The following is a 70,658-nucleotide window of genomic DNA, read 5'->3' on the forward strand; positions in this document are numbered from 1 at the left end:
ATTCTCATGGTGAAAAAACGATGTAAAACCAAAACATAGTAGCCCGAATAGATAATAAAAAGCATAGGAGTGATGCTAGGCTGCCATACAACGGTGGTAAGAGTGGTGATATGTTGTCAAGATATTGCTGTCATAAAAACATCGCTCGGAGCGCTTTTTCGTTAAAACGCTGGGTTGAAGCACTACCTGGCGCCCTACGGACGCTTTTCCTAAAGGGCAGGTTTGAGTTCAGCATCTCTATTGCCTCCACAAGGCTCCCAACATGGAGACGGCTGAGCCAGCGGCTAGCGTCTACCGGTGCTAACAGCACTAACAGTGCAAACAATGGTTACAGTGCTGACAGAGCTAACCGTGTTTACCCAGGGGCCCCCGCCGGCTATGTAAACAAATCACAGAGAAGCTTGGATTCCGACAAAATCCGAGGGAGAGTGACTTCGTTACTCCACTGTATCTTTACATAGCAAATGGTTGCTTGCTGCTACATTATTGCTCTGAATGAGCAAATAAAAAGTCCTTCAAGAGCATTCTAACTTGTTCTCTGTACACATTTCCAGCTACAAGAATGCTTACCCTGCACTAAAACTGCTCAAGATCATTATTCTGTCACTGCAACTATTGAGATCATTGATGAATTCTGAATGTTTCTCATCTTGGCACCATCTGGTGGTTGCATCAAAAAAGTCACTGGGGCAGAACCGGACAGATTCAGAGAGAAGCCGAGCGTTACATTTGACACAGCACCAAAGAAGCAAACTAAACTACTAAACCAGAAGAGAATGTCAAGACACTTTCTACTGGGCTGTGTTGTGTTAACTCAATAGTCACATGGTTTTCTGAATCCATGAAAGATGATTCTACAAACTTGTCCCCGGGCAACCACTGAACTCTTTTGGATTGTATACAGGACCAAGATATTGGTAATAGATGGTAGTTTGTTCTTACCTCCCAGTTCCAATGAAGCAGCTTGTCCTACCAATACAAGATATGAATGTACAGTAAGAGATGTGCTTATTACCAGGTGCTATCATTGTATGTTTAAAGTTAAGAGTATGGCTCTAGCTTTAAGTTCAGTTTCTGGTTAAAAAGATAGTCGTTTATGATTTTTACATCTTCTTATGTATCGTGCTTGCCTGGGTCATGATTGTTGAATCGGCCCACTCTAACGAGTTTGAGTCGACTGATTCGTCTGGAATCGTGACATGAAACAGCGGTTCTTCCATGAAACAGTAATTGACAAATATGCAAAGCGGGGAGACTAACAATTAACCAATAAGCACCAGACTAACGCCTTTAAAAAGTGTCTAGCGTTGTCAGCTGTGGGCCGGAGAGGAGTGATAATAACAATGACTTAAAACGATTCAGATTTAGTATAAAGCTCCCTTTTACCATTATTCATTTTTCACTTGTGGTTCTGGCGCCCCCTGATGGTTTATAGTGGGGGGGCCTTTTCCCAGTTTAACTTACTGACAGAACAGAACACAATACAAAACACTATAAACCAACTGGATTGCAACTTTTACAATAAAAAATAATTACAACATGTTTTGCATATTTCTTAAGACATTTGACTTTGCCTGTTCTTTGACTGAAATTCAATATTTAACTTTTGGGTTTGTTTCATAATTTATCTTAATAGAGGTCATATGCTTTAATTCAAGATGTAGTATTTGTTACGCATTTGTTTCAATGTAATTAAAACCTTAAGATTAACGCTTTTCCCATGCACTGGGTGATTCAAATACTTTTATTTTTGGTGTACTGGTACTTCATAAAGTTACCACACTTTACAAACCAGGCTGTAGCAACCATTGAGGATACTGCGGGGTCCTGCTCCAAGTATTTTGGCCGATGAGGGCGGAATGGTGGTGTGACATATTGGATTATGACACTGCAATTTACTGTTAACACATATATAGAGAGGTTTAATCTCCATATGTACTTAAAACTTCATGTTTGATGACTTTTCGTTCAATCTAAACTATGCACACACTTGCAGTTACAGTATTATTATGTATAAAGTTTTGCTTGACAAGTAAACATTTTCACAAACGTTACGCACATACACGCACACACACACACTACATATACGTACACACACTCACACGCGCACACACACACACACGCACACGGTCCCTGCAGGGGGAGACACTGCCCTCCTCTTCTCAGGCCGGTTAGATATTCAAAACACAACCGCCTTGCACAATCTCCCGTGCTGCACCGCGGCCGAGAAAAGCCTGTGACGGTTATTTTAATTTAACATAAAAATTAAATAAAAATCACAGGAGCGATATTATTAAAAAGTAACGACAGGGATCGATTGTGCTGGTCGGTAGGCACATTTTGGTACGGGTGAAATATTGCTGCGCGCGCGTTTGAATTTCTATTTATTTTCTGTGTGTGTGACGGCGGTGTGGGTTAGAGGAGCAGAGCCGTTGGCGCCACTTTCAAATCCTCCACTGACACAGAACGGGAGTCCGGCTTCAAATACATTGACACTCCAGCTTATTGCTCTTTTTCATAATTACTGTAAAGCGAGGAATATCTTAACACCATTTCGCTTTTGGACAGGTTTTTTTTCCTCGGAGGGTAAGTAAATCAGTCATAAAATATTTCGGGTTTTTTTCTAATTTTATGTGAGATACTTAGTTTTTTGTGTTTTTATTAATATGTATGATTAAGTAACATACTTTTGGGCTTTCTTTTAGTTCTATCGAACGGCTTCAGAGTGCAGTATGAGTTACAGTAGAGCAAAGTACTGGTAGTACTGGAACAAGTACGTGGTACAAGTACTGGTACAAGTACGTAGTGTAACCTCCTGCTTAGTGGGCTGTAATGAGCTGCTGCTTAAGACAAAGGCTGTGTCGCAGTACAGACAGCTTTACGTGGCTCTATTGTCGGACAGCTGCTTCTTTATCCTTTTACACAATGAGGTTGGTCGGTTTAAAAAAAAAAAAAGAAGAGCTAAGATTTTTCGATATATGGGCTAATATTAGGACGGGAGGAATAGTTTTATATTTCTGTACAAAAGAGTTTTATGAGATAAGTGAGTTAAGTAGAAGAAGCGGACACTCCCCCAGCACAGCCCCCTCCCTAAAACACCTCAGCCCACTCTCGTCAAATACGCTGCGAAATGACACTTTTAACCGGATAAAACAAATGACAAAAAACAGCGACTGCTACATCTGCTCCAGACTGAATGATGGTGCAAAACTAGTTTAATCCAGTTCGGGTTTGAAAGGAAAAAGGAGCTCAAACGAACTCGTCTGCGCAGTCTGAAAACTGACTCAGCAGTTTACCGTCTGTCAAGCTCCAGTAACGTTACAGCGTTAGCTCACGATGCTACAGGTGCAGTTAGCTGAAGATAAGTCAGCGAGTGTGTCCTGCAGACAATACTATACTGATACAAACACTACAGGCTCTTTCTTCAATTAGTTAAACAAAAGTAGACCCACACTTAGTCACAGCAAACATGCTAGAATATGATGTGAGCCATTATAAATGACGTGGCTTAATGTAAGTAACGGTCAGTGTCATTGTCCCAGCAAAACAGTAATACAACAGCCTACTTAGATGTGGTTTAGTAATACCGTATTATAATGACAAGCTTGGCCCTGTACAGTGCAGGCAGGTATTAAAGCAATACAGCCAGTGTGATTAAGAAGGAGCAGGAGTAAGTCTGAGGAGTACTACGTGTCTGTTTGAGAGGACTTAGTCTCCATATTCCTGCAGCTCTCCCACTGTGCAATACTTTAGTAAAGACATCGAATATGCAGTCTCACTGGACCAATACATCTCCACCCTAAATTTAACTGTTTAATGTCTCCTGTCTGTCCTGAAATTGTTTAAATTATGAGTTTTAAATTGACAGAACCCGTCTCATTTGAAGCTACTGTATCTCTGAGAATGTGCACTATTCATAAAACAGGTGTTCACATAAAAGTAAAGCAGAATATCTTTTCATGGGCTACACCTATTGGTTATCTTTATTATCAGATATATCGTTTATTATCGTTTAATAGAATAAAATCCACAAAGTCCTTGTTGAATTTAGGGGACATTTTCTGGACATTTTCTATCAAAATTGCCATCCATCTGTTTCCTGTCAACTTACTAACTAGATGTCTATTTGTTTCAGTGCTGCATCATATTTAAAGAAGTGATAAAGTAGGCTATACAATGAAATAAAAGGATTCTCCTAATTATTTTACTTAATTTCAGAACTGTCTGCACTGAATGTCAGTGTTGAGAGGGAAATGTAGCATTCAAGTAGTTACATTTACTATTATTTATTAAATGTGCCGTCAGTTTACCCACTGTAACCCTTTCATTTAAAAGGAAGACATCTACAGAGCAGTTTAGAGCAGAAGATACTTTTCATTATCAATTCATTTGTCAGTTATTTTTGGATTAGTCATGTAGTCTACAATAAGCCAGAAAAAAGAGAATAAATTCCCATCCCAGTTTCCCTGAGGCTAAAGGTGACGTGTGCAGATTGCTTGTTATGTCCGACCAAAGGTCAAAAACCCAAAGATATTCAGTTTACAATTATATGAAACGTGGAAAAAGCTAATCCTCAATTTTCAACCAGATGTTGTCGTATTTTTGCTTGACTTAAAACAATTTATAGAATAAAAAAATGTTAAACCTATTCATTTTTTAAAATCAGACCAGAGCAGTTTGAAGATAAATGCTCCACAAAACTCCAGCTGGGTATTGATATTAAAATTCTTTGTCGGTGTCTGATTTTTGATACAGATGTCCACTATCATACCTTTGTCAATGACTCACTTTGTTCAGTGAACACCTGCTTTTTCTACCAAAACGTCTGGACAAAATAGGCCCAACTTCGAGAACTTTACCTAAATAAAACTACACATTAAATTAACAACATTTTGACTAAAATCAGGAAATATTTGATACAAAAAAAACAAAGTATAGTGAGAATGTGACCGTGTGTATTCCGTTCCAACTTTTAACTGAGGTCGGAGTGTGATTAGGACGCATTTACTGGCTGTGTTTAAAAACGTTGGAGGCTCCAAACGGACACTTTTAACAAACCTGTGCGTAGTAGTGGCCGGTTTTATTGCCATGCCTTACTTTATTATCACCCTGCAATGATGGGACGGGGTTAGCCTGGAGCCTCGTGATCTTTATCACACACTGTGTGTAAATCATTTCTCGTGCATGGACGTCTTTAGGGGCTTCTCTGTGGTGACTGCTGTTAAACCAAGCAAAGCTGCACAATTCAGTCCATTTTGTGTGGTTGACGATAGTTTTTTTCAAAGTCAGAATTGAACCAACAGCATGGTCTTTTTAAAAATGTTGTGTGTGTGTGTGTGTGTGTGTGTGTGTGTGTGTGTGTGTGTGTGTGTGTGTGTGTGTGTGTGTGTGTGTGTGTGTGTGTGTGCGTGTGCGTGTGCGTGTGCGCGTGCATGTGTAACAGCATAGGGGTGGGCAGGGCCTCCGTGTCCTCCTAGTAAAGCAGTGTAGTTTGAGAACAGCACTTTCAGCAGTCTGATGGCCGGCCTCCTTCCCACCGACTCCCATCTCATGACCCAGTGACACGAGAAGATACAGGAGAGCCCGGCCTTCTGTGCAATTAACAGCATATTTGTGCATTAATGTGAGTCCACCTGCGCCTCCGCTCAGCCCCTTTTCCTGCTGTGTCTCGGTGTGTAAAAGTCGGCCTGTTTGTGCTCACTTCCCTCGAGCCTCTGCTGTGGTTTATGGGTTTTTATTCTGCAACTTTACCCACGAGGAGCGGACTTCTCAAACCGTGAAAGCGCAGAGAGCTTCCTCTCAGAGCCACACTTTCTTCATTTAATTCCCCTCCCTCTCCTCCCACCTCAGTGTCTCTCTCTCTCTCTCTCTCTCTCTCTCTCCCCTCTGACAGCAGAGCTGCTTGGCAGGCTTACAGCTCAGCGCTCGGCTGCGGTGCAGCGGCCCCCCTCTCGCCCTCCCAAACAAATACATTTTTTACTCGCCAACGGTGGCTCCGTCGGACCCCGCCTTTCGCACCTGTCCCCCACACACCCGCGGGGGCCACCCCGTTTTTTCCCAGATTTTTCGGCGGCCCCGAAAATGTTGAACGTATTGTAGAAAGTGATGGCCGGGGAAAAAGGCTGCAGCCCCGTAGGTTTTTATGCCTACTGAGCCTCCTCGCTGTCTCAGTGTGCGTAGCTGGGGCTCCAGCGAGGCAGCAGGCAGCACTGAGGAGGACCGGAGACACACACTCTCACATAGCTAGGAGGTCGACATGTGAAGGGCCAGGAAGGAAGGATGAAGGGGGGAGGAGGAGGAGGAGGAGGAGGGAGGGGGGGGAAGCCTCAGTTTTTGGGGGGCCAATTTTTGGGACCAGAACACCAAACCCCTGACACCCCCCCCCTGACACCCCCCTTCTTACTAGGAACAGAAGCAGGAGCAACCAGAAACCCCTTAACAGGCCTTTTTTTTCTTCTTCTGTCACTATAGTAGACTGGGCTCTATGGGTTCCCATTGATATGTGTTTGTATTAGAGTGTGTGTGTGTGTGTTGTGGTGACGTTTTTTTTTTTCTTTCTTTTTTTTGGCCTGCCGCTTTTCCTGTTTTTATTTGAATATCTTTGTCATCCTGTAGCCTCAATGTAGTGTGTGTGTGTGTGTGTGTGTGTGTGTGTGTGTGTGAGCACGTGTTGTTTCCTATTTAGTCTGAATTCATCTCTGTTATCACTGAGGTGTCTGGTTCGTGTCACTGGCCTTTTGGTAAGAGCATCCACCCAAAGTGAGGGGAGAAAGCGGGGCCTTGTGTTGAGATAACTGGTTCTTAGTCAGGGCTAGTTAGTCCTTCCATCACTGGGTTAATGATGTCAGCAGCAGATGGTAAGTGAATCTTTTTCTTCTCTCTGAAGCGTTTAAAATGGCCTCTGTTGCTGTGAATGGAGAGAGTAGCAGGCCACTCAGCTTCTCTCTGCGTTGCCTCTTTCTCCTTCCTTTCCCTCCACTACCGTTTTAGTTGTGCTCTCTTTGCCTTCTCACCCTCACCCCCTCCGTCGTCTCTCTCTGTTTTTTTTTTCCTTGAGCGGGGCTGAAAGTTTGGGTCTGAATCTAACGCGTGTCTGTTCGCCGCTCTGCTGACATGACCTCTTGTTTTTGAGTCCAATCAGCTTCCATCAGCAGAGCTCTGATTGACTGAGGCTCACAGGCCTGGAGGCTCAGCTGCTTCTTTACACTTCACCACGTCTATGTTTGTCTTAAATGTTGACCCCTCACCTTTAAACTCTTCATGTGATTTTTTTTAACTGTATTTGATTTTCTAATATTTAATTTGTAGCTAAGCATTGGATTTATTTGATCACTTAACTCAAACTTTTCTAGAAGTCAAACTGTCACTGGGGTGTGGTGCTCACAGGCCATGATTCGTCCCTCTGCAGCTTTAGTTCTAGATCTACTGGAAACTGTATATAATGTGTTTTAGTGTGGAAACAAGTCAATTATTAATTAGTCAATTTTAATCAGAAACAATCCAACAATTGATTACAATTATAATTTGGTTCCAGATGTGAGCAGTGAACTGTTTTATATCATAAAGTGAATATGTTTGGGTTTTGGAATCACTTTGGGCATTCTTGATTATTTTTTTGACATTTTAGAGACCAAACAATAACTGAATTAATCAAAATAATTAAAAAAAGAGTTGCAGCCCAATAGATCACAACTCAACATGCTATTTACAGTGTAGTTTAATGTTGAAATGACCAATTCATGAATGGGTTGTCGAACAATAGAAATGATTACATTTTTGTATTGAAATCATTTATCAAGTGAAAATATCAAGCGCATGTTTGGGTTTGCACTGTCGGGTAAAACACATCTGACGCTCGGACTCTGAACTGTGATGAGCATTTTTTATTATTTGCTGACACTTAATGAATTGAAGCTTCATTAATATGGTTTGTTGCAGCGATGTGTGAGACATAAAATTTGTCATTCATACAAATTAAATAAACAAACCATCATATTGGTTTATCCCTTTAAAATCAGATTCGGGAGGCCAGATTTATGATGTACTGGATTTTTATAATATTTTGTCATTATTGAAATATGTGACTTGATTTGTCAAGTATTCAAAAACAGACTTTTATCCACTAACAATTTCTCAATTGATTTCCCATAAAATGTGCTATATCACAATATATGTCGATATTACTGGAAAACATCTCAATAGATGATAAGAAGCTGACAGAGGATTGTACCCATGTCCTCCTCCCATAACTGCCAACTGTACAGTTAAACAGCTGCATTGCTCTTGTTTACACCCTTTAAAGCCTCAATGTAAAACAGCTCAGTCACCTTCTAACTGTGAATGTTGTTGAGAACATGGTTCCTATTAGAACCTCTTCACTGTGCTCTGTGGCTCAGGTCCGCTGCTTTTCCCTCGGTTCTGTGGCTTTAATGTGGCTGCTCACTTTGCTCAGAAATCTAATTCATTTAGAGGCTTTTCTTGTTTTGTTCATTCTGATCATATATCAATATCTTAGATCAAATTAAATCAGCAGTTTAAAGAGCTCACTTTGGTGGGCTCTAGAGTTCTCGACATCTTACAGAACAAATGATGAATCAGCTAATAACACAGTAACGACTATAAAATAACAGATGTGGCTCTCTGTGATGCCAGTGTTCAGCGGTATGACTACAAGTACAATACGAAGTACTTCAACTATGACATGATAATGTTTAGTGTTCAGTGTAAATAAGAATGTTTTTAGAAAAGTACAACAGCAGGAAGTTTGTAATATGTGAAATGGGCCTGAAAAAATATTGAGCAGGTTAATCTCCTGCAAAAATATTTTTTTGGCTCATTGAACACAAATGCAGTGAGGAAACAATTATTTCACAATTGTAATTCTTGTAGTTCTGAACATCTACAGTAACTCTTAAAGCAGATCAGCAGTGTGTCTCATCTACTCCCCACTTCCAGTCCGTCCTCTTGTTTTTTTTCTTCCTCCATTTTGTTTGTTATTATGATACAGAATATTCAAAAAGCACCGTGTTGATCTCCAGGATAAGTAGATTCATTCTGTCATTTACTCTGAAGCAAGCTGCCAAGAGAACCTCTTTTTGAAGAAATGTGAAGCTAATATGCATGTATTATACATTGAAATTAAGATAATACCGTGTTTTTATGAAAATTATAAAGATTTGTAATAAATAGGTACCTAAATTAACATAAAAAATGTGTGAACAAGTAATTCCACAAGTGTGTCCCCGTGTTTTTGGGTGTTGAAGTGATGCGTTTCATCCGGAGCAGTAAACCTGACTGAGTCCTGGTCTCCGTGTCCGGGGTGCGCTCTAGCAGCACATCATGTTTTGCAGATTTTGTGCTGAATCACTCCAAATCATGCTGTGCTGCCACCGTGAGCTCTGGGACTCCCAACAACTCACCGGGAACAGCTCCCAGTCCTCCCACTGCCGTCACTACCAGCACTGCTGCTGGACTCTGGATATTTGCTTTACTGTGGAAAGACATATTAATAAAGTATTTACTCTGGTATTGTATTGGCCCCAATAACAATTTTTTTTTTTAACAATACCAATCAGGTATTCAGAGTGTGTTATTAGCTCTGTGTCGAGTTTGAGCATGAAAACTGGTGAACCTGTGATCTCCATTCACCACACCGAGGCTAACACTGTCCTAACAATTAGAGTCTGACCACAAACATTCAGATTACCTCCATGAAGACTTCATGTGTGTGAATATTCCTCAACCAGTTCACTTTTATTGGAAACGTAACCTAAAATAACCCTGTATCTGACTGGCCGACTTGTGTTAAGGGGACAATGTAGATTAAATGAGATGATTGGCTGAATGACTTGTGCTGTATTTTTGTAAAAAAGTAATGTGGTATAAATGTGTTATTGATAAACAGAGCACAGTTCAGGGGATATTTCAATGAAATCTTCTGGAACATTCAGAAAAAATTGGTGAATTACATAAAAAGTTTTTTATAGTTTTCCGTTTTTCCCATTCATTTTCATTGGTGGAGTGTATCTGTTCTACTGTGGTAATATACAGTGTGTGTGTGTGTGTGTGTATATATATATATATATATATATATATATATATATATATATATATATATATATAGAGAGAGAGAGAGAGAGAGAGTGCTTTTTAAGGAAATGTCAAAGTGTGTCTGATCCTGTAAATGTTTCATCAGTTATAACTTCATCTACTAGATGATGAATGATCCAGATTGAATACTGGAGAACGGTGCAGCCCTCCTGGTCATTCAAAGTGAGAGTGTTCTTTGTGTATGTGATCATTAGCGGGACCAGAGGCTACATCTCCTCGTTATAACACAGCTCGGTAATCTTAGAGTTTCGTTGAACAGCATGTTTTAGTGTGTGAGTGTGTGGGGCTGTAGCAGCACATCATTACTGGTAGTTGTCTCTGCATTACCAGTATGATGAAGTGCTGCTCCCGTCAGACACACGCTCCTCTTCATCACTCTTCATCACCAACGGATTTGTACCTCGTAACCCATGGCGACACGTCTGCACTGTGTCATTTATTAAATATGCTGACAGAGATATGACTGGATATGGACCGTTAATAAAAGCCCGATGTCTGAAAATGAAAATGTCTGCTCCACTTGTTAATGCTGAACTCTAGCTGTTCCTCACACAGAGAGACTTTAACTTGTGTTGGCCCGGCTGACCAACCATATTGTCTGTACATTCTCATTTAAACTCATGTCTAAAATAATATGTATCATTTTATTAAAATCTCAGCAGAGCCATGCTAGGCTTTTAAAAAATAATTATTTATTTTAAATTAAGGTCTACTTAATTTACCAGGGCTTTCCACCACATCTCAGGGTCTTCATCAGCCGGTGTAATTGAGCTCTACAGTAGAAGACATGAAGCAACCTCCAGCTCCTCTTTCATGTTGTACTGAAGGATCCATCTCATTAACAGTGCAGTGAAAATGTGTTTCTAGAGCAGAAACCTTTTATCAGAAAAATTACCAAAATAACTAAGTAACGCTACTAAACAGTTTAACATTACAGTCATATACTGTTTGTGCCCACACGTTACAAAAAGTCTTTCTGTATCTGCTGCTCTTAATTAAAATGAATTAAATGATTTTATACTAATACCGTACATGGCCTACGTGCTCATTTAAATTGCTGTGTAATTATGTTAATTAAGTAATTTATAAGAGGAAGTTGCCAAATACAGATATTGGTTTGTGTTGCCTAAACTCACGATTAAACGATTACACTGCACATGTGTAAGTCTAATACAAAGTATCAACAGAACCGGACAAATATTGGTTTTGGTTTAAAAAAATTATTTCACTAAATGTAGTCGACAACTTATTGTAAAAATGCTCAAACCAGAATAAATTTAAATTCACCCGCGGGCTATGAGCGAACAGAAGAAACAAATAAATCACTTATTGCATTTCTACTTTGATACCTACATTGATATGCACGTCGTTTAAAGATGGGTTTTAATATTATTGACGTTGCTATGGAAACGATAAGAACCAGAGTGAACACTTTCATAAAGACGGATTGATATCGTGATATGAAACCCGTGAGTATTTCTAAATGTACTAATGAACTTTATAGCTATTGGGTGGTTACATGTTTATTCTTTAAGTTCTTAAACCTTTCTAAATATGCATACTTCTCTGTAGGCCTACTTGTGAACTCGTGGACTTGTGAAACGTCATCAGTCTCAGCCCAAGTACTGTTCCAATTCAAAGTTCGCATCGAGCCAAGCCAGGTCCAAATGCCCGGATGTGGCTCGCTCCGCCCATTTTACCGGGGATGCATTGGAGGTGACTTGTGTGTACTTGGGACAGCCAAATATTCCAGAATGCATTTTGCAACAGCAACAGGAAACAATGGCGGAGGAGAAATCACACAACTGGAAGTTGAAACTTTCGGAAATACTACTGTTGTTAAGTCACAGAAAGTAATTTTAGGATGTTTTTAGGCGAGAAGTTAGTTGTTTAAGCATCAAATCTGTGGTCAGTTTGTCAAGATTCAGGCGATTTAAAAATCTGCTCCTACGATTTCGGAGATGTGAAGTGTTGCTAGCGGGACCGGCAGTAAACCAGCACCGGGGGCTCAGCGCTCATGTTTCCCGCCTAGAACTGCCAGATCTCGGCAGTAAACCCCACCAGCACCGGGGGCTCAGCGCTCACGGTGCCCGCCTAGAACAGCCTGATCTCGGCGAGTCTTTTTGAAACTTGCCGCTGGTATTGACGTCTCTGTAGCGTTTTCCTCGTCGGCAAAGAGTACAGCAATCCGGATCTGATCCACATGCATGCATACATACAATTATGTATAGTGTAATATATATATATATGATAATATATCATTTTTTATTTGAAATGAAAACGAAAAAAGCAGGGTTATCATATTTAGTTTGATTGTAAAAATAATTTACAGTAAAAAAAACGGATTAAACTCATTAGCAAGACCAGCTGAGGTGGTGATGTCATCAAGTAAGCTGCTGTTCCAATTACTTCAAGTCCATACTTGTGAACTTGGGTATTGAGAAAGGCCCTCATAGATGTGTTGGTCGTGTTTTTAAGACCTGTTAGTGTTTAACAAATGAGCAGCGACAGCATGCTAACAAGTGAGCTGAACCACTTCACACACAATCAAGTGCAGGTGTGTTGAATTACCCACCTTAGAGGGCCCCAAACAGCTTTACATTCATTATGTTTAGATCATTAGGATTTATTTTGTTACTATTCCAACTCATTGTACCCCAAAATATTTAACTTACAAGAGAAATGTTACTGGTTCACATTTGTGATTATTATTATTCATTAGACTATCCAGCACCATATTAGAAATGAAAGCTCCACTTTAGTTCAGTAAATCTAAAGTACATTGTAAGACAATGCCTTTCACTTGAAATAAATAAATGCTCGTTGAAATCAATTTGAATGCAGGACTTTTACTGTATTAATAATGTTACCATTAATAGTTTCACTTCAGATAGAAACCACAACTCCTCGTTAGAGAAAGGGATAAACTAAAGTGGCCTCTGCGCTCTAATCTCAATTTCCCCAAAACATACCCAAGTCTCAGTTAATCAGAAACATTGGTGACACTCTGGTTCATGGGGAACTTTACCGTGAGGCAGCTGCCTGTGGCCCCCAAATAAAAAGGGCCCCAAACAGATGTTTAGATCGGAACCATTTTGAATTTTGTTACTATTCTATAATCATTTACATAAGGCCCTATAAGCTCTTTAAAAGAAGAGTTTGAATGTAGGACTTCTACTTTGCATTAACAGTTTTACGATGAAATAAATAAGCTATAAACAGTATTCAGAGTATGATTCAGTTAGAGCACTCAGTACAGTGTGGGTCAGGTCTGCGGCATCACCGGTAACCGCAGTTCAAAACAGCGGCGTGTAGCGTTAGCTAGCCAGCGCTGCACACACAGTGAGAGCACAGGCGGTCATTAGAAGTCTTATAAATTAGCATGGCAGAAACTTACACAATCAGAGTTGCAATGGCAGACTGGCTCCTGTTCCTGTTGGCTATCCGCTCGTACTCGTTGGCTCCGGAGAAGTGAGGAGGAGTTGGGTTGTTAGCATCCATGTAGCGTTAGCAGGCAATATCCAGGATACAGCAGCAGAAAGTGCTGCCGACGACACGCTCGAGCCCGCAGAGCTCCGAAGCCCCGCCCCCCGCTGCTGAACGGAGCGCTGTGCGCGTTTAATCAAAGTGTATCAACTCAATATCTCAAGACAAGGAGGCATGTTATCTCAAGATACCAGCACTTATAAATGAATAGCAACAACTCTTATTATTAATTTGTTTCACCTTTGAGGTTGTAGTTTTTCAAGTGTGGTTGTATGAGCTACTTCTCCATGGTCAGTGTGTTACTACAGTAGATGTACCAGCATGTGAGCAATGTGAAACATCAGTGTAAGTGTGCGCTATATTTAGAATATTTTCACCACTTTATTTTGCCGTCAGACAGCGTTCTCTGGGGAACTGAAGCCGTTATCTACGCTCTCTTCAAAGCCACCAGACTCCACAGACAAACGGTAAGTTAACCTCTCAGAACACAGGAGCTGCCTCGACGGCTCGTTCGTTTGTGTTATTTTGTAACGGACTAGGACTACGGATAAGGACTAATACAACCACAGTTCAAAACATCACAAATATCCCTTTAACTGGAATGAAAAGTGTCTGATCTGACCTCTAGTCACCTCCAACACACTTTTACTGGCAAGTTAGGAATTAAGTAAATTCACACAATACATTGAAAATATACCAGAACCATCACTCTTTGTTCTAAATACTCTAATAACTAGTCAGGTACGTTTTAACAGAACTTTGTGTTAACACCTGCTAATACAAACATTAGCAGAATGCTGCACGACTGAATTGAATATGAAACTGAATAAAATGTTTTACATTGTTCAGACAAACATCTGCTTTCCAATCGGGTGCATCTGGATGAGAAGCGTTTCATCTGGATGATGCAGCCGAGGTTTCTCTGCTGCGTTGTGTTTGTTTTCCTGGCTTCTCTTTAAAGAAACACAGGAAGTACCAACGTTAGAACAGCTTCCTCGCTGCATTAAGTCTGTCTTTGGGGATTTTCTGGACGTTCCTACAAAGCAAAAGTCAGGAGGAGAGGGAATGGTCTCAATTAACAATGATTGCAGTAAAAAATATATGTTCCATGATCCAAACACGATTCTGACAGTGCCAACAACTCAGAGGTGGGAAGCGTTGGACCTGCATGACACAACACAATATTCAATACTACTATATTTACTCTAATGGGGGTGGTCAGCATCTTCTGGCTCAAATGAAAAGTCCAGTTTATCACAACTTTGCTCTTATTGTCATAGTTCCGTCCATCATTTCAAGTCCAGAGGAGGTCAAAGGTCAACGGGAGAGCAGAGGAAGGTCACTGGGGTTCATGATGAGGCTCGAGTCCAGGTTCAGGTTATCTGTGGAGACAAAACAACAGCATTTGAACATTTCTATTGAAGGAGAGAAGTCTCAAGTTACTCACTGTCTGAGGCTCACAACAGATCACAGATATATGGTTCCTTTATTTATTTATGCTCAGTAATTTCCAAAAACAGCTGGTCACTGTAGTTTTTAACAAACGTTACAGGAAGTAGGGCATTTATTGGGGACTATTTTCAGCAGCGGATTAATCCACATTTGATGCTTTGGTCAGTATTTGTGGGAGCAGGACGGCGCTTGAGGGATTGAGTCAGAATAAAATACAGTGTGTGTGTGTGTGTGTGTGTTGATGGTAATAAAGGAACATGTCACCCAGTGCAACATTGACGTTTTTCTAATAGCTTCTGGACAACAATGGAGCGCTGTGACAGAAGAAGAGATATCGGGCTTTGATACACACACACACACACACACACACACACACACACACACACACACACACACACACACACACACACACACACACACACACACACACACACACACACACACACACACACACACAGTCGTTAAGTTTGATTCAATTCTAAGATGAGAAATTAACCATTTAGATTCCAAATATGTGATCAGTTTATTCAAAGAACGCCTGTTTGGAAATTTACAGCAGAAAAGCTAGAAACGTGGGCTATTAAAAAAGAATAATAAGAAATTGAATCAAGAACTACCAATGTGGCGATAGCTCGATAGCTATCAGAACCAGAAACAGTACAACTGCATTCGAACCACAAGTGGGAAAAAAATGGGCGGGGCAGCATGCGGTGAAGAGAACAGCCGACTCAAAACTCCTCCCACATCAACCCCCTCTGTGTGGTGCGTTCATGAACTTCACCTTGATCAAAGTTGTTGAGTTTTTTGGAGTTGGATCCTTCACCCAGTCCCTCGATGTCCACAAGATCACTGTTGACATCTGAGTCGTTAAGAGCACTGAGGGTCACATCTACTTCCACACACACACACACACGCGCGCACACACACGCGCACACACACGCACACACACACACACACACACACACACACACACACACACACACACACACACACACACACACACACACACACACACACACACACACACACACACACACACGGAGAGAAAGATGAACACGTTACGCTAAAACCATTACATAAAAAGAGAAACTTTGCATGAGTAGATGCAACGCTTTCTTCTGCGCTGTGGTTTTCTGGTGTAGTTTAGAAGAATGTAAATAGTGGAAATAATTTGTGCCTCATGGAGATCGATTACCGATCAACAACGTTCTCCCAGGAGTAAGATGAACAGTGTGTGGATTCTACGTCGTTGTTTAATTGTCAGGTTTGATAAAGAAGTAACTGGAACATTCACAACAGAATACGTTTTATGTTGCAGTTTTCCCGACTCACCTGCGGTCTTCTGTTTCTTCAGCGTGGGCTGCCTGGAGGTGGAACCCTGTAGTCCTGACGCCATGACAACCTGAGCTTTGGGCACAGAGACCACGGTCGGCGTGCCTTTCGTCGCCACGGCAACAGTGGTTTTCTTGACGACCTTCTTGGGCCCGTCCGAGGAGGCGGGCAGAGCCCCGTCTTCGTACAGCTTCCTCTTCACGGTGCTCTTGGTCTGACCGCTGGAGGGAGGATGGGAACTAAACTGACTTTAGTATTCACACCAAGTTAAGAGGAGCATCCACATGGGGTTACACCCTTCAGTCACCCTTAATATGTATGAGTATTTGGGGTGTGCGTTACCCTGCAGGGCTGGAGTCCGCCACTGGGTGAAGCTGCATGGTGAGCTCTCCTAGTTTGGTGAAGGCAGCTCCAGCTGCGGAGAAGATCTCCCCAACCTGTGGAACACACACTTTAGCATTAAACCGGACACCGGAAACAGTGTCTGGTAATGTGAGTTCCATGGAGCATAGACTGTATACAACAAGTGCAAGTAGACATCGTGATGTGGACTGATGTTACGAAACCTCAAATTTTTTGTTGTTTGCTGTTGGTTGATTTTTTTTGCACTACTGATTTTTACCTAGTTAGTTAATTTAACACTATTCTATTTCATTGTATATACTGTGCATTCTTGTTATTTTATCTTCTTATATAATATATCCTACTCTGTTATTTTAGTGTATATATTGTGCATTTTTTAATTCCTTGCTGCTGTAACACACAAATTTCCCCCTGGGGATGAATAAAGTATCCATCCATCCATCCAATTTGGCAGTTTTACCATCTTGAAATACGTCTGTCTCAACCGATGAAGAAAAGTTGCCATATTTGGAATGCGGAGGAGTGACGAAGCGTATACGGCTCTGGTAGCAGCAGCGACCTGTCAATCACAGTAGCCCCGCCCTAAAGCATACCCTGCTTTATGGTCTGTTTGACTCTAAATGGACCATCATTTACTAAATGAACATCATGCTGTATTGAAGAAGACTTGAAACTAGAGATTGAGACCATAAACTCATGTTTACAATGTTTACTGAGGTAATAAATCCAGAGAGAGGTAGAGTCATTTTCTCATAGACTTCTATACAACCAGAGGAGTCGCCCCCTGGTGGACATTAGAGAGAACGCAAGTTTTAAGACATTTCCACATCGGCTTCACTCTTCAGAACAAGAGGTCGCCTCCTGGGAGTATGCATCATTACACAGGGATCGCATGAAGATGTGTGCTAACAATAGGCAGTGTGAGGGATTCACTACATGAACTAAAGTATGCCAACAAATGCACAATACAGCCATACATGACCAAGTTCTATGTGTATTAATGTGCCGCTATTAAAACATCCTCCGCTATTGTGGTTTCAGGTTGCCTGGATGTTGAGAGGTTGAATGCTGGCTGCAGGGATTTGCTCTTCTTCAGACACAGACAGGGTGGACAGACAGACAGACACACAGTCTTGCCTTTACAGTTTAAAAGAAGCTGTATGAAAACTGGGACTGCACCAACTTGAAAACTACAAGCGTTTCCCAAAGAACTGATCAAAGCGTCTGACTTCCCTGAATCCATATCTCAACGGTGGGGTGACCTTTAACCCACTGTTATGGTACCTTGCAGCGGCGGGAAACACAGCGAGGGGCTCGCGCGTTTGTGTATGTTGCAAGTAATAGACTATATCTGAATACAATTCCGACCTGAATACCTGCGGCGGCCAACTACTTCTCTGTAGTTCGTGTGTAAAATACTTACTTTAGTGGAAGCTGAGGTCATGTTGCCGGTCTCCGTGGTACCATAGACTGTGTTTGGTCTTTATAGTGTGCAGGAGCCTCAGTGATGCCTTCAATTGGACGGAACAGCTGCTACGATGCTAACAGTGTAGCTAGCTAGGAAAGTTAGCATGTGGTGCTCCTCCTGATGTAGCTGGGCATCTACAAATCTGCTCTTCCGCCGCTTTCAGTGTCGGTGCCCGGAGAAGTCCACCGTTTGAATCACACGTTGCATTGTGCACTTAAAGTTTAGTATCTGCTGTGAAAACGTTGCGACAGGAGACAAACGGGTCAGGTCACTCAATACAACCACAAGAAGAGTGCCGCCTTCACTGTCTCCTCGTAATCTCCAGTTGTAATGATATTCTTTATCGCGCCCCATGTTTGAGACATTATGATTGAATGTAAAAGTGGGCGACGGAAGTGAAACAATGGCACACTTAATAAACAGACAGTAGCTACCAGTTAGAAACGTTCAAAAAAGGAGGAAACCATCGGCAGTGAATGAATGAAATTATGATGTTACACAAATAAACATGAGAATACTGCAAGGACCTGTTTGCATTCAGTAGAAATACATTGATATGTATATGTACATTCAAGTTGTCTAAATTCATAATCTTGTGTTTTTGAAAGCCTTTGGGACTTTCTAAAAGACGGACAATTTGGTGGCATTGAACTCAGCACGCAGCACAGTGATATCTGGTGGTTTGCAGAACTTATAAAAATTATTATAAAAGCCATTCACTTTTCAATCCCATGCGCATGCGATAAAAATCTGCGGCTATGTGTTTTCAAAAGTAGATGTTTAGGCGATTAAGTGTGACGTGACCACAAGGTGGACCTAACTACTTTGAAATAATGCTTTCATAAACAGGGACGTTTCCCCTTCTCTCCATTCTACCGACATTACGTGAATGCAGCATCAGTGATAGGAAGGTCACGTGATGTGTTCTTTTACATCCGGACAATTTAGGTTAATCACTTCACTAAAACATCTCAAAGAGCACGCACGGTTACTTTCTGACACCAGTAATCGTTATATAAGTCTAATCGAAGCATTTTTATCTTTATTATCTCGTACAATTAACTGTGTTTGATTCAGCGTGCATCAAATCAAATACATATAATTCGGCATATTCAAATAAAATATTTGCTTTTTATGTTTTATGTTCATTAACTTTGAAAAGTTTTAATTAAAAGCGAAAGAAAAGTTTTTGAAGTAACTGACAAAACGCTCAACTCTGTACATCCCGGACACTTCCGGGGTGCTCCGTCACAGTCACCTGACCGAACAAGTGACCGATGCCGGACCAGCAAGTCAACTTTCTTCTGCCACAGAACAGAGTTTAATCATGCGTGGGTTGATTTGTGGACCAAAACTCGCCGCGTGTGGGATCGTGTTGAGCACGTGGGGGGTTATAATGTTGGTGAGTGTGATTCTCTGGCTTTGCTTTTTTTCTTCCTCGGTAATCATGCCTTCATTTCTCTACCGACCACAGTCCAGAACTAGAACAGAACTCAGTCTTACTGAACCCGTGTCCGAGGGAGACAGCGCGTTTCCTTGTACTGAGTGTGTGGGTTTGATTAGTTCTCGCGTTGTAATGAATGTGGTAGTGAAAATATCCAAAATTACAACTTCCCAAAGACCATAAAACTGAACCATCTCCTCTCTAAATCAGCTGTGTTCAAACTGAGTTACTGCAGGGAGCAGTAAAGTTTGCAAGACATTTTCTCGAATTATTTCCTGTATATGTGTGTGTGTGTGTGTGTGTGTGTGTGTGTGTGTGTGTGTGTGTGTGTGTGTGTGTGTGTGTGTGTGTGTGTGTGTGTGTGTGTGTGTGTGTGTGTGTGTGTGTGTGTGTGTGAGTGGGTGTGCGTGTAATTTGATGTAATGAAATATTTACATTGTGCATAATCATACTTCGGATGAGTATTTAGGTATAATTCATAATCTCTGGTGTTCATCACATAAAGAGCCTCAAATGGGTTTTTTTACCAATTATACAAGACATGAATGTAATTGAATGTTAGTTCCGTATCTTCAGGTGCCCTTCAGTAACGAGTCTCCCTCCTCTTCCTCAGGCCATGCTGGGGATCTTCTTCACCACACATTCAGCCGTGCTGATTGAAGATGTGCCCGTGACTGACGACAGCATCTACCAGGAGTAAGACCTTTACCGTCACACCTCGCTCCAGATGTATACGGCCGCACCGAGGCTCGATGCCTCTGCCTCTCTCTACTTAAAGGGGCGGTGCGTCACATCTGGCCACATGTTCCATGTGTTTGACCTCTACGAATGGGTTCTTACGATCTCAAGTTACAGTGAACAGCCAAACGCCTAACGAACATCAGGTCAACAATACGCAAAATTCTACGGAATTGCTGAAACTCTGACATATTTAAGGCAGCGAGCGTTTGAACAACGCTTCAACGGGGACTCACTGACTGCTTTTGTTGCTTATAGTGCAAACGCAAGACAAAAAATAATACTGCTAACTTAAAACATTCTCGAGTGGCGTCGGCCTATAGTTTACGTTAGCCGTCCGTGTGTTTGGCTCAGATTGTCCTCCGTGGATCTTCATCTTCTTCTTCTTCTTCTTCTTCTTCTTCTTCTTCTTCTTCTTCTTCTTCTTCTTCTTCTTCTTCTTCGTCTTCGTCTTTTGCCCTGAGGACAGTCTGGACGCTACAGTCACTCACTATCGCGTCTCGGGGGACCAAGTGGTATTAAAAGACAGGACGGGCCACGGCTAGCTGGTTAGCATGACCGTTTCAGTAGATATCTCTGCAACGTAACGTCAGCACTGTAGCCTCTTCACATTGTGCTGATCATGTCAGTTCATTCGTTGACTGTAAAAGTTCAATTCCACATTGCACCTTTAACACACAGAACTGTTTCTTGAACAGTACCATTTGTGTTTTAACAAATGCCCCCTTGTGGGATGAATAAAGTATCTATCTATTTTGAAATAGTTACTGCTTTAAGTCTTTTTGTGAGATGTGCAATACTTGGCAGGTTTTAATGCTGCTGTGTTAACCCCCCCCCCCCCCCCCCCAGTGGAAACCCTCAGAGGATCTACGCCATGTATAACAGTGTGGGCTACAACTGCTTCATAGCAGCCTCTATCTACATCCTGTTTGGAGCCTTCTCCACCTGCCAGATGAAGCTCAACAAGCAGAAGGTGATTACATTTATTAAACCCCGATCAGACTTGACTCTCCTAGTGTCACATGCAGGCTCATTAGAACAGCTTGAGAACTACACCTTTTGTAAAGATGCAACATATTTTTCTCGCAAGCAAATTAGAACAGACTGGTCTTAAAGAGACAGGCGCTAAAATGGTGCGTTTCCGACAGAGGGGGAATACAGGTACATTCAGACAGACAGTATGAGAAAAAGAATGTCTTTTCTGAATGTCAAAGCATGTTAACATGTTCTAGTAGAAACCCAAAATACAAGTATGAACCCGAATATGGGCATGATATGTACCCTTTAAAATATGACCCCCGGAATGCTTTGGACCGAACAAACAAGATGGCCGTCATGTTTCTTTAAGAATTACCAAAAAAAATGGCTGAAAATATAAATCCCCCAAATAAAATCTTAAATCACACACATTATGATCAGCAATTAGGAATAGAGTATGTGTGAAAGTACTCATATCATGATAATTATCTAAAACCACCAATATCCATCCATCAGTATAATATTTAATGATTCAACTGATTTATGAAAAATTTCTCTGCTGTTAATGGTGCATGTTTTTTGTGTTGTTCTTCTTCAGGAGTACCTGGTGCACTAGCGCCACCTGCTGGACTGAGGAGCTCCCAGCGGCAGTGTTCGGACGCTGTGTGTGGAAGATCAGTTTATTTAAAATGAGATTAATTCTACCTCTGATCACAAGGGCTGAAATGATTTGACTGAATTCTTAAGAAAAGAAAAAATAACCACTGGAACGTAAATAGTTGTTGTTGTCTCAGAGATTCTTCTTGTTGAAAAATGTAAAAGGTTGTAAATTATTGTGTCCTGGGTTTGATGCCTACTGTACTGTACAAGAGAGTGTCTGTGTGGAATGTTGGTCATATCAAGGTATTCATTTCTGTCAGCTTGAAATCATATTCTGAAGCTTGTCCTTATTGTAATGTGCAGCATCCATTTCAAACATTAAAGGTATGTTGAGACCTGAGTCAGCTTGATTAGACTGTTTATTTCCCACAAGCCCCGATGTTTCACTTCTTCAAAGTTAGCTTTGTTCATGACTTTCTAGCTTTTCAACACATCAACAACTGTCGCCATAATTACCATAATATAAAATATAAAAAAACCTGGTAAATGCCTAAAGATGAAAATATTGTCTGTATAATAATTTTAAAAGAACGCACTGACAAAAATAATCCATGTTTAACTCGACAAAAAGAGCTTAACTCAACGTGTTACGGTGGAAGCAGTTCCATGTTTCATGCTTCATTTCTGAGCGCAGGCCAGTTAAAATGTGCCGCGTTCGATGTGGTGACCATGGTGTTGATGTGGCTGAGACACAACCAAACTGCCTCTGGTGGACATTCAGACACACACACGTTTAATTTAACATGTCATAAAAATCATAAATGGTCTAATATTCATACAAAGAAATGTATGTCTTTTTTCCCTTACTCACCTTTTTTGTGTGTCTTTACAACATTGAATCGTTAAGAAAAGCCCCGAAAGCTAAGTGAAACATTTAAAAAAAAGAAAGGTTTGGTAGGCTATTTGTTTTTTGATATTATTACAATATTATTGTCGTACTCATTTCGGCCACAAGAGGCTGAAGTGCACCACTGCCTAAATAGGACAAGAAGCGTTCATGTTTTCATCCAGGTGAGTTTTATTTCTCCATGCACTCCCAACACAAGGTACTGTGTGTTAGTAAGTCAATTAAAACTCACCTGGAAGACAACATGAATGCTTTTTTTTTTTACACCCGTCTTCACAGATGGAAAAACGAACTGAAATGATCTATTTTCCACCTGTTCTTAATTTATAAACACAGGAGAGAAAACATTTGAGATCAGTCTTCAAGCCTTTCCACATACACACACGTGACGACTAAACAACACAAAAATGCTAAATACTCGGCTGCGCATATTTTGCATCAAAACTTTTCATACAGGCAGCGATGCGATTTGGCAAAACATTTACATAACTGGTTTGAATAGATTCACACAGGCAGAGGACCAACTAGCAGGACCTGAAGCCTGAAGCTACTGTAACATATTTGAATGAGTTTCCTTTAAGCGCAATGCTCTGACTGAATGTGAGTTCCCTCTGGTAAACACTCATGCAGTGTATGTGTCCAGGGCTTTTATTGGGGAAAGTAAGAGAGAATGAAATGGAGCTGGTCTGCGCTGCCTTTGTCAAGGTTTAAAGGATTAATAAAGTTTGTCATCTTGGTTCGGACTACAGAGCCTTTATGTTGTTGAACAGTGGACGTATTGAATATGTCTGTTCCGCACAACGGGATTGGTCGACGCCTTTAGTGCGAAAGCACAGAAAAAAAACGACCTCGCTCCATGAAAAATTGTGTCGACACATAATATTTTGCGGTCTGTGAGAAAGCTCAAAATAATCCCACAAAATAAACGAGGGATTCATTTACAGTGTGTAAAGGTCTCACTTGCTGCTCAGGGCCTCCATAAATCACAGCAGATGTAATTAGAATATTTTCCTGCAATGATCAACTGAAAAGATCTTGTAGTCTGTTAGTCTCTTTATATAGTGATGCTGTTCTCTATGCGGCTGGGCAGGAGGAACAGGTACTGGAGCTCCAGTCCTTCATTCTGACTCATGATGTGCTTCTCAATCTCCTTCAGCTCTGCTGTGAACCTGTCGATCAGCTCCTGGGCCCGCCCCTCAGTGAAGTGCTCCTCTGTGTATTGGCCCAACGGAATCTAGGTGGGCGAAAACACATCAGTACGTCTATTTGATCAAATATTCATGAACATCGTGGCCTCTAGTGTCAGGGCGGTGTGTGCTGTCTGAAAGACCAGCGGCAATGTGCCGAGCCAGTGGTGCCGGGGCTGAAAAGGTGAAGCCGACCACGTTTAATAATCATAAACAGTAAACTGTTCTTGTTTCTACCAGGTATTTCATCTTATTATGAAACACGTTCTCGCTATTACTAGACACCAAGTTATTCAGTTCCAAGAACACAAAACGTTCTTGTCTTGACTTTCTTACACTACTTTTTAAAACTGAGTTTTTTCTCATTCTTGTCATTTGTACTATAATTGTACGCTGTATTATTTGTCATCTGTTGTGTTCTTTTGCTATTTGATTAATGTTAACTTAATGTTGTTATTTTTGATAATGCTGTAATCCACATTAAGGCTGAATTTCCATGATTTTAACTTGAATACAATGAATCACGTTAAAAATACCAACTGAAATGACAATGTTTACTTTACCCAGTGTCACAAAATAGATGTAGAACCTTCATATGTTAAGACCAGCCAAGATCCCCGCCTTCAGCCATTAATCTCATCTTCATAACATGTTAATACAACCTCAATGTGCTTCATTATTAATATGTAGACTCCATGCCTGTGCATTCATTTTCTTATTTTACTGACCGCATGCAGACATCAACTACTCTGGAATACTTTATACTGAATAAATGGTCCCTATAGAAACAGAAACCGCCAAATTATAAGGGAGCTTGTTCCTGGAAAGACACGCCGCTGGTTAAATATCTTCACAATAGATTAAAGTCCATTCCTCTCCATTGTAATGTTGTGGACTCAGTCTGCTTGAATGAATAAGTGAGTGAAGTGACTCAGCTGCAGAAGCCCCGAGAAGCAAGTCAGGAAAACAACAATCTGGTTATCTAAATAGTTTTCTCTCTCATGTTTATGACTTAAGAACAGGTGGAAAATGAATTTCTCCATGCACTCTAAACACAGGATAGATGTATTGTGTGTTGTGTGTTATTTAGAACATGGGATAGTGGCTCAATTCAGCCTCTTGTGGCCTAAATGAGTATTACAACAAACACAAAACCTCCCTTTTCACCTGTTCCTAAATAACAAACACAGCAGAGAAAACATTTATGTTCAGGCGTAAAAGATGGATGAACAGAATTGTATTTTTCCACTTGCCTCTGAGGGCTTCTATACTCAACCCTTTCACTCATCAGCAATGTCAGCTTATGAAAATTAGAATTTGGAGTCCTCGTTTAATATATGATCTATTGCCACATAAAGCAGACAGAGGTGGACTCACTGCGTCTGGCTGTGCTCGCCCCAGATGCCACGTGATAGCCATCTGCACACAGGACTGGCTGACATCAGGAAGGGTGGCCATGATCATCTCCATGGTGACAGCATCCTTGTCTGTTGGGGGAGGGTGTCTCATGGTGCAGGGGGTGTTGGGGACCCAGGCACACCAGTCAAACTGGGAAAAAAACACCAACAGAGAGAGAATGAGTTAAAGCCCCTCTGTGCAGGATGTGACTGCGGCGACTCCTTGTGGCGTGCAGCACCTGTCCGTTGTTAGTGGCAGCGTGCTGGGCGGTGCTGATGAAGATGGCCACTGACAGCAGGGTGGAGAGTTCCTCTCTGGTGCTGAGCTTACTGGGCAGACCTGAGCAGACATACACCATCAAGAATTAAATGCACAAACAATATATCATTTCTGACTGTGCGTTTAGGTGAATGATTCCTGCAAATTTTGTAAAAATGTGACTTATGGTACATATTGAGACATCAGAAGGATGTGACATTTATGCTAGCTCCCGAGTACCTTGCCTCTCTACAGCTCCACTACGGCACCAACAGTGTGTAGCTACGTGGCACATTACTTGAGTCTGTTTCATCACGCCGGTTCATCCCATGGGCTAGTTTGCCATTTGCAAATTACTTTATCAGCTAACGTTACAAAGCAAACAACAGCATATCCATGCCGCATGCTAAGTAACAGCTAGCTGGCTAACCTTAGCCTGCTTGCTCGCTTATGTTATCACCAATGTTATACTGTCTGAGTGGATATGTTAGTTGGTTAGCTTGCCAAATTATTTCCCCAGCTAATGTGATCCATAATTCCAATGTGTTACGACAAACGGTGTTGATTTTAGCCAACAATAAATAACAATAACCTGTGTGTAAATCAAGATAAACATGCAGGATATTAATAACTGACCAAATTTGGGGAGTTCTGCGAAGCCTTCCAGTGATATGTCTCTAATCCAGGCTTGGAGCTCCAGGTCCTCCTGCACATCATGGTCTGACTGGTAGTACAGGGCTACCATACCTGAGACAAAACTGAAGGAAGAGGCACCGTTAAATGCATTTGGCCCTTAGTGATGTCCTCAAATTACAGAATGTATTCCCTCAAATCAATAGCACCAAGTGAGCTTGTGTGCATGATTTGAACACTAAAGACTTTTGAAACTCAACCCAACATACAGAAATCCAGAGGAGCGTATCAGCCAGACCAAGACACCGTGACAAAGGTTCATTTAATGCAAATATTCATTTTACAACGCAACCTATGTCACCCAAATATTACTTTACTTTTACTGACCATTATCACTTCTAAATGAGCATGTGAAGAAACGCAGAGGAAGCATTTAACAAATGTGAATGTTACTTTATCCGGTCATTATTACATATCATATCAGCTTCCATCTGGGCTTCCCTGTTCCATCACTTTTGTTTGATATATCAATTGGACCACTTGCACTGCAAATCCAGAGCAACTGTGCATCCCATCACCTTCTCTTCAAACACAATACATCTTTACGCTGATGATATAATACTCTATTTACACAGCCACTTCAATGTCCAATGAAATGATTCAGAAGTACATTTTGTGTTTGACATTTTATAGTATATATATTTTCTAAATCCAGATATAAAATGATCTCCAGTGAATCTACATCGATGCTTTTCAATACTGTGGTGATTTGAAAGTATCTGGGTATAGATAGGAGGACACTAGTATAGAAAGGTATCTGTGTGCTGTATTCATTGTTTTAGAAACATATCCAGTGTGGATAGTGAGCAAAGTGAGATCTGCTAGATACTGGTGGGCTTACTGTAAACCATTTAATACATTTTAATATAGTGAATTATGTTTACTGGTCCAATCAAATCTGAAGGATTCAAATGGCTTTACAAGCTACCAAGCACCTAAATATTCCATTTCATTTAGTCCCATTATTGAAGATAAAGACGCTGTAACTTCACTTTGGTCTTCTTGTTCTCAGAATAAAGCAGCAGACCCAGCTGTAGTGTCCTACCAGCTGCTAGTATGAGCACAGGGTGTAATACCTGAGGATGGCCTCCCACAGCATCAGACTGTGGTCTTTGTAGAAATAGTTTGGGAGCTGGGAGACGCCTCTGTCGGGGAAGTCATTGGGAGGCTGGAGGGAGTGGTAGGTCAGGCCCTTGTACTCCCTCTGAGCCAGAATCACCAGGCCCTCACCACCCGTAGACACAACCTACACACAATCATCCCCATCAGATCGTTAAACACATCAAGTGGGTTTTTAAATCAATAATGTGTCTGTGATGAGGTGAAGGGCCCGGTGACACACCCTTTTGAAGATGCCAGTGGACGAGAGGAGCTGAGTGCGCCCCCTACAGTTGATCTCTAGAGTGTAACGCAGATGAGGGGCCAGGAGCTGCAGCGGGAACACACAGAACAGAGTCTCAGATGACAGCACCAACAGCTGAACTGTTACTAATCAAGGTCTGGAAAAAGGTCAAATGAACAATTCCTCAGCAATAACAACACGACAGTCATGTCACTTTCTCTTTATAACACAAGTATTGTTTTCATTCACTAATTATTGCCGGTTGCTTCTACTTTTTCAAGTTATCATTAGTGAAACTCAGCACTTCTTGCAGATGTTTCAAATTAAAAGCTTGCTATTAAAAGGGAGGGATTATGAGCCACTGGTGGTCTTTTATTGTGAAACATCTCTGCAGGGTGTGTTGAGTTTCATTAACTTAACAGCAATCAAAAAAAGGACAAAGTGGAAGAGACCGAAACCAATTAGTGGAAGGCAACAATATCTGTTTTAAGCAGTGGTGAGTATGACATGACTCTGTTATTGTACTGATATAATTAGTGATATGGGAATCTATGAATTAATTCAGACAGCAGGTAAATAGGAAGAAGTGTTGAGTTTGTCTTAACAGAACAAGGGATATTAGAAATCAAAGTTGTCTAAAAGTCTGGTTCTCTCTGCATTTGATGTACATTAAAGCTGCAGTTTTTATGAAAACAACTTTTTGTCATATTTGCCCAAACTTTCTCTATATCCTGACAGACTAAGTGAAAACTACAGTTCTGAACAATATGACTTGCCTTATATATAGGATGCACAGCAGGCAGCTGTCTCAGCGTAGCCACACAAAACACCTCTATCACCAGGTGAGTCCTGAGCAGGTGAGACAGCAGCTGGAACACCTGGAACTCAGCGTGACGAACCCACATCTTAGCCAATAGCCAGGCCAGGGGCGGGTCTCTGGGCAGGAATATGGGCGTGTCCAGGCTCGGAGTCTGCTCCAGCTGAGGACAAGGAGGTGGAACTGTTACAGTCCTGTTCCACTGCATTAAAGGCAACCTGAACTCCACGTGTGTAGGACCTCCCGGACCTCCCGGACCGCTGTTATTAGCCACCAGGTTTGTTTCCACTGTAGTTTAAAAGCTGCAACTGAGGATTATAAAAAGCTGTGCAGCCTGTCTCTGATGTTCATACATGTTTTTTAAGCAATACATTCAGTTTTGTCTTACATTTACATTCAATGTTATCAAGTTTACGTTCAGTATTTTACAGGTTTTTGTTGCATTTTCACAGATTTTCATGACATTATTTCAGATTTACATTCAATATTCTGAGATTTTGATAAAATGCTCTTTGCATTCAGGTTTTCACAAAATTATCTTAGATTTTCTTTCATTTTTCTATGATTATATAACATATTTCTCAGGTTTAAATTAAGTATTCTCAGGTTTTTCTATATTTTCTGTCAGATTTACATAAATATTTTCAGGTTTTCATTCAATATTCTCATATTTTCAGTATTCGAAGGATGCATTCATTAACCTCAGATGTTCTTTTTTAGGTTTTTCATTCAATAACTTGATGGGTGTGAATGAGATACCTGTATAGCAATAGGTATGAGTCCGTCATCTGGGTGTTGGTACAGGAGACAGAGTGGAGCAGCGATGTACTGAGGTTTGCCCCTGATTGTATTGGTGGGAACCCCATCCATGATGGCGTAGTCCAACAGGTAGATGGTACCTGCCTAGACAGGAGAGAAGCAGAATATTAAGAAGAATCTGGACATGAAAGGAGCAGAGAGTATGAGCTGAATGAACGGACAAATGACACAATTATGCAGTTGCTGTATTTGTTGTGTCACATTAATTAGTTTAGATCATAGTGACAATATTTCTCCACCTTGAGTTCTTTGTCCAGGTTGGTCCTGGGAGCCATGGAGCTCTGCACCATGTTTGGTACTACGGGGAAGTTCTCTGGCAGCTTCTTGCACCTCTGGATCATCCTCGGGTTGGAGCCGTTCATACACTGGTAGCCAAAGAACCGGTCCTCCTTCCAGTGCTCCATACAGTACTCTGAGTAAGAGACGGACATGTGTTTAAAACGTGATGACTTTAGTCATATATGTCGCTTTGGGAGTCATTGACCTATTCTGTAGTTATAGGTATGAGGATGTGTTGATTCAACAACTACACCTGCCATGAAGCTTTGATACAACATCTACTTCTATGACTCACAGTACAGCTCTAAAGAGAGTGGTGATAGATTCCCTCTTTAGCAAAACAATTGTGTAATAGAGGCTTCGACAAAAGTTAGTCGAGAAGAGATTAACTCGCTAACAGCTAGCTTGACCCGTTTGTCTGACAGTCAAACACATCTACGAGAGTCTTACTAAAGACCTACATATCTGCTGTACATGAAGAGCAAGCTAGCAAGCACGTTAGCCAGCTAACTTTGGGCTTAAAGGCCTTTAATCTGGGAAAGCAAAGATATAAAGGCTCAAGTATGCTTCAAAGAAAGTAGGCTGTAGGACATCTAAAGCTAAAATGTTAAAATGACAACTATTAAGAGTTTTGTCTTTAATAACTGAATTGATTTTCATTGTGACATGTCTTCCCCATGCCATGTTCAAGTCAAAACACAGAAAACAAATTGTCAGGCTGTCCGTCATGGCTGCCATTAGCTTGTGTCAGCAATAATGAGGTCCAGCCATGGTTCCGCCCCCAAGCTGTGATTGGACAGTTGATTGTTGTTCATTTTGGCATAAACAACACATCTCCATCTCCAAAAAAGAAAAAGCTTCCTTTCACCTCATGAAAACTAATGCATTTACTATTGACAGGCCTATGCTGACACTGAAATAATAACATGGAAAATCCATGTCACAATGAAAAACAATTCATTCAGTAACTGAAGATAATAACGGCAGTTATTTGTGTTTTATCATATTTTTTCGTTTAATTATGACACAAGTAATACATACATGAAAAGCAAATATATATAACAATGTGTATCGTATTTCACTTTATTTCTGTGATTTGTTTTTATTTAGGCATTCTAAATCTTCCGTACAATTAATGTGTGTTCATAAAAGGATTGTTTATATTAAACATATTACATTTCTTGTCTATAAGAAAGGTCATTTTCCCAATCAGGTTTTGGGAGGAGTGCGTAGTGTGTATTTACCCACCAGCTATGGGGCTTCGCAGCTTCCAGAAGATCCGTTTGAAATCGTCCAGGTCGCTCCAGGACTTCCCGAACCTGATGGCCAGCTTCTTCAGGGACAGCTCCAGTAAGCTGATGGAAAGACGTGCATATTCACTTTATGTTCCTCACGTTGTTGGCCTACAGATCTGATTAGACAGCACAGTGTAGGAGCTCAACTCTTATCTAGGGACCAAACGTCTTTGTGAGGACCAGTGCCAGTTTTAAACCCTCATAGTGAGGATATTCATGCATTGTGAGGACATTGTCCACGGCCCTCACTACTTTAGAGACTGTTTGAAGGTCAAGCTTAGAATTAGGTTTAAGTTAGGATAAGGGTAAGTTGTGCATTACATTTGGCTGGTTAAGTTTAGGATCAGAGGCCAGCGAATGCATGTTGTTAGTGTGTGTGTGCACCACCTACGCATAGTGTAATGAATGTTCAAAGTCGCTCCTCTTCTCGTTGTCGAAGCGGACATCTTGAGGTAGATCCGCTTCTGTTTTAGCGTCGATACATCTGGGCAACCCTGGGGTCCATGTTACCCATCTGAAAGACAGCGACACACAGAGATGGGCAAAAATACATCAAAATGTATTTTGATACAAAATACAAAATACCCCCAAATAAATGTATTACAACAAAATACAAAATACGAAATACTGGTGCCAGAAAATGTAACAAAATACATGTATTTTGTATTTAAAATATAGGAAATACTTTTTTCTGGATTTTCTGTTTTCTCACAATTTGGTATAGCAGAGCATTCAGGTTTATATAATGTACACAAAGCTCTGGTGAACCCCACAAAAAGGAAGAACAGTCACAGAATGTCAATCTAACTAAGCAACTGAGAAGTTAACTTGCTAAACACTGGCTATGCGCTAGCCTAGACAGCATGCTAGCGTCATTAGCATGTTAGCATCGATCGCTAGCATGTTAGCATCGATCGCTAGCTTGATATTATAATCATCACCATGTATATACAATAGGCTATGTAGCCAGACCCAGACATAAATTATACATCAAGCTAGTTGACATCTGTCACACTCAGATACAATATTTAACTTGACAGACAATCCGTTGAACTTGAAGATCTGAAGACTGAACTCGTGAACTGTTTTTTGATTCGTGGAGAAAGTATTTTGAGTATTTTAAATACAAAATTACTCCACTCTAAAGTATTTTGTTACAAATTACGTTATCAAATACAAATTACAAAATACTCAAAAGTAATTGAAATACGTATTTCAAATACAAGTAATAGAAATACTGCCCGTCTCTGGCGACACACAGCATGATACCAATATGATACATTAAAAACCTTTGATACATCCAGTGTGTTTGTTGTGTCGTTGTGTGTGTCGGACCTGTAAGTTGTCTGTCTCTCCTGCAGCTCTGTCTTCCTGTGAGCCAGCAGCTGGGGTAAGGAGTCGTCCCTCAGTGTCTTCGCTACACGAGCAGCAGCAGGAGGAGGGAGACAGGAAGGCGCACCTTTAGCAACAGCTCAGACCTACAGGGGCTCATGGCCTCTGCACCAACGTTTTAGAGGCGGGGCCAACAGAGAGGAGGGTCTTCCTCTGCCCACAAATTGTGTATTTATTTTATTTTGGTGAAGAAAAAACGTTTACACTCAGTGTTAAAGTAAAAAAGATATCCGAAAATCTAAATGACTAATGATAAGGTGTGCTTAAAATGCTTGGTGTCCTTAACTTCCTCTGACATTAAGCGCCACAGTTGTTTAGTCTAGCCGAAAGAACACTCAGCACTGATTGTAATGGTATATAAAGTTGCAGACGGAGTCAATCTAATGAGTGACCCTTGATATGGCGTCCTGCTAGACTTAGCAGGCTTCCTTTTGTCACTCAGAGAAACAAAGAACTGTGGACCTTCATTGAAGACCAAATGTTCTAGTGAAGTTACAAACCCTCTGTTCTTTTGACGCCATATGTATGTGTATTGTGTAGGTGTCACCTCCTGTGACAGAATGCTATATGTACCAGTGTCAGAGCCAGATCTCTGAGCAGTCTCGGCACGTTGATGTATGTGTTCGACCCTGTCTCCTTCTTTGCAAAGAATAAATGTTAACAGATTAATGATTTTCCATCGGTCTTGCGTGAATTTTTCTAACAGGCTGGTACACTGGGAGTTATGGGGCTTGGCACATGTGCATTGTAACTAGAGTGTAATAGATGTTGGAGGGTTACAGCAGCCTGACAGAACTTTTATGGTATGCTCAAATGGACATCGGCAGAAATACAATGTTCTATTTTTTAAATAGAAAGTGTTTCTTTATGGTCTTTTATTAAAGATCCTTTCATCCCCCAACCCTAACGATCTGAAGCGTGATATCTCCTCTTTTAACATCTTCTTGGTGATGAAAACTCCAAGTTCCAGAGTCTCAGCTCAGTTTCTTACTGATTATTCACCAGGTCAGCATTTAGATTTTAGTAGTGTGTCCTTTCAGTGGAGATTGAGAAAGTAATAGTGTGGAGGTCGAGGTGGTGGAACCAAAAACCCAAATGCTAATAAGCCTGTCATAAACCTTAACCAAGTGTTTAAGCCACAGCTAAACTACAGCTGTATGGCATTTTAACTCCATCTTTCTCTAACCTCACCCAGCTGCAACGCAGAAACATTGACATTACAAAGCTTTGTACCGCCCTTCATCCAAGATTAGGATCGGTGACAAGTTCTCGCTACAATGGATATCAAGTTAGCACCTCTGAGTCTACACTGCTCCATCCATCGAGGCACAGGCTGGTCCATAGCAAAAGCTGATTATAAAACAGCTGAAAGAATGATCTGTTCACACACACGCCAGGATTTGCATGTTATTGGCACTAAAATAGAACTTCATGCTTGACTGTCAGGAGAGGTGTGTCCCCAGCATCCAAGGTAAGAGCTGCAGGCTCACATAGTTGGTTCTGAATTCCTAGAATCGTTCCTACCTGTTCCCTCTCTTATCTCCAACTTGATGTCTCCTATCAGCCAGCGGTAACACGGGAAAGTCAGCACTTTGTCTTCGCCTGGAGGCTCCACCGTGACGTAGCGACAGAACCAGTTATCTTCCAACCAGTACCTCTGTTTCTCCAGTCTGACCAGCAGCAGGGCGCCTAGATGCGAAGGGCTGGTCACCTTGTACTGATCCACCTGACACAGATGGAGGGATGGAGAAGGAGGATCGTACCTGCGATTACTGTCTGAACGCACACATCAGTACGCTTTTTATCACTTGTTGTCACTCCACACACACTTACCGCTCCGCGACAGAAGTCCAGTCCGGGGTTGTCCAGCAGGGTGCGTTCACTCTCCCCTTTCTCCCCCACCAGGGTCACATAGATGTAGTTGTTGGTGCCTGAATACTCTGATGTACCAGTGGCTACGTTTACAGTGTAGACCTCCATCTGAGGACGTGAGCACACAAGCAGCTGAACATTTAACTTATGTTGCAAATTAGTCTGCACTGATTAGACCCGATGGCCCTCCTTCAGGTCACCATTCTACAGACTTATTCTAATGCTTTATTCTCTGCTATACAATGCTCCACTGTGGCGGCCCGCCAAAGTCTATTTCGTCCCGCCACAGTTTCATAATAAACCGAAAATAATTTGACAGTTCTCAACAGCTGGGCTGGTTGGCTCTCTCCTCGTTTGGCTTGGATGTTTCAAAAAGTACCAAAGTATTGCCATCAAAATATACTTAAAGTACCAAAAGTAAAAGTATACTCATTATGCAGAATAGCCCATTTCAAATAATATATTTACGGTTGGCCAATATCATTGGATTATATTTATTGATGCATTGATGTGCTCTTCACTTTCATGTTGCAGCTGATAAAGGTGGAGCTCATTTTAGGTATTTGATATACTTATTAATTTATACTACTTAATAATAAATCATAGTTTATTAGTTGATTTATATTTTGTATTAATCATCTGAATCTGCAAAGTCGCCTAACTAGTAACTCAAATTGTCAAATAAATGCAGTGAAGTTAAAAGTACTAGTGTAGTGGATTTGAAGAATGATACTTAACAACCATTCACAGCAGGCCTCATCTATAAATCATGAGAAAAGAGAATTTGTGCGTAAATGAACTTTCCGGATAATTTTTGCTGCAATGTCCCCGTATATTATCCTGAACAGGTAAACCAGCACTTTAGAAGAGATATATATTTGATAACTTTGTTTTATGCATGTGTTATTGAAAGCTGTCACGTATTCTGTGAAGGGACTGGCGTGCTGATATGAGGATAATTCCCTGATAAGAATTTGAATACCAGTTCCAAAAGTAAGCTAATGTTTAAACCACACTGATGCAAATGCGCTGATGAGCCAACAGAGAAGTAGTCTGACAGCCCGCGTACCTCGAGCAGGAAGTGACTAAAGTAGCTCCTGTGACGGCCTCTGACCCAGTCAGGGCTCCTCCCGCTCTCTTGGGTTTTTCCTTTGGCAGGTAGAGATAGACGGAGACTTCTTGTGCTCTGTTTTCTCATTCTCGTTCTCTCTCTCCGTCTACCCTTTAGGTTTGGTTTTCCCTCTTTGTTTGTCCTTCACAACACCACACCTCCACTCCACATTACAAACACCACTGACCTACGGACTCCTGTATCATCGTCTTAGTTTCAAATAATATATTGTTTAAATTACTTTTAGCCATATTGTTTTTAGCTGGTATTTTCCTCTCCGTTTAAAAATAACATTCTGTCCCACAATAAATGACACTTTTGTCATGGAATATCTTAGGTATTATTCACAAAGTCAAATATATCTTTTAATTTGGCTTTGACGGACAAATGTCGCTATAACCTTTCGATTTACAGAAAGGATATGTTGCACTTTAATATGTGGGTAGAATTGTTTCCTTAGTTCTTCTATAAGCCCTGATCTCATTAGTACAGAGAAAAATAATACTTAGACAAATATATAAGTACTGATAAAGCAAGAAAACTGTTTAAAAAACCAAGTGCATGGATTTATTGCCTAAATCAATATTTGGAGGAGAATTCAGGTAGATGTGTACATGTGTAGCGCCCTGCGTGGAGGAAATCCCTCAATAGATTTGCTCTGGGCTCCTTTAAATTAAATATATATATATATATATACAGTATATACTGTATATATACTGTATATATGTGCATGTGGAGCTCCAAGCAGTAATGTGTTGCTTCTGCATTGAGCCAACACGGTGGTTTTACCAAACACAGTGATACGCTCCCATGGCGGGGTCGGCTAAAGGACAGACTGCTGAAGAGCAAACAGATCCACTGAACACTTCACAGTGGGATGTGGCTGCAAACTCCATGAGTGGGTCTGGGAACATCGTTGAGTTACTTCAAACGCCTAGAAGCATCTTCATAATAATGCAAGTGATACTTTCACATGCTCGACAAGACTCTTTACCAAAGGGTGACGAGTTTGAAGGCAAATCTGAAATTTGAATACTGGAATAAAATCTTCCTTAAAAAAAAGACTTGTTTTGTGAGTCCACACCAGCCGAGCGGAATCTACATTCTTTAACACAAGTTTGAAAATGTCAATGCGTCATGTGAGCATGAGAGCGGATCCACAGTGAGAAGAACACTCACCTTCGTCCAGAATGGTGTTCACAGCTGAGTATCAGTCCCCTTCTTTTCTTTTCCTCCAGATTTCCTTTGGCTCCGTTTGTATTCTGGCACTTCCCTCTTTATTTCCTTTCCCCTCCGTATCCAGTTTCTTCTCTTTTGAAAGTCCTCACGGATCTGGAAGTTCAACAGTTATCTGGTCAGCACGGCTGTTTCTCTGCGGCCAGCTTGAATCTTTTTCAGCAGAGGTTTTTCCCCCTCCCTCTTATTTCACAGCTCCACTGACTCTCTGCTCTCACACTCAGTCCTTTGTGTAGACTCACCTTGCTCTTCAACACACAGAGAGAGAGAGAGAGAGAGAGAGAGAGAGAGAAAGTTGCCAAAGGGAAGTTGGGTCAGTATGCGGGCTGCACAGATGGGGCTGCAGATAGCCTCTCTTACAGAGCAGCATACCAGCAGCTGTAGAAGTTCCACATTCTAGAGAAGCACACAGAGTGACGCTGATGATTTCTGGCTCAATCTTTAATGGTGAAACTTGAAGAAAAATTGCAATATTTTGGGAAACACATGAGTCTGTTGTCTTTTATTATCTTTTTCATTACAATTTTCATTTTTTTATAATGACCATTTTGCTAATTTTTTTCGTTCATTGCATTTCCTGTTCTGTCTATTTACTTACAGTTGCTATTCTATGAACTAAATAATATAATACATTACAGACACATTCAAATAAAAAGTTGTACGACCTATGCAATGTATAATGTCCTCATAATAAAAACACTTCTTTATTTATTTTTCCAACAGTTTTTTAAACATCAGAGGTTCAGATATCGCTTCAATATAAAAGTAAAATATAAACCATATGCTGTCATCATGCTATAATATGTTAGTAGATGCCATGTTGGTGTCAATTTATTATTATGAAATTAGTAGTACAGTATTATTTCCATGTATGTCTATTTAGCCCTGTGACAGTCTGAAACATGTTAAGACAGCATCATTACAGGTGTGATCTCATTCAAACAGGCCTTTCCTTTCGCAAATAGAAACTTGGGATGCTTGAAGATGGTAATGGTTTTTATTTCACACACAATACAGATATACAAATCATACATGCACTGCATTAGATCCAACTTTACTGTCCTTAACTGGGGAATGTGCTGAATCCAACCAGCTGGACAGGTTTATCACCTTCGATGTCCAGAGGGCCTTGGTACTCTGTCACCAGGCAGCAGAGAGAGAGGATCAACCCCATCCCGTCGTATTGCATCTTCCTCTATATCTTTCATTAAAAACCTTTTGTCAGCCATGACTCCATCTTCAGGCAACAGAAGCGGTGTTAGACTTGATCTACGGGTTATTTCTTTGTCAGAGATGGAGCCGGTGTACAGCTTGGATATGAATGTAACTACCCCACAAGGAGCAATGCCAATTAAACAGCGGAGCTCAGTCCAGTCAAATATTACTCTCACATTGGGACAATAATGCCGCAACTTCTCAGGTTAGGCTTTGAACCAAGGATTTGGGACAAGTAGCTTGCCCATGTGATGATGTTCGACTGACTGTCGATACGCTGACGTTAAATACTGATGCCAGAACCTTTTCTTTAAGTCTGCGATCCTGCAGAAGAACACAAAGCACTCGTCAATGAGAGGCAGCTTGCGGTTTGGGACCCGGTGTTCCAAATGCCATCCTCTGGGCCTTTGACCTGCAGACTAGCCTGGAAGCAGACGGAGAAAATGATTCCCGTGAAGACCTCCTCTGATGGGAATCTTGTGTAGAAGCGGAAGTCTTCGTCTGAGGCAACAAAAGCGGTTCATTTGGGGCTGTTGTTGTTGTTGAACGGTCAGCTGTTTGAGTTCAAGGTGTAGTTCCTGCACAGTTCAGCGATTCTCTCAGCAGCATCATCTGATGTACCTCGGCAAGAAATAAAACAAAGTCAGGTTCATCATCTGTCATGACTTATCCATCAAATGCAGATCAACATGTTAGCAATACATCAGAGCCCAGTGGACAGTAACTGTTCTTTACTCAAGCACTGCACCCAAGTACAATGTTGAGCTACGTGTACTTTACTCGAGTATTTCCATTTCCTGCTACTTTATACTTATACTTCACGACATCTCATCGGGAAATATTGTACTTTTTACTCCACTACACTCACACTCACACAAACACACACACACACACACACACACACACACACACACACACACACACACACACACACACACACACACACACACACACACACACACACACACACACACACACACACAGGCTCCTGTTAGTCCAGCTAATCAGGAGATGAGGGCATTGCAATATTTTAGCAGCAGTTACATGAGTTACATTTTCATGCTGAGTTATCACACACAGTAAAGTTATTATCTATTAGAAGAAGTTTCTATTTAGATTCCTATCATTGCCTCTAACTGGGTGGCACTACAACGTAACAGGTGGAGGCCATAGAGTGTAGTCCTGGTCCGGACGAGGGAGCATCCTCCTGACAGACAGAGGTGCTCCCACGAAGAACTTTGGAAGTGGCTTCTCTGTCTCTTGTGATCGCTGTAACCCAGCGAGCTCGCAATCCATCATCCGATGGAATGACGTGGAAGCTTGAGTACGGATGCATTGGCTTGTTGTCGGAACAATTACGGAACACTGCAGGGACTTGTGCAGCTTGATTGCGCCATGGTTTACCTCAAGTCCTCAACAGAAGCGGTGGCTATAGCGGTGGTAGTATGATAGTGTTTCTCAGTAAGGTCAGGAAAAGGACCGGACGTGAGCCTCCACTGCCGCTCTCGGAACGCGCAGCATGAAAAGGGGCCGATTACATTGTGACAAATAGTCGAGCAGAACAAACGTTTTTAAGTAACAAGATTGCCACACAATAATAAGCCGATACATTGATATGTATAAAAAGGGGGGGGGGGGGGGGGCAGGTCACTGAAGAGGACTAAATAAGTTCACACAAAGTTACATTTGGTAATATGAGAAGCCCCGGGTTACATCACCTCATCCCCCACGTGATGATGATGATGTAACAGCACTGAAACACAGATGTTGAAACCCTAAAGGCTTGATGCACGTCTGTGGGAGTGTTGTGAACATTCTGTTGGACACGGGAAATGAATGTGAGCGGGTTGCGTCCTCTTCCCATCCGTCATGGTGTGTGAACTGGTTTAGATAAAGAGGATTCTCTTTGATGGATGCTGCCAGTGAGGGGTGACGTGCTGCTCTCTCCTTTCCTTTAGTCTGGGCGCAGGAATGTGACCAAGTTAAGAGACAGGGGATTGACTTTTAACTCTCTTTTCTTTAAATATGTTTGAAGAATTAGGTCCTCTGCGAAGAGCTGGTGAAGTCTAACTGGCAGAGATGTGGAGCTGACATATGGGATAAAGATAGGACAGGAGAAAAGGTTTAGCTGATTCAGTGAGACGCACAGGATCATTCTCAGCTGGACCCACAGGAACGCTCACTTTGAGTATTTGTACAAACTCATAAATCTTGGTCCTCTCAGTGCTAACATAGCTTTAATGCAATACCCCCCCCCCCCCCCCCCCCCCCCCCCCCCCCCGGCTCAACACTTGCCCCTACTTGCCAGTACACTACACACTCGACATTGTTACCTAAATCAGTCGGGTTTACCGCTGCACGGATTACTGCAAAATGAATGTGAAAAATGATGGCACCGGGGATTGACTGTTGACCGTTTGAATGCTAAGACCCTCATGTGGATGCATACTTCAGCAGACCTTGTTTTTTACCTGCTACATCCCCTTTTTTTCTCAGAACATGTGTGTGAAATTCAAACTGTTAAGTGAAAACAAACCAGGAAGACACATTGGCACATTCTCAGCTTAAAGGGACAGTGTGGAGGATTTAGTGGCAGCAGAGTGAAACCAGCTGAACACAGCTCTCCTCCATGACGGCTCTAATGTGAGCCGCCAAGAGCAAAACCATGAACACAAAAACACAATTCTTAGTTTCAGGTGATTAGACACTAATGACAACATACTTATGAATATGAAATCCCTGAAATGATACACTGAGACCCTTTAAGTCCTTCCTGCTAGCTTTGCTCGTCATCCAGCTGCGATCATCTTTCCATGTGGAGGCTGTGTTCATGAGCACGTGAAGAGACTCGGTCCAAAGACCACACCAGTGTCGTCTCAGCGGTCAAACTAAAGTCTGAATACTCAGAATCAGTATTTGGCTCCATTCAGTGTCCTCTGTTCGCCTGGTCCCTGATTGACAACAGATGAAGCAAGACGGCGACTGCGACCAGATGACCTCCAGACACGTGGTCATTCTCACAATCACAACTTAATCTGTATCCCAATTTAAAACAACAACTTTAATCTTTGTGGTGTTCATATTTGTTCTAGATAGAGAGACAGAATGCATCATTCCCTTTACAAAACTGTAATCCAAGTTGAATTAAGGAAAAATACTAAGAGCAAAGAGCACTATAGCGGTAACAATGAAGTCTGGAATTCACACATGACAGTCAAAGGTAAAGGGTGCGTTTGTCCACTTAGAGACTTTTGGGTTTTATTTGTCCAGGTTTTCACACATCTGAGATTTCTGCCACCACAGCAATAATAAGGAGGCGAGTGGAGTTTAGTCTGTGCTGCTCAAAACAAACTGAATCTCTTCCCTGCGTCCTGGTTACAATGGGTGAGCCACAGACCTCACTGCGTCGCCTCATGTAATGTGGAGCAACAAACCCCTCGGGGTGAATAAACAGAATTCTGCTTGTGATTAAATCTGAGGGTGAAAATAAGTAGTGTATGTAACTCATGTTTGTTTTTTTAAACTCTTTATGACAAAGCATACGACAGCATACAAGGTACGTATAAATCCAAGAAAACCACTTCCACTAAGTGAAGGATACTATGTACTGTATACAAGTACAGCAGTACTTGGGACTGAAGCGTTCTTCGCTTCGCTCGTGTTAAACTACTTCTTGCCGATTAAAAGCTGGCTGATGTGACAGTAAAGAGTTCCCACGCAGCAGTGCAGCTCCCAGCTGGCAATAGAGTTAAAAGAAATACTGAATACTGGCGAATGACTGTAATATTAAGAGAGTTGCTGTATGGAGGCAACTAAACTCTGGTAATGTCACTGGTGAGTCAGTATCTTCTGTATCCATGGTAACTTCCAATGGCATCAGTCCAGGTTTGGCGACTATTTATGAGCGGTTCGATCCGGAGGCTCCGTCCTCGTCGTCGGGCGGACAGGCGACGAAATCAGCCAACATGGACTCCATGGCTTCATCGTCCATCTGAGGGACAGACAGAGAGGGACAACGGCTGAGACGTGCTTTCACCAGAGACGTGTCCCACGGATGGGGAACTAGTTCCATAATGACACTTTAAAGTCACCATGTGGAGCATTTGTACGTCATTATGGCGTCTTTAATATTATCCGGATGGGTTTTTTAAGCGTGTCCAGAGGGGAACGACAAAATCGGAAAGATTCCATTTCTACACATTAAAAGAGTTAGTTCAGAGTTTGTGACTTGGAAGTGAAGCCACAAGACTCTTTGGCAATTGTCATTTGACCGATTCCGTGTTCTGCGAGCTAGAATTAGTTTCAGACAGAGCTTCATGCCAGCAAGGTAAAGCAGTCAAATATCATTCACACAGAGTACACGTTCACTCATATATTATGAGTATATTATATTACTTTGCTCCCGCGTGTTTCTATCTACTGTAAGTATACATACACCAAACTATGCCTTTAAGATGTACCCAAAACTCTACATTGTGAATATGTTACTAAATATGCGCCCAAAAGTTTACTTAACAGCAAAGTCTCTTTCCCAGACATCATGAGCAGTTTCATGGAGGAACTATTTACTTCCTACCAAAGACAGCTGATAAAAAAAGAAAACATTCAATAAACCATTTAAAGTGAGTATTAACTCATTTATTATTGAACACGGCATCTTCCCTAATATTAGCACCACATTACGTTGTTCTTTTCAGGAAACTATTCTGAAATGACGTACAGATTGAGGGTGAGACATTGTGGTTACCGTTACACTAAATGCTGTGACTGATTGTTTTGTGTGGCTGTGAGCTTGTTATTGATTCCACGGTCTTCTTAATTTCATGAGCATGAGAATCAGCTGTGCTGTGTTTAAGAAACAGTTAACCTACGTTTAGATAAGTGTCCTGTACCTTTAATGATTATATCTCAGAGCATATTCCATCCTGTAAGCATTTGAACCAGGAGACAAGTAAAAACAAAATCACCATGAATCGTTACCTTTTTCTTCTCAGTGCTTCGCCCCGCCTCTTCCTCCCTGTTGGCCTCCTCCTCTCTCTTCCTCTTCAGTCCTTTCCCCTCCTCTCCATCACTCTCTCCTCCTCCTCCCCCCCCCCCCCGTCTCCTGCTGCTCGGCTTTGACTCCGTCTCTCTTCTCGGCGTCGGGCGTCTCCTCTTGCTCTTTTGGACTCAGGCCTGTAGAGGTTCGGGGATCTTCTGCTGCAGAGTCTCCCTCTTGATCAGCGGCTAGCTGCTCCTCCTGATGACCGGGCGGCCGGGTATCGCTCACGCTGGCTTCCTGTGGCGGCTCAGCTCCTAACTCCTGTAGAGGGGAAGAGAGTCAGCTTCAGTTTCCTTCTAACAATAACACAGATCATAGAGGCGGGTGTAGAAATACTCGTGTTGTGTAGAGAAAGTCTTGCTCATACGTATTCTAGCATGCCCCATAGTCAGTCCACCGTCCCTCAGAGAGTAAACCACCTGTAGCATTGCTCATACAGAGGCCAGCTGTTTGAGTCAGCAGTGAAGAGGGAAAGGTGTTGGAGCTCATTATGCTAGTGTGGATGTGCCTTTGTTCAAACGGCCCTCTTTCTACAGTGAAAGGTATCATGGACACCGGTGTCCCTGATCATTCTGATAAGCGTCTGCCTTGCTTTTATCTGACACCACCCTCCATTGCTTCCCCTCTTTCTTTGCCTCTTCCTTCCCTTTTAACTCCTTACCTGTCGTACTATTTGTAACCGGCCTACTTCTGCTAAATCTAACCTTCAACTACAGTCGGCCAAAACAAAACTCACACCTCAACTCCTTTTAGTACACTTTAGCTGCTATTAAGAGTTCTGATGCCTCCTGTCAGTGCCTTTAGCTTATACAATTTAAATGGACACTTCAACTCTTTTCCTCCAGTTTTGATAAACAGACAGGAGAACCGGAACGGGAGCAAAGTAATGTACTGCTGTGGATGAATTTCAGACAACTAAAGACAATCAATATCTGTTTGCTATATTTACAATATTTTCACGCTTTCCCTTGCCGTCCCCTTTCCAACGGGGAACTCTAATTATGTTTCAGTCAAAAGGAGTCTTGTGGCTTTGAAGAGAGCAGAGATATCTGCTTCAGTTCCCCGACAGGACACGGTCTGTTTCTCCAGACTCCATCTACTGAAGGTAATACACGGACTAATGAGAGGCACCTCATACAACCCCGCCTCAAAACATCCAAACCGTCCCTTTAAGCTTACTTCAGTGCTCACACTTCAACTGTAGTTTACTTTATATTATATATCAAAGTTCAGCTCCTTTCCGCACGCTTAAGTAACTGTCCATGCTTAAACATGAACTCTTCTCAGATATTACAAAACTCACACTTCAAGTCCTTTTAGTTGGTTAGACTTCAACAGCATCTCTGTTCAGCTAAATGCAGAGGACCCTTACAATGTCCTTTAGTGCACTAAACAGGGATAGTTTGGCATTTTGTCAGTATCAGTCTAAAGAAGACTTCCAGTCTGACTCAAAGCAGAGATGTTAAAGCTGTGGTACCAACCTGTTGATTCTGATTGGCTGTGGAATCTTCTGCGGCGGCTGCCAGCTCAACCTCATTGGCTCCCTGCTCCCACGCCTCCTCCTGCAGCCCTCCTTCTCCTCCCGCTCCCCCTCCTTCCTCCTCGGTCTCCTCCTTCTCCTCCAGTGCTCCTCCGGTGACGCACAGGATTTGCGGCATGGTGGGGTCGTCCATCCTTTCGCTCTCGTCTTCCTCCCCCTCCCGCGCCTCCTCCAGGACTCCGATGCTCTCCACCTTTTGCACCTTCATCCTGTCCTCTGCGAACAGCGATCTGTTGGTCTGGATCTCTTCGATCCCTCCTTCTGCTTCTCCCTCCACACTGAAAGCAGCCACCCCCTCTTCATCCACCGCTGGTCTGAGCACCTTCCCCCCCTCTATACCCACCTCTCCATCATTGTCATCTGCTCCCTCCAGTGGAGGTATATCCCCATCCTCATCCTCCTCCTCCTCTTCCTCTTCCTCCAGCTCTTCTTCGTCATAATTATCATACTCCCCGTCGTATAACTCGTCCTCGGGGCAATCGCTCACATCCTCCTCTTCTTCCTCCTCCTCATCTATCCCGTCCTCCTCCTCTTCATCCAGATCTTCATCCTCCTCCATGTCCTCCTCCTCTTCTTCCTCCTCCTCGTCGGTGCTGTTGATGTTGATGACGGAGTCTTCGTTGCTGGCGGGCGGCGGCTGGTGCTGGTGCAGGTGCCGTCCCTGCTGGCCCAGCTGATTCTGCAGCTGGTGCATCTGGAGCGGTAGACCCATGGGGCCGGGCTGGCCCGGCGCCGAGGGCTGCATCAGCATCTGCTGGAGCTGGGGTCTGCCAGGCAACGAGTCCCCCAGACCTCCCGGCGGAGCGGCGAGTGTGCTGGAGTTCAAAGGGGGAACCAGGGAGACCACGGAGGAGCTGGGAGGAGGGAAGGAGTTGATCGGCGTGGTGGAGGTGGTGAGTAGAGGGGATGAGGTGGCGAGGTCATTGGGGAGCGAGACCCTGTCTATTGTGGTTGTGGTTGCTGTGGTGGGGACCATGGCGACGGAGTCTCCTCCCGCTAGTGTGACTGCAGCGCCTCCTGGTGCAGCAGAGGCCATGTTCTGAGAGTTTGCCCCCGCTGCTGCCGTCTCCTCCTGCTGGTTCTCCATGTTGAGCATCCCCGGGGGAACGATGACGACGCTGTCATCAGAGTCACTGGCCAGAGAGATCTCCACATCCTCCGCTTCCTCTCTGTCGTAGCGGACGAACACGGGTCTCTGCCCCTCTGGGAGGCCCAGCCCGGCAGAGTCCTGCTGGTGGGACAGGATCATGTCTCCTGGGGTGGACGCCTGGCCCGGCATCCCCGGCACCAGGGAGAGGTGGTTATCCAGAGAACCCAGAAGGGAGGCGGGTCCCAGGCCGAGGGAGTGGCGACCAGGGAAGGGAGGCCCGGGGGCAGGGCCCCCTAGGAGTGTTGGCAGGGTGAGTCCAGAGGTAGGCCCCTGGGAGGAGGGGAGGCCTGGAGCGGTCGGGGTGGGTTTCAGAGTGAGGGGGGGTAAGGGGAGGGCGATGGAGGGAGTGCGGGGGTGGAGGAGGGCGTTGCAGATGGTGAGAGCCTCAGAGCAGAATGTTGAGACCTGAGAGGAGATACTCATTAAAAACTGCTCCACACATATACATAGTACAGGACATTTTAATACGGAAATCAGACCTTTTGAGATACGTTATTGCATAACAACATACTGTGTATTATACAATTGGATTAACATTGTTGATGCATGCATGTGTTAATCACTTTAATGTTGCTGCTGGTAAAGGTGTAGCTCATTTTGATAAATATATATATATATATATATATGTTACTTTATATACTGCTAGGTAGCTTGTGAACTTCCCCCTGGGGACCAATGAAACCTTATTGATATAATAATATAACTTATTAATTGATTATATTTTGTTGAGTTCTAACTCATTGATCTGCTCCTCAGACTGAACCACTCAGCAGTGTCTCCCTCAGAGCAGTCACCTTGAGGTTGCGGTCGTTGCGGCCGCTGCTGAGGATGGACACGGCACAGGTCAGAGGCGGAGGCCAACAGGGTGATGGGACCAGGACCAGAGCCAGCAATAACCTAGAAGATCCACAAGAACAAAACCCAGATATGAGCCCGTCTGCACCGCACGACACCGCAGCCAACAGTCTCCACCTCTCTCACCTTTGCTACCACACACGAGTCGAGCTAAACATTATCCAAAGCACCTTCTTAAACAGGCGTGCAGTCACATTAAGTCACGTGGTCCGTCTGCCAAGAGCTTATTAACGAATTAAAGATCGTAACAATGAACTTTATATAGCATCTTTTATTTACATGAAACTATTGGACTCTAGTACCTGTATAGCTCTTGTCGGGGGAGGGCGCTGCTGTACTGCCCGCTGACGCACCCTGCAGATTCAGATGCACTGCTGCTGCTGGACTGCTGCTGCTGCTGCAGACGCACGCACAGCGGCAGCACGATGTCATGGAGACGCTGCGAGGAGAATCACAAGAAGATCACACAATGCCTGTTTGCTTTTGACAAAAACAGAAGATGTCCACTGAGCGAGGGGGCTCCGTGTCGACACTTACCTTGTGCATATCATCTTTCAGCAGTGTACCGCTGCTCAGGATGATTTGCCTCAGTGCTGTGAAGAGAAGACATCAGTGTGATCACACCAGGTATGAAGAAGACCAGCAGACCGTTAGCACTCTATTGTATAGGAAGGAATCAAAGCGAGGCAGCATCTCACCACCGAGGGCCGAAAGGCAAGTATCCTGATTAGCCAGAAGGTCTCCTTTCCTCTGGAGCGACGGTCCGACTGTGTCTGCTATGACCAAAGACTTTGTCCTTCGCGGGCCGGGCTTCCCCCCAAGAACCGCGTCTGCTGACAATCCGGCCCGGAGCTGCAGGACGGGACAACACAGAGGGACAGAGGGGGAGCTGAAGACAAAACGTCTGTGCTGCTGCACTGACATATCACACCTATAAACTCCCCTACGGATCAAAAGGCTAATCCATGAAGAGCAGGCAGGTTATTAATGTCAGGATACACGGTGGTTAAATATGGACTTTCTGTTGCTACGGGTCTCTCAATCAAAACAAGAACAAATTGAAGCAGATATCGATGCGCTCTTCAAAGTCAACAGACTCTTTTGACAAAAACATCATTTTAGTTCCCCGTCAGAAAGGGAATACTTAAGATCCAGAAGTGCGATGTCTAAAACCCTTTAAAATGTAAAGTTAAAACCACCAACATCTCTAAAGTATCAAAATATGTTTCTTCCAACCACAACGCTGACCCTGAAGCAAAGGGGATATGATGCCACTGACATGTGACCAATGAAGTGCACCTTGATTTAGATAACAGGTTTTTCAAGTTTTTAAATTGTTAAGACAACTCAACATGTATAACATAGGTGACAGGTCAAGTCGTTTTTTAGACATTTTAATGCTGGAAAGTTAAAATATTATACCTCCAACCTTTACATTCAAAGTAACAGAGTGGAACCAACCTTGATAGACTCCGCCCCTGGTGTGATGTCACTAAGCAGGTGAGTGAACAGGAGTTCGGAGTGGCCGGGGCTTCCCTGAAGGATGCTCGCACAGGCTCCGGCCACCTGGACCCACAGCTCTAAAGTCCTGTACACCGAAACCCGCACCGAGCTGAGGGACAAAGACGACACGTGAGGCAAACGCTTCAACGAGCAATTTAAGCGCATGAGAAAATAGGGTCCAGGTGGCAAAAACACCCACGTTCCTCTTAAAGACCCAATTCATATCCTGTGAGTTACCTGTAGGCTCTCTGCTGTCCCAGACTGGCTTCAGGTAGAGGCGTCCAGGCAGACAGGGTTTGAGAGAACAGCCTCTGAAGCACAGCGGCGTACTGGACCATGCCGCCACGCACACTGCAATACACACACACACACACACGCGCAGTGTCATCACCACACAACTGATGTGACATACAAGTCTATCAACTCAAATACAAAAGTGTGTTTGTGCACGTCAGTACTCACGCTGTGATAAGAGCTGATAAGACCTCCAGTGTGTTGGTGTGTATGACGGGCAAGACCAGCAACCTCACACTCCCATCTCCTGTTAAATTCTGACACACACACACACACACACACACACACACACACACACACACACACACACACACACACACACACACACACACACACACACACACACACACACACACACACACACACACACACACACACACACACACAATGTCAGTTCAGTCTGGAGGTAGTTCAAGTTTGTAGGTTCATTCATGTATTTGGTTCTTCGTGTGTAATAAAGCAGAGGGTCTTGCCTCCCCAGGACCTATTGTGAAATACTCAGTATGTGTGTGTGTGTGTGTGTGTGTGCTCACTATGCTCTTGGAGCTGACAGCGAGGACTCGGCACACCAGGTTGAGTATTGGTCGCACAGGCAGACGGACAGCGGAGGCTGGATCCACCCTGTAAGACAGATATAAGAGCCAGTTTGAATACTTGTTTTTTGTGATTTTGGTGAGCTATCCCTTTAAAAAGGAGGGTTGGTGAGTGTGTGTGTGTCTTGTACCCGAGTGTGTGTTTGAGCGCCAGGCAGACCGCTGTGTATCGGTGCTGGAGCTGCAGCAGCAGCAGGGGATCAGACTGGTCCAGGTGAGGGAAGGCCAGCTCCACGCCCGGGCCTTCGTACTGCACCGCTCCATCTGTCCCGGCAAAGAGCACAACACACATGTCGACCGAATTACACCAGCATCACCGTGCAGAAGGAAGCGCGCGTCTGCTCCTGGACGAGAGGCTTGTGACAGCGTGAGATGTAAACATAAACGGCGTGTATCAGTTAGTAATAAACTATGAACACGATGAGGATTTCAGGAAGAATTGCAATTTCTGGGTGCATCAGGTTCCGTAATATTGGAGAGAAGGCAGACATCTCTATGAGCAATATCTCCAACACTACAACTCACACCAAAACTATCGAGAATGAGAAATAGCACTACAGGTTTTTGATTTTGGGGTGAACGGTCACTTTAAGTGGGACAAGTAAGATTTTAGTTTAAAACGCAACTCAACTCTCACAGTCTGTCTTGTCAAATATATAAATAGAGATATATTAGATCGTCCATCATCAAAGACAAATGAACCCATTCTCTACGGCAACATTCAACAAGCGTACCTGTTTCTGAACCCTGGTAGATCTGAGCCAGCAGCCCATTGGCTGAGACCAGCAGGCAGTGAATCTGATTGGTCCAGCCCTCAGCTCTGCCGGCACCCACCCCTCTGTCCAACAGGCCCCCCAGACAGGGCAGGCGGCCATAACACTGGCAGGCCATCTGATGGAATGACAGTGAGGCGGAGTTAATTGAGGGAAACTATTCTGTTGTCAAAACATCAGCTTGGAGAATCACAAACCTCTTGTGTTTTCTTGTTGTTGCTGTCCATTTTGGAGAGGAAATAAGCTCCCAGTTTTTCCTGAAAAAAAAAAGAAGGAGGCTTTTCAGTTTTTTTCCTCCCTGTCAAGAGTTTCTACATCGAGAAACAAGTCTTCTTCATCTCGTCCGTCCATCTTCGTGTCTTACCCTGAGGGATCCGCAGGCTCTGGGGTAGTAGGTCATGCAGGCCGTCATCCCCTCCATGGCTGCCAGCTCACACTGAGATCACAGGGGGAGCAAAGGTCGCGAGTATGAGGGCAGTCTATCAATCAATCTCTTGACTACTTCTAACTAATCGTTTCGTCCCTTTAATATCAGACACGTAAAAAGAAAAAAAAGCCTATCACAGGTTCTTAGAGCTCAAGGGAATGTTTTTGGCACCACACATTTTTTCTTCTTTTTACAAATAATACCAGACCCAGCATATGGCTGGACCGTGTCTGTACAATGACTAGAATGTGAATTCCTGGATATTGAATGTTCTTTAGTGGTGCTGCCGCGTCGGCTCACCTCCGCCTTGAGGCCCAGCAGAGACGTGAGGATGCCCAGGATGGCGTTGAGGCCGACCTCCCTGGCCAGCTCCGCCAGCTGGGACGAGTACTGCAGCAGGTCCTTCAGAATGTTCACCGCCAGCTGGATGGTCTGAACCAGAGCCTGAGACTGAAACCAAAGGAAGAGGAAGGCTTTCAGGTGCTCCGGTTAGCCATCATTCAGGTTTGTATGGAGGAGACAGACCGACGGCTCCGGGTTTGTGTGTGTGTGTGTGTGTGAGAGAATCATACCTGTATGACCTGCTGCAGGGAGCGCAGCCAGGAAACGCAGTGCAGCTGGAAGAGTTCACTGGAGCTGTCCTTAACCAGCATGGAGAGCAGACAGAGACCCTCAAACCTGCGCAGACACACACACACACACACACACACACACACACACACACACACACTTCTGTTTTCATTCTTTCAATCTAGAGTAACATCTATCTCGATTGTAACAGGAAATTGTCACACAGAGAACATATGGTAGATTACATGTGGTAACTTCATACCTTTATCTTGGAATTTTGACCTTTGTTATATACAAATGAAAAGTGCTATTGGGTAAGTATAATATATTATTCATATAACAAGCGGTTTTGAAACAATAGAAATGTTTCAACATTATCTACTGTAATTCAGTCAGAACTGTTTCTCTCGTATTTGATCAATAAATACGGCCGTCCGTGAACAGGCTGTGGAACATTTATACTTTTTAGGAACCGAACGGCATCAAATGCCCAGTCAGACTTGTAATCACATTTACTTATTCTTTGATAATGTGGTTATTCATTTAAAGTAAGTTATTTTATGGGTGCTTGTGTTTAGAGAAATCTGAAATCTTCTCATATTCTTCTTCTTTTGTTCAAATTTTAAAAATGGTATTATTCATTATTCATTTAGTTATTCATTCCAGTAGCCCTGGAGTATTATCCTCAGTTTAATTCATTCACCAAAACCTTCAAGATTGTATTGGTTTTCAATAATATTTCATACTATTTATAACTTTTATAAATTTTTGATTATCGAGCGTCTGGGCAGATATACATGATCAGCCCATACTAACATGGAAACATCGCTCTGGTGTTCATACTGAAACTTTAACGTCATCTAGTTTCGAAAAAGTAATGACACCAGCCCTAAATATGAATACAAATGCACTAAACTCTTCAAAATGGTCCCCTCACATTTAAAAAAAACAAAAAAAACGAAGGCAAATAAATGGTGGGAGGTGCCCTGGGGGCCATCGTGGTACGCTTTAAAATGTTAAAATATTCTTTAAACTCAGTTCTTCGTGTGTCTTCAAAAAGCATTATACGCTTTTTAATGTTTTCACTGAATAGGGTTTATATTTTTGCACTTTTTGCCATTTGATAGAGAAGGTTACTTAACTTTACTAGTTCATGTATTACAGGCAACCACGAGAATACCATTCATATAATACCGAAATACCAAACACAAGTTTAGTGGCGACTGAAATATTAGGACGGATAACATTTGTTGAGTGTCATTACCATACTTTTACCACGTGGGACTACTGTGGTAATGGGCTTTATAAATAAAATGGACTTGTCATTTTCTCACCTGGTCTTGCTCGAGGCCAGCTTGGCATTGCTGAAGCCCACGAGACCCCCGACGGCGCTCGCGCCCTGCAGAGATAAAAGCAGGTGTTAAAATACATGTCTCCACTATTAGTTACAAAAACTACGGCAACACCTGCATCTTCTCCAGATGTCCGCTCAGTGAGCAACAAAGCGTGCGGCAGGGGCACCATAGCGACAGCACGCTAACAGGTAACTAGCCACCAAGGTAACGTGCTTCTCCGGGCGGAGGCTCTACCTGCGTCTGAAACACGCCATGTTCTCTGTAGTTGGCCAACAGGGCGGGTAAATACTCTGGACGCTGTTCTTTCAGAACCGACACCAAGCCCTCCGTTAGTCGCATAGCAGATGGACCACGCAGCCAAGCCGATGTAGCCATCTTTCCTCACGGCCAAGCAGACGTCACAAGAGTGCGACGGCGTGACGTCAATTTAGTGGCTCCTTTGTTGACGTGCAGCTTCATCCAGCTCAGCCCCCTTACGCTCCAGTTTTTGAGAGTTGGACCAAGTAAAGCACATTTAGTCCTGTCCTACACCGAGCTCCGGTCTCCGGGACAATACCGCGTGGACTAAACCGCGTGGACGACAGTAGTACTAGTTCCTGGAGAGCTCCCGCTTGTAGCCGTCCCCTGCCCACTCATGGCGAATGAGCGGCTCAGAGCTCTGGAGGAGGTGGAGAAGGAGATAGCGACGATCCTGCAGTGCGCGGGTGAGTACGCCAAACAGCACAGCGGCTTTCTTAAAGCTGCAACAATCAACATTTTATCCTCAATGGATCAAATGTGAATGTGTGTTTTTGCCGTTAGCTAGCAGGTGAACATAGGGGGAGCAGTTAGCAGCTAAAGAGACAGATGTCTTTCTCAGGAAGTCGGTGGAGACTAAAAACAGCTAAAAGAGAGAGTGAATATTGGGCTTACATTCACCATGTGGACACAAACATGACTCCTTATGAATGAAGCTTGTGAGGGAGCATGTTTTTGATATTAATATGTCTGGTCATAAATAAAGCTGATGATGATGTTGTACTTGTACGCTTCCCCGGCAGGTAATATAGTACTGGAACTCTCCAAAGACAAACACAATGCCAGCCTGCTGGACAGACAGCTGGTCCAGTTCCAGGGATCCGTCAACCGAGTGGAGAGCGAACTGGGCGGTCAGATCCGGTACCTCACACAGGTCAGAGACGGTTACAGAAACGGTTCCACTGTGATAATACAGTTTTGCTTTTCAGGTCATTTTTGGGGATTACATTGCAGCGGAACAAAGCAGTGATTCTCAGGTCTCCCCCCCCTCCCACAGGTAGCTACAGGTCAGCCTCATGAGGGTTCCACCTATTCTGCCAGGAAGGACTGTCAGATGGCCCTGAACAGAGCCGAGTATGCCAAGGTCAAACTGGGAGAACTGGGGCGGACCTGTGAAGTCATGCTAGAGCAACAGCAACAACAACAACAACAGCAGCAGCAACAGCAACAACAACAACAACAACAGCAGCAGCAGCAGCAGCAACAGCAGCAACAACAGCAGCAGCAGCAGACATGAGAGCAGAGAGCGACGTCCAGTGCAGCTTTTCACTCTGACTGTATCTGCCACCAGCCTTAACACCATCGATCCTTTTCATGTTTATTACAAATACTGAAGTACCACAAGAAACACAAAGAAAAACTCTTGTGTATAACAACTTTTTTCTCTCTCTAAAGTAGTTTATGTTGCATTTCTAGGTATATTTTGTTATTTGGTGGTGATTTGTTTTCTATTTGTGTCCATATGTAGACCGTGTTAAGATTCTTCTAATACAAAGAAAGTTGATACCAAATGTTTCAGCAGATCCAGCGCTGACATCCAGAGCTGTGCTCTTACATCCTACAGGGAGGAATCCTAACCGAGGGAATGCAAAAGATGTCGTTTTCTCCACCAATCAACCTTCAGTAGTGCGGAAATACTCTGTGACAAAAATACAGTGAAAAGTAATGTTGGATGGCCATATAGGCACTCTGACAGTCTTAAAGGGATAGTGAGGATGTTTTGAAGTGTGGTTGTATGAGGTACTTCTCCACAGTTTCCTTCTCTAAAGTCAGCAGCAAATATTTAAGGTCAAAGTGTTGATACATGATATGATAGTTTCAAACCAGCTAATTGGAAAGAAGCCTGATAATAATGGACAGTAACTGCCCCCCCCAAATCTGTTAACAAGTGTCTTTTGTCCTCAAAACCGTAGTGACGTATGCCAAACTGTCCTCATTAACGCTCACGTCATTCGAGTCGTCCTGCACACTCGTATCTGGCCTCGTTTTGCTTGCTCAGCTATTTTGTGGTTGATGTAGCATGCAGCTGTCCACAATTTACTGAACTTTGTCATTTGAAAAGCCTTTGTCATGTTATACAAAGATCACACCGCACTCCATTTGACTGATTATTTGTACATTTTATTGAGTAAAATAACAGAATTACATTAAGAGTATCTTGTAATATATTCTTCATGACATACATCTCAGGTTTGATTGGAATGATTATAGCTGTGGTATCTTTCACTTACACAGCTCACATTTACATCTTCATGGAACGTTTTCCATCAAATAAAATCATGCATCTTCTGTTTAGAGACTTCCACGGGAAAGACTGTTCCAATTCCACACTAGAGAATGATTACAAGAGATCGCTGAGAGAAGCTCATCACAGATATCACTGTCGGTTTGTATATTGTCCAATAAGTAGAGAAATGAAATGCCAGACGTGTTTGAGGTAATGTAGAAACAGTGTCACTATCACACACTTTGTCCACCAGAGAGCACTGACAAGAATTTTACAATTTTGGACCTGGAAAACAATAGTAACTTTAGTGCTAGCACTGATGATAGCATATTGTGTAAAAGTGCACAAAGAAGAGCTGATCTCCAGTGGTGGAAGAAGTAGATCCTTTACTTGGTAAAAGTCCGTAGTCTAAAAAAACTCCATTACAAGTAAAGGTTCTGAATTGAAAATGTTACTTAAAGGGTAATGTAAGTAACGTAAGTATTTTCCCACGTTCTTGTCTCGAAGTGACTAATGGGGAGAACTTTTTGAGATTGGACCAGTATTAAGGGACATTAAGGGACAATGCTGTCCGTTTGGTATTGTGTCCAACCAAGTCTCGCTCAAGGACAAGTCTCGTTCTGAATCTCGCATCGCTCCACAATATGGAAGTTGTTCCTATCAGTCACTTTTACACAATCATGGGATAATAGGGGCCAGGGACATTCTTTAAAATAAAGTCACCCTTTAAAGGCACAATAAGTGGGTTTAACCTAAAAAAAACTATGTATAGACTGATTCAAAAATCATCACCTATGACCCACCTCTATAATATATTATATATATCATTATCATATATTATATAGCAAGGCGAAATGCCAAGTGGACAAAGCTTTTTCCAAAACCAGGATGAATCGGGTTGGCTTTCACCTGCTGGGGGGAGGGGCAAGCTTTGAATGTTGTGTTTACAAGCTGTTTCCTACTCATTGTGCCTTTAAGTAAAAGTATGAGCTAAATATACTTAAAGTATCCAAAGTGAACATACTCATTGTGCAGAATGGCTCCTTTTAAAGTGTAATATTACCATAGAATATGTTGTTCTCTTTTAATCACTATCAAATACATGTCCAAGCATTTTAATGTTGTAGTTTGTGGAGCCAATTTGAGATACTTTGTACTACGAGCTACATTAGTAGTATAATACTGCATCATATCATATAAGCATATAAGTTTGTTAAAGTACAAAGTTACTGTGAGTGTTTAATAAATGTAGTGGAGTAAAAAGTGCAGTATTTGCCTCTGAAATGTAGTGGAGTTTACTCGGGTAAAGTACAAGTATGTCAAACAGTACTGGAGTAAATGTACTTGCATTCCACCACTGTTGATCTGACGCCAAAGCTAGATTGAAACAACCCCCGGCTGTTCAACAGGCATTACAAAGTTTAAATCACTGTTAGTTCACCCCATAGATATTCCACAAAATACCAAAAATAACTATAAAAATAAAATCATTCCTGTTTATTTAAGTATACCCTCTAGCTTGATCTGCTCCAAATGCTTTTTCATTTATTTCATTATAATGAGGCCACGGATAAATCAATAGGAAGCAGTCAAAGTTAGAGGATCCCCTAAAGACAACAGCTGACCTATCATCAATATAAAAATACCACTTTTATAACTTTGTTTAAAGTTGTTAGAATCATATTTCCTGAATCACAGCAGCGTGTATAATACTGAAAACATCTCACGGTAGCCTTGCTTAGTTAAACTCCCGCTAAACTGACACTATATTTGCCTGAGTCAGACCGTCTCCTCTGTTTTTACACTAACATAGAACCAGTATGAGATACATCTAGTAGCCTACACAGAATAAATGGTACAATTAAAACGTGGTGAAACTCAGGAGGCTGTCTTCACGAGTTCTTCCTCTTGGGTTCTGGAGGGTTGAGGCGTCCTGTATGTTCCACTCAGACAGGTGACCCTGCTAACAGAAGGGGTCGCCTTCATCCTTCATCCCTGTTAGCCCCAGGCGAGCAAAGTCTTCAAACACTAAGTCATCAAGCTGAGGCGAAGTGCTGAAAAGAGAAAGAATGTCCAACAATTACCATACGAGGGACATTCAACCAGTAAGGATTCACATGTATGCAGATGATAGTGATATTTATCATCTAGATAGTTTGGGTGTTGGAGACAGTAGCCGTAGAGATGTGTGCCTTTTCTCCAATATAACAACTAGTTGGCACTTTGCTTGTGGGGCTCAAAGGGCCAAAAAAAAAAAAACAATGTTTAAACTCAACAGCAATGTCCCATTACACGAATCATGACCCGGTTACTTATGATTGAACTCACACCAAAACAATCTAGATTGAACAATAGCTCTACAGGTAAGAGGAGAAATATGCATTTGGGATTTTGGAGTGAATTGTCCCTTTAAGGCTGAGATCATTCTCATCTTTCTTCTCTCACACACACACACACACACACACACACACACACACACACACACACACACACACACACACACACACACACACACTTACTTCATCTCAAACTCTATGAGGTTTGTATCCACAGTAGCATCAGCCTCTGGAGCGACTAGAAACAAGAACACATTAAGTGATTAAATGCTCACACAGCTGCACTAATAGCTGTGTATGAGGTGTGTGTGTGTGTGTGTGGTGTGTTTATGTGTGTGTGTGTTTGTGTCCTACCTGACTGTGGTTGGGAGCTGGACTGGTCTGAAGGTTTGGGATGCATCAGGACAAAAGGGAGTTCCACTGCTACATCCCTACACACACATAACAAAAACAGCCTTGTTACCAACGACAATATTAAAACACTTCCATGTCTGAAAGCTGTTTGTTCTCCTGATTCAAAGTTAAAGAATAGAATATTAAACATCACTTCATTACAGTCCTGTAACACTGCAAAAAGACATTCAAATTGATGCAGCAAAACCAGAGATGTCATCTTGTTTATTCCACACGATCGTCATAGCGCGGCGCCTACATTACCCACAAAGCTCGGAGTGGGTCCACCTACCCTGCACGAGACACCACCAGTTTGACTTTGACTCTGTAGGACACCAGGATCCCCATCATCTCCTTGTTGGTCCCTTCTTTTACTCTGCAGGACACACGAGAGAAACAATGGATGCACATGTTCGTCAGTAAACATATCCATGTGCTTCTTTGTGTAGAAAAGTAGACCCTTCTCTAACAGATACAGGAGTGTGTGTGTGTGTGTGTGTGTGTGTGTGTGTGTGTGTGTGTGTGTGTGTGTGTGTGTGTGTGTGTGTGTGTGTGTGTGTACATGGAGCTGGAGGCCAGGTTGGTGTCTTCATGCTTCAGCTTTCCATCCAGGGCCAGGCCTCTCTTTTCCCTGTTGGTACCCAGCATGGGGGTCAGAGTGTAGACCTGGCAGGAGGTGGAGCTCGGAGAGACCTGGTCACTGAGGTTGGGGGAGGGTTAGAGGGTTAAAGGTCAGGGAGAGAGGAGCAAAATGGGAATGTAAAAGAGTGATCCATTAAAATCGGTCTGTTGCTAGATACTGAATGCTTGCAATGAAAAACTAAATAAGCCTTTTCGCGTGAAAGTTTATTCCTGCAAAAGACTGCACTAAGCACATGTGGGGTGTCTAAATTAGATACCTCATGAGGCTGGTGAGATATGTTGGTGGTATTTAATTCAATGTTCAGTTGCAAACAATGTAGTGTCATCTGCATACTGATGCAATCAACACGTATTCAGGTGCTTAATATAGATTGTAAAGAGAACAAGACCTAATTAAAGACCTTGTTAATGTTGAGAAGGGCCAACATACGTGTAAGGGTTAGATGGCATGGTTGGAATCCTAAATGGCTCTACTGGACAAAGACCCAGGGGCCAAAACTGTCAGGGCCCCTGGCCTTCACCTACAAAATGTCACTCAAACAGACACGGGCCATCCAGTAATAGACTCAAAAATACCACCAAGAAACATAACTACAAAGAGACACAGACTACAAAGAGACACAGACTACAAAGAGACACAAAAAGACTACAAAGAGACCAAACAAGCTTCAAAGAGAACCATAGAGACTTACACTAATCATGAAATGGGGAAAAACAACCACAAAGAGACACAAAACTACAGAGAGATGCATAAGGACTACAAAGAGACACTAAACAACAACCAAGACTGAAATAACCACTATTGCTGTCTTGGACCTGTAGTGGAGGTTTCCAATACACCTTTATTCTTGTGGATCATCAAAAACATTATTATATACAGTATATCTTCATTGTTCCCAACCCTGGAATACGTAGTTCCAATGAAATAAACAAGAGGACAACATTACAGAAGAAGGACTCACTCTGCTTCCACCTGGGCGACTGCACACTTATACTGGGCCGTGGAGAACAGACAGATGTCGGCGTACTGACGAACTGAGAGGAAGACAGGAGTTATTTTAGTAGCTCCTTTAGCCCTCACCCGTCTTCCATGTCAGCTCAGAGTTGGATTATAGTGCAATACTTGACTTTAACTGTGGCTCCAAACAACAATAAATTGTTGTCTCAAGTGGTGAAAATGTTCTTTCACTTGATCATCTAAAATGCTAAGAACTGAAACCAAAGTGCGAGTTGGATTTACCGGATATCTTCACCCTCTTCACGCTCTTGGTGGAGTTGTTGGTGACGTGGACGTTGACACTGATGGGCTCACCGTGGTAGTACAGCTGGAGAGAAACAGAGACTTAGCAGTGTGTGTGTGTGTGTGTCCCAGTCATCAAACGGCACATCAAAGGGTGCGAGCGTGTCACCTCCTTATCCAGCGAGGCCTCTAGGTGCAGAGCTCTGTCGGACAGCAGGAAGCTGCGACTGGTCTCCGCCGTCGGCTGTGGACCCGGCTTCTCCGGAGCGTACTGGACCTTTCGGATCAGCAGTTGCACAGAGTTCCTGCACACACACAAAGAATATCATGCAGCAGGAGAAAGTCGCTATGGTTTCCACTGTATTTGTCTTGGGGAGTGTCAGTTTGGTTGTAGCTTCAGGTGTCTGAATGTGTTGAACCTCTGGTGGATCTTCTCCTCCACAGTCTTAGCACAGAACGCTCGGAGCTCATAGTCCACACCGCACGCCTTCCCCGTGTCCTCAGCGCCCGGCTGGAGGGTTACTGAGCAAGGCAGGTTCTGGGGGACCTGACACAAGGTCAAACAAGGTGAAATCCAAATTAGGGTGCACAGTAATCTGTAACACTATAATGCTAAAGATATCTTAAAAGATATATTTTTTTAAATAATACTGATTAACTGCAGGGAAAACCTTCAGAGGATTCTCCTTCTCATAGATTCTTTCAGTGATTATTTTTCACCAGGCCTACTGCTACTACGGAAGCTCCGAGAGGACAGGTAGAAAACAAAAAAAATGTCTAAGTCCAGTGTTCATGATAAAAAAGTTTTGCCAGGATAATCTTTCAGAATAAAAAAAAAAATAAGGCATCTGTGAAACAGTTGGTGAAATTATCTTTTGCCACGATCATTTTTCTAACTTTTCTAGAAATGTGTTTTAAATCAGCGGTAATCTGTTAGGAATATATGTTATTGCTTTCAGCTCTCTATAGAGCATGGGGTAGTGGTGTACGAAATGTGTATGACGATAACAAACAGCTGTCAATCTTTATTTTCATTCTATCTTAGATCATAAACACAGGAGAGAAAACTATCAGACACAGAAAATGGATCACCACAATATTTTGTTTTCTCACTGACCTCTCAGGGCTTCCGTAGTGATCCCTCTCTATCGCTGAAAAGTACACAATATGCATGACTTTCTATGTACAATTTTACTTTTCATATATTCTTTACCGAAAATAGCAACTTTCTAGATCGTTTTTTTCTTTTGTCTTTTCTTGTTATTCGTTTAAATTGTCTGTAGCATGTACGCTGGTCTGTAACAGCGTCGGGCTGAGGCTGAGGCTGAGTTTGTGTTTAGAAGTCTTACGGTGAAGTGGAAGGGGTAGGCGTGCTGACCCAGCTTCTTCAGCAGCCGCTCCTGCAGGCGGCTCGGGGGCGTCTTCGTCTCCTGCAGAGGAGGGAAGGCCTGGACGGTGCTGACGTGCAGATCCTTCCGGAAGGAAAGGCCCAGTACGTCCAGGTCCTCCCGGCCGTAGCGGAACGCACAGGTCAGAGTCACAAACACTGAGGACGGACGAAGACATCGATTACATGGGCCGTCATCCAGTCAGTCAACTTTGTGTCCAACTTCTCGGTTTCTTACCTTTTCGATCTTTCAGATACTCTTGGTCTACAAGGAGCACTCCATCTAGAGAACACACACACACACACACACACACACACACACACACACACACACACACACACACACACACACACACACACACACACACACACACACACACACACACACACACACACACACACACACACACACACACACACACTTAATCTGTATTTTCCTTAAAGGAACACACACATTTTGGGGGGGAATGCTTTCTCTCTGCAGTGTGTATAATACTTACGCCCCAATTCAGAGGCCCCATTTATAAACTAAACACATCTTAAAGGGCTCTTTTCAGGCTCTTCTCAGGCTCCCTCAAATGCACTAGAGATTTTCTTTTGCCCAAATTTGGACACAACACATGTGTCCTTTGCAGACCTTAGCATCCCATAATCTAGTGCCCACCAGAGTGTTGCAGGGAAATGTCACAGCTCTGAATCATGACAGTTGTTGGTTGAATGCACCATTAGTATAGGTCACTGGGATGGTGATGGTCTTGGATGAGAATGATCTAACGCTGCTTGCTGACTTAGGCTACCTTCAGGGACACATTTCAGACTGAAGACCAGTTAATTGGGGACGGCTTGTGCAATTGGGGACAAAAGCCGTGTCCCCAATCTGGAAGACGTCAGTGGTTAAAGTTAGGTTTAGGGTAAGTCTCCAGGAAATTAATGCAATTCTATGTAATGTCCCCAAAAGTGTCCCAACTAAACATGTGCGTCATAGACTGTATATAAGAGGAGGACATTTTATGGAAACCAAAAAGTTACAATTAACTTTCATGGAAAGAAAAGACTCTGTGAAAGGGTTAAAATTGCAAGATGAAAACACGACTCCCAGACCGGACAACGGTGTGGTAGAGACAATGTAGCCCCGCCCTAAAGCATCCCCTGCTTTATGGTCTGTTTGACTCTAAATGGACCATCATTTACTAAATGAACATCATGCTGTATTGAAGAAGACTTGAAACTAGAGATTGAGACCATAGACTCATGTTTACTGAGGAGAATCAAGAGAGAAGTCATTTTCTCATAGACTTCTATACAACCAGAGGAGTCGCCCCCTGATGGACATTGGAAAGAATTTTAGAAAGACATTTGGGGCACTTCTGTATTGGCTTCATTTTTCAGACCCAGCGGTCGCTGCCTGTTGTGCGTGCATGCGCGTGTGTGCCTGCGTTTACACTCACCAACTGGATCTACGTGGTCTAAGTGATCTACAAAGTCTCGCTTCCCCAGATAAACTGTGATCTGAGGAAAGAAAGAGAGCAATTAGGATAATCCAGGACAGGAGATGTTCGATAGAGGGAGAAGTAATGATAAGAACCTCCACACACACACACACACACACGCACACACACACACACACACACACACACACACACACATCCTACCTTGCAGTTGGGGCTCGACTTCTTAAACACTCTGTAAAAAGAGAGAGAATATCTTGTGAACAGAGTGTGTGTGTGTGTTTGTGTGTGTGTGTGTGAGTGTGAAACTCAAATTTGAGATTCATTTATTAAATCCATTTAATGATAGCAGCAACCTTGGCTGAGCCACACAAATTCAAAGCAGCGCTGTGATTGAAAATGTCCCTCAACGTTATTCAAGCAACACGTGCACTTTTAAATGTATTTGTACGCCAATCGTTTGGTCTGTCAGATCTCACAGAAGACTCTTGTTGTATCTCCCCTTTGCCATGTATCGCCATGTATCGCTATGTGTTAGAAGGTCTTGTCATCTGGGGTCACGTCACTATGTGAGCTCGGCCTTGTGACTTTTCATATGTTCCGGCATTGTGGGGATTATTCCAGATGGAAACAGGACGGCTGCTGAATGGTTACAATTCAATTATATTAGCTATAACCTAGTTTGGCTATTTATGTGTATTTTCTTACCAAATAAGTTCACTATTAAAAAGACGTGATTTATATTGATCTTGTCCGATAAGCAACTTGAGACACGAGACTGGAGTTGGAGTTTAGGTCCACATGTACGAACGCATTGTTTCACAAGTAGCCAGTTTACAAGCTAACTTTACGCTAAATCATCGTCAACCGATAGCCGGTGGGATAGCAGATTTCTACCAATGCGTTCTGCCTCTTTTGCGCTCCACACGGACTGTTTACCTGCATTCAATTGAAGCCTACTAAAACATGATTGGTCAATACCACTCTGACTACAAACGAATACCAGAATCTTCTGAACCAACCAGGCCTCCAGGATGACCCTGACCTGCCCCATCTACAGTATAACCTAAAGAATGAACAACCACACTCTGGTCATTACTGCCAACATTGCCACCACAATATATATATATATAAAAATGTAAATACATACAGTATATAATAATGTATATATATGCCAAATACTACCAACACGTCACAAACGCTGGTCACATGACTAACACAGGGACAGTATTCGTCCTGGTTAGTGTCAAGGATGGACAACAACAAGCTGTTCGTTTAGGATCTCATTACACTCCAATATCACTGTACAACCACGTCACATTCCACACACACACACACCACACACCACACACCACACACACACACAGCAGCTAGAAAGCAGCAGTGATGGCTGACAGTACAATGACCCGTAGGACAGAACGTCCCAATAACCTATATTTAAATGCTCAAAACTGATCCTGGGTGACATTTACTCCCAACAGCCTCTACATGTGGAGCCGAACAGAGCAGATTCAACGACAGCATGGCGTTTGTGGCCCGATTAGATTACAGTACAGAGCATGGAACACTTGTAATCCTGAGGGACACATCCATCATCGCAATGGAAAAATTGCAATAGCACTCAACGGAGAACAATAGCAGAAACGGTTTTCAGAGGGACACACTCGAGGAACTATTCAGGGCTCATTTGAAGGAAATCTCCACCCTCAGATTCCCTGATATCATCAACAAGGAAAGATTGTTCGTATACAGGACCATTCAAACACAAAGGCAATTCAACATAACACATAAATCATTACAAACCGTCTCATTTTACAGCACAACAGTTCCCTAAAACATGTTTGTGAAGACATTTGAGGCGAGACATAGGCTAGATTTCAGTGACAGCATCTTGGTTCACATTTGATCAGCGCTGCTTGGTTTGACAGTTTGATCGAAGTTGCGCTAGCCTGGTGCGTTGCGATGGGCTGACCTAATTTGCATAACGTTGAGGCGCGACTACGCAAATTCAGATACGGGCGAATGGTCGGGCAACCGCGGCGAGCCGAATCTATTGTGCAACTCGTGGCCCGATCTCTCGCTCTCCATAGAACATGAATAGCATAGTACAGTGGATTTCCACCATAAGCCGCGTGAGGGGACCGTAGTTGCCTGAACTAGCTTGCAGGCTTCGCTTCATAAAACCATACAAAAAATAAAAGCCGTACGTACATTTGAGTGTCATCGGGATTGTTAGAGACTGCATGCTGTTTGCCCTCCTTCCCACAGGAGGCCCCAAGTGGTGATTCACTACCCCACTTATGATAGGACCTCCATCAGTATAAATAGAGGCCTAGCTAAGGCCTCTTCCTCTTTATCCTGGAATGAGTGTTTGTTCTGTTTCCATGTGTCTTTTGGAATGATTCCAATGTAAGTAGTACTTTATTGCTTTGATCCATATCATGATGTATTTTAGATAACTAGCGGATTATATATGATTTAATGTGTCTGTTATGATTTAAAGGCTGGCTTTATTATTAGAACATATCAAATGTTGTAATCTCTTTTCTTTCTTTTATGTAGAACCGTGGGAATCGGATACAATCACCTCACAGTAATGTCCTGTCAAAATAAACGGGCAAAGTGACTGAAAACTTGTTTCCTGGTGGTGTGTGGCTCCAGTTTTAACGTTAAATCTACAACAGGGATAATTACGATAAGGTGCTCCTTTTGCTAAGTCTGAGCTTGTGGGAGCAACAGAAGAGGTCCGAGTATCGAGCCCTGGGGAACACACGTCATGTCAATTTTTGCTTTTTATCAATGCACCTGAGGAGTGGCATGTTTTAACAAACTACACAGACGAGTGTGTGTGTGAACAAGTCACAACCTCACGTCTGTCAAAGCAAGTGTAGTAGGGGTTGGATATTTGCAAATTCTGCAAACTTGCAGAGTTTGGGGAACTGGAGCTAAGAAATCTTCTCTAGTCAAAGCCGATCAAAGCAAAGCAGAGTGAAAGAGAGCAGAGTGTCTGTGCTGGAGCTCAACAGGAAGCGGGTGAAGGGTATTCCAGGAAATGCAGCCAGCAGTCACCAACAATGTGTATGCAGGGAGTGTTGAGACTAATCAGCCAATCGGTCCACGTGTACCACCACAAAAGCATAAAACTGTGGCTTCATCATACGTTATTATTATTATTATTATTATTGTGGCTTCGTCATACACTATTGTAGAAGATCGTTACTGGCCTACGAACAGAGCTGTTGTCAAGAGCATTAGGGAGGCCATGTCAGCTTGAAGGTTATGCACACTGCTGCAGTTTTAAGAACATTAGCAGGAATGTGCTGCCGTTCACATTCTGTGGACAGAAAACAGGGGCAAAGAACAAAATCCACATCCTAATTATCAACAGAAATGTCCATTACTTCCTTAACAGGGGACACACGTCAACCCCTTCCTGTCAACCCCTTATCCTACAGGCAAAAAAAACAAACATGTATCATCATAAAACTCAGCTCCGCCGGGCATGAAGCTACTGAGGTCAGCACTGAGGACAGGATATAACCCACAAGATCATTTAAATGTTTGTCACACTTGCAGTTTCACAAAAGTAACTTCTATAAATTGTCTGTTCTAGCCACAAGTGGAATTACATCAAAAACAAATAATCAAATGTCAAGCGATTCGAGAGACTTTGACCTCTGAAGGCTTCTAATTTCTTCGACAAACTAGAAATCATTAACTTTCAACTTTTTAGAAACAAAGGACATTTTAATCTCATATTATTTCATATCATTTTTAATCTTAATTCTGATTTAAATCAAGTAGCTCATGAAAAATAATCTGTCAGATTATGTATAATTGTCATATTTAATCAATGTTTAAAGAACTAGTTTGTGGGATTTAGTGACAACTAGTGGCGAGGCTGCAGATTGCAACCAACTGAATACCCCTCCACTTACCCCTCCCTTTTCCAAGAGTGACAGAGAACTATGGTGGCCTTCAGCAACAAGCGAAGTTTGTACATATGAGCGCTTCACTTTTATTTTCAGACAGACCTGAAGAATGATGCAACTCCCCTTGACGGCACCTGTGATGTGAGCCCCCTATTTCTGTCTTTGGCGACTCCTAGTGGTACTAAATAAGAAGACACCTTCAGAAAAACCTGTCAAATTGTCCTTTATCTCCACTTTCTGGCTCTTATGTGTTCCTCGTTTTTATATTTAAGACTTTTGCATTGACAGTTATGTACAATACGCAGGAATAAGTGTCTGTCTTCCTCAAAAATAGACTACAAACAAACACCGCCTTGACGTTTGACGCGGCTGAGTTCAACTCCTCTGTTGTAGAATAATGTAACATAGTAGCAGCGTAGCTACATAATTAGCCAATTCTGAAAGCTACAAATAAGCTAACGCGATGCTAAATCAAACTGCACCTTGTAAAGGTGAATACACGGTAAACAAATAGCGCTGTCACACACCTGTCCGGTTTAACGTTTGACATCTTTCTATTGACTTACTGTAGCCTCTAAGCAACCTAAACAATCATCCACGTAAAAGCAAAAACGATTATTAGCCTATTAGAAGGCAACAACGGTGGCTACATTCCTCCTGCTACAGTGCTCGACACCCCAATACGCCTCGTTTTCTCACAAGAGGAAGTTACGCCAGACCCCCTTTCCAAAATGTATGTATTTTATGGCAAATTGACGCTGCCTTGATTTACGGTCAAACGTAACAGCTGCATTACTGCACATGGCTGGACAAGACTTTTTCGTATTTTTGGCATCTACTCTTCAATTCGGCATTACTATCAATCGATATTTATTGATACATTGTTTTTAAAAATCAACTTAAAGTCCTCTCAAATCCAGAGAGTGTCAGGGTCACGTGATTCTGCTCTATTTCCATAGTGTTCGTCGCACACAGTGCGGTAAAACAACAGAGATTGAATTGGTCCGTTTCTTACGGGAGATTGGATAGTTCCCTTTTCTCCTCACGAGTTACCGTGGCGTGGCTACGTCTTCTATTCCCGTACCGTGACAGACACACAAGCCGACTGGACGGTTGTCTTACCTGGTCCCTGCTTTGTCCCCCATCTCCTCAGTGCTGTGTGGGCAGGGTATCTATAAGTGCTGGTCTGTATGTAGTCTGTGCTGGTCCCGTGTGTCCGCTGCTGCTGCCACCTTTTGGAGTAAATTCAGCCTGTTTCCGCAGTTTAGGGACAGAAAACCACGCCTACCTACAATGTGACGGACACCTTAATCCCCAAATATACTAGGATACACCTGCAAATCGGCATGCATGCGTAGGCTACAAACGGTAGTATTACTTCGTATTAATAAACAGTGTTGGCTTGGTGGGCTGTTCCACCTCTATACATATCTGAGGTAGGCTCCTTACTTACTTTTACTTTAGTCAAAGTACCATCATCACTGTGTCAAACTAACTCCATAAAAGTCCTGCATTTAAAATCTGTCTGAAATAAAATCACAGAAATGTTGTCATCAGTGTACGAATGGCTGCAAATTGATGACATGTAGTGTAAAAGTGCTTTGAGTGGTTGGTAGACTAGAAAAGCACTATACAAGTCCATTTACCATTCAAGTCATCAGCTACTCGAGTTGGAGCTAGTTTGATCTACTTAACACTGATGGTTCCCAACCTAGGGGTTGGACCCCTCCAAAGGGCCACAACATACATCTAATGCCGTGTTCACACAGTTAGAGACGTGCCGGAGAGGGGGCGTGGCTTATCGCCCTGGAAGCCGTTCAACTGTCCCCCATCAAGCATGAAAAATGAACCTATATTTCTGCTTAGTATGTGTTGTGGAAGTCACAGATATCACAAGAAACTAAACGCCGTCATGTCTGGGGTTCATAACATCATCCAGAGGAGCTCCGTGAATTTTATCGAGCTCACTGTCTAGCAAGCCACATGTCGGCTGTTTACTACAGCTGTATGAACCCCAAATAAACAGATTTGGCTGTGATTTAACGGCAATAAACCGACAACAAGGGACTCCGAAATAACTACGTAATGATGCCGATTTGTAAAAAGTCTGAATTCATGTTTAGTTAGTTCTCTCCTCAAGACGACAAGCAAATAACTTATAAAATACTTGTTTTCTCAATGGAGCTCGGATCGATCGGTGCTAAGCTACGCTAACATTGTAGCAGCTCCATCAACACTCAACATAACGTCATCTAGACGTAAATACGGCAGTGTCTTTTTCATTGTTTGTACCATGTGGTTTACACACACACATTTATACACATAGTTTGGTCCGGTCTCTATTGATATGAGGTATCGTAGAGCTTTGGGTGAACACAGGCGGCTACAGTATTTGTTTCCTGAGTCAACAACGGCAGGACGTCAGTGATGACAGGAGAAACATCTCAACGCTGATAGGCTATCGCGCTGCAGCGTCACGCCATCTTTTCGGCAAAGTTGAAAAGTTTCAACTCCCGTGTTTGGGGTGTTCTTGGCGATTCGCGTCAAGCGCACCAAACGCACCAACGCAAATTTGCGTCACTCCAGTCTCATCGCGTCTGTGCATAGACTTTGTATGTAATCTACTCGCGCAAATAATTCGCGCTGCGTTTGGTGTGAACGCACCTTAAGGGAACAAACCATCTGAGGTTTAAATGGGAGATCTTTCTAATATACATGTCAAACATGACAAATTACACATTTATTTATTCTATTACCATATCATTTTTTTTCTTCTCTTTTTTCAAACTTGATCTACTATTTCCCTTTAAAGTGTGGATGGAATGGAATAGAAGGAAGTACTCAAGTAAAGTAAAAACACCTCAAAATTCTAAATAAAGATTGTTAGTTACTTTCCTCCATTGACTGACAACAGAGCAGACATACTAATCTTGTGCACTGCAATTTAAATTAAAGTCCTCCTCCAGTCAAGCTCTCATTCGTGTTCCCACTGCCATGTTTGAGCTCACTGTGTTGTTTGTTTTCACATTCATCCATTTTTTTTCCATCCAGATAGTTGGAGCACTCTTTGTGGATTCTGTAAATAGTAAATTATTTTTTTAACAACCTTTTTTTCTATTAGAGAATCTGTGATGTTTCCTCTGTGACCCGAATGCTAACAGGCTACATGAGACACACAAACTCAGGGCTAATGTGTTACTATTTTAAAAGTCTTAAACGTGTCTGACTGGAAGGGATCTGTAATTGCAGGACAGGATTGAAACTTCATATTCATCAAGTTCTGATAAAATAGTTTAGCGTTCGTTTAGCATTGTTGGCATTCCTCACTTTCCATATTTGGCCAAAGCAAACAGGAGGGTTTTATTTTGAAAGGTGTGGCAGGAAGTGGCACCGTGTGGGAGTGTCACAGGGGGCAGTAGTGAACGCCTTGTATGCGGCTTTCCAGACTAAACCGCAGGCTGCAGACAAACGGAACGGTGACAGGCCCGCTACTTTAATTAACCGCTCTTTTATCACTTTGTACCGACTGTTCGCGTTTGTGAAGACCATGGCTAGCCGTTCTCTGTGGTCGCTCTGCCTGCTGCTGGCGCTGCTGCTGCCGCTGGGAGGTAAGGCTTTGTCCCGCACACATCAGCGGATCCACATGTGCCGCCTTTTGTGCCGCACTTTGATTCAAGGCCGAGTAACGGTCCACCGGCCTGGAGGCAGACGTGAAAGAGACTCCTATTACACCTCCATTCACATTAATACTCTTTTATTATCCATGCACGCGTTATAGATTTTATCATGTGAGCTTAAATCTGTTATTTTGGGCATTTTTTCCAGATATTATTGATGCTTATAACTAGCAGTAATAGGTTCAGTAATTACACATTGTTACATTAAGTGGAATTATTCTATAGTTTCTTACAGTAGATCCAGTCATTTTAGGTTTTTTTTATATAAATATATGAAATATGACATGAGTTATTATAGATCAACGAGATGTGGCACCACCCACAGTATCCTGTCTGTCTGGGTTGCAGCAGCACGTGCAGCCCTGACAATGATGTCACTCTCTGGGATGATTAATATGACAAGTTAGTCACTTTAGAAGATGAATAATTAAAATGATTTAGTGCTGCATTACTGTAGCACCTGTCCTCACACCTTCTGGTCTCCAGCGTACACCACCACGTCCAGACAGCCAGGTGAATGTTAGATTGTACTGTATGAGCACTCAAAGGTCTGCATGATAACCTATAGATTTAAATATGAGTGTGGACAGAAACTGGAAAAAATGATTTACCCAGCCAGTTGTCGGCGACTAAGTGCAATGTTAAGGTGCAAATGAGATGCAAATGCTGGCAATTAATTTTGGCTCGCCAAGGCGGATAAGATTGAAAATGCTTATGCCAGGTAGTTTAAGTATGATTAAAAAAATAAATAGTTATCTCAAGGGTAATATTAGAGTTGGTCGGGGTTGGAGGTAGTCTGTCTGCTCATAACTGTTGTAGGTGTCTATCCCCTGACACCTGGACTCTTGGTATTACAGAGTATACATCCAACACCAGTGTTGCCTTTTCCCCATGTTTAAAATAAGTATTCCTCAGTTGGAGCTAATTTTACCCACGTTAAGAGGGTTTGCTGTATGAGGAACCTGTATCAGCATGTATTAGTGCCATGGGGTCGATACCCTTGGCACTGGGCAGTAGGTGGGCGGGGCAGCTTGGAGGAGGAATGAGAACACAGCCCAGTTTGCCTATTGGGAATATGTCTATGTAGCCATGCAGAGGTTATGAGCTCGGGGTGGTGGAGGGCAGCACATCTGACTTTCACACAGGAGACCAACGTTTCCATCAGAGCTCGACAATTAAGACTTTA

General features: G+C 42.7%; 7 protein-coding genes across 9 annotated transcripts in view; 3 read left to right on the plus strand and 4 right to left on the minus strand.

Annotated features, from left to right (window-relative positions):
* Positions 1–13,855: 13,855 nt before the first annotated feature.
* LOC306715034 (BPTF-associated chromatin complex component 1) lies at positions 13,856–18,494 on the minus strand. 2 transcript variants are annotated; one of them, XM_079185254.1, is made up of 5 exons: positions 18,167–18,494; positions 16,723–16,817; positions 16,381–16,601; positions 15,830–15,937; positions 13,856–14,978 (listed from the first exon to the last, which is right to left on the minus strand). In XM_079185254.1, exons 1-5 carry the CDS (start codon positions 18,185–18,187, stop codon positions 14,914–14,916), a joined length of 510 nt encoding a protein of 169 aa, XP_079041380.1. In that variant the 5' UTR covers positions 18,188–18,494; the 3' UTR covers positions 13,856–14,913. The 2 variants fall into 2 exon arrangements, with proteins under 2 accessions (XP_079041380.1, XP_079041379.1); XM_079185253.1 differs by having other exon boundaries at positions 16,381–16,619.
* Positions 18,495–19,180: 686 nt separating this feature from the next.
* Positions 19,181–22,371, plus strand: LOC306714346 (ribonuclease kappa-A-like). The gene is made up of 4 exons (XM_079184351.1): positions 19,181–19,613; positions 20,269–20,351; positions 21,243–21,366; positions 21,970–22,371. Exons 1-4 carry the CDS (start codon positions 19,539–19,541, stop codon positions 21,985–21,987), a joined length of 300 nt encoding a protein of 99 aa, XP_079040477.1. The 5' UTR covers positions 19,181–19,538; the 3' UTR covers positions 21,988–22,371.
* Position 22,372: 1 nt separating this feature from the next.
* Positions 22,373–36,639, minus strand: alox12 (arachidonate 12-lipoxygenase). Its single transcript, XM_079184350.1, has 15 exons — positions 36,521–36,639; positions 34,192–34,338; positions 33,883–34,084; positions 32,302–32,383; positions 31,358–31,480; positions 30,920–31,026; positions 29,632–29,804; positions 29,333–29,476; positions 28,533–28,736; positions 27,757–27,843; positions 27,491–27,660; positions 26,358–26,479; positions 25,702–25,802; positions 25,443–25,613; positions 22,373–24,112 (listed from the first exon to the last, which is right to left on the minus strand). The coding sequence occupies exons 2-15, from the start codon at positions 34,336–34,338 to the stop codon at positions 23,933–23,935; spliced, it is 2,013 nt and encodes a 670-aa protein (XP_079040476.1). The 5' UTR covers positions 36,521–36,639; the 3' UTR covers positions 22,373–23,932.
* Positions 36,640–41,026: 4,387 nt separating this feature from the next.
* pelp1 (proline, glutamate and leucine rich protein 1) lies at positions 41,027–52,268 on the minus strand (the record flags this gene model as incomplete). The annotated part of the gene is given in 20 exon segments (XM_079185247.1): positions 41,027–41,783; positions 42,773–42,890; positions 42,892–43,094; positions 44,315–45,928; positions 46,318–46,420; positions 46,681–46,817; positions 46,916–46,971; positions 47,077–47,230; positions 47,840–47,990; positions 48,119–48,232; positions 48,344–48,432; positions 48,709–48,796; positions 48,900–49,032; positions 49,503–49,659; positions 49,739–49,798; positions 49,906–49,977; positions 50,269–50,418; positions 50,541–50,646; positions 51,873–51,937; positions 52,128–52,268. Coding segments are annotated over 20 exon segments (3,804 nt in total). The 3' UTR covers positions 41,027–41,690.
* Positions 52,269–52,335: 67 nt separating this feature from the next.
* On the plus strand, positions 52,336–53,428 carry med11 (mediator complex subunit 11). Its single transcript, XM_079184657.1, has 3 exons — positions 52,336–52,597; positions 52,934–53,064; positions 53,188–53,428. The coding sequence occupies exons 1-3, from the start codon at positions 52,528–52,530 to the stop codon at positions 53,425–53,427; spliced, it is 441 nt and encodes a 146-aa protein (XP_079040783.1). The 5' UTR covers positions 52,336–52,527; the 3' UTR covers position 53,428.
* Positions 53,429–56,333: 2,905 nt separating this feature from the next.
* Positions 56,334–67,103, minus strand: arrb2b (arrestin, beta 2b). The gene is made up of 14 exons (XM_079184654.1): positions 66,918–67,103; positions 62,068–62,098; positions 61,864–61,924; positions 60,654–60,698; positions 60,378–60,574; positions 59,448–59,575; positions 59,198–59,333; positions 59,029–59,113; positions 58,751–58,823; positions 57,709–57,846; positions 57,439–57,522; positions 57,108–57,184; positions 56,937–56,991; positions 56,334–56,471 (listed from the first exon to the last, which is right to left on the minus strand). The coding sequence occupies exons 1-14, from the start codon at positions 66,938–66,940 to the stop codon at positions 56,381–56,383; spliced, it is 1,224 nt and encodes a 407-aa protein (XP_079040780.1). The 5' UTR covers positions 66,941–67,103; the 3' UTR covers positions 56,334–56,380.
* A 2,217-nt stretch (positions 67,104–69,320) lies between these two features.
* The window catches only part of cd99l2 (CD99 molecule-like 2), a 10,448-nt gene continuing 9,110 nt past the window's right edge, over positions 69,321–70,658 (plus strand). For both annotated transcript variants that reach the window (XM_079184655.1, XM_079184656.1), the window contains exon 1: positions 69,321–69,403. In XM_079184655.1, the coding sequence (XP_079040781.1) occupies positions 69,343–69,403 (61 nt within the window). In that variant the 5' untranslated portion in view covers positions 69,321–69,342. The remainder of the gene's footprint in view (positions 69,404–70,658) is intronic.

Source organism: Pholis gunnellus (genome assembly GCF_910591455.1).
Source record: "Pholis gunnellus genome assembly, chromosome: 23".
NCBI lineage: Eukaryota > Metazoa > Chordata > Actinopteri > Perciformes > Pholidae > Pholis > Pholis gunnellus.

Coding starts and splice junctions, on each gene's coding strand:
- alox12 (XM_079184350.1), bottom strand. CDS start 34,338: ATGGAGGTCTACACTGTAAACGTAGCCACTGGTACATCAGAGTATTCA. Junction 32,384..33,882: donor GGAGATAAGAGAGGGAACAG/GTAGGAACGATT, acceptor CTGCTCGTGTAG/CGAAGACACTGAGGGACGAC. Junction 28,737..29,332: donor TCATACCTATTGCTATACAG/GTATCTCATTCA, acceptor CCTTGTCCTCAG/CTGGAGCAGACTCCGAGCCT.
- LOC306715034 (XM_079185253.1), bottom strand. CDS start 18,187: ATGACCTCAGCTTCCACTAAA. Junction 16,818..18,166: donor TGACCTCAGCTTCCACTAAA/GTAAGTATTTTA, acceptor TGTGTTCCACAG/GTTGGGGAGATCTTCTCCGC. Junction 16,620..16,722: donor GCGGACTCCAGCCCTGCAGG/GTAACGCACACC, acceptor AAGTCAGTTTAG/TTCCCATCCTCCCTCCAGCG.
- LOC306714346 (XM_079184351.1), top strand. CDS start 19,539: ATGCGTGGGTTGATTTGTGGACCAAAACTCGCCGCGTGTGGGATCGTG. Junction 19,614..20,268: donor CGTGGGGGGTTATAATGTTG/GTGAGTGTGATT, acceptor CCTCTTCCTCAG/GCCATGCTGGGGATCTTCTT. Junction 20,352..21,242: donor GACGACAGCATCTACCAGGA/GTAAGACCTTTA, acceptor CCCCCCCCCCAG/TGGAAACCCTCAGAGGATCT.
- med11 (XM_079184657.1), top strand. CDS start 52,528: ATGGCGAATGAGCGGCTCAGAGCTCTGGAGGAGGTGGAGAAGGAGATA. Junction 52,598..52,933: donor GACGATCCTGCAGTGCGCGG/GTGAGTACGCCA, acceptor CTTCCCCGGCAG/GTAATATAGTACTGGAACTC. Junction 53,065..53,187: donor AGATCCGGTACCTCACACAG/GTCAGAGACGGT, acceptor CCCCTCCCACAG/GTAGCTACAGGTCAGCCTCA.
- arrb2b (XM_079184654.1), bottom strand. CDS start 66,940: ATGGGGGACAAAGCAGGGACCAG. Junction 61,925..62,067: donor AGTCGAGCCCCAACTGCAAG/GTAGGATGTGTG, acceptor TTCTTTCCTCAG/ATCACAGTTTATCTGGGGAA. Junction 58,824..59,028: donor GAAGAGGGTGAAGATATCCG/GTAAATCCAACT, acceptor TCTTCCTCTCAG/TTCGTCAGTACGCCGACATC.